Source organism: Mytilus galloprovincialis, chromosome 3 (assembly GCF_965363235.1).
Source record: "Mytilus galloprovincialis chromosome 3, xbMytGall1.hap1.1, whole genome shotgun sequence".
Classification (NCBI taxonomy): Eukaryota; Metazoa; Mollusca; class Bivalvia; order Mytilida; family Mytilidae; genus Mytilus; species Mytilus galloprovincialis.
This window is the reverse complement of record NC_134840.1, coordinates 21,122,982-21,195,070: the sequence shown is the minus strand read 5'-3', so window position 1 is coordinate 21,195,070 and position 72,089 is coordinate 21,122,982. Positions and strand designations below refer to the sequence as shown.

General features: G+C 31.9%; 3 protein-coding genes across 6 annotated transcripts; 2 read left to right on the top strand and 1 right to left on the bottom strand.

The window, feature by feature from the left end:
• Positions 1-14,122: 14,122 nt before the first annotated feature.
• LOC143067398 (sialate:O-sulfotransferase 2-like) lies at positions 14,123-31,032 on the bottom strand. Of its 3 annotated transcripts, XR_012975942.1 has the most exons (5): positions 30,850-31,032; positions 26,992-27,131; positions 22,041-22,173; positions 20,287-20,344; positions 14,123-15,125 (listed from the first exon to the last, which is right to left on the bottom strand). XR_012975942.1 is itself a non-coding variant. In XM_076240635.1 (4 exons), exons 1-4 carry the CDS (start codon positions 30,908-30,910, stop codon positions 15,122-15,124), a joined length of 342 nt encoding a protein of 113 aa, XP_076096750.1. In that variant the 5' UTR covers positions 30,911-31,032; the 3' UTR covers positions 14,123-15,121. The 3 variants fall into 3 exon arrangements, 2 of the variants coding, with proteins under 2 accessions (XP_076096750.1, XP_076096751.1); XM_076240635.1 differs by lacking the exon at positions 20,287-20,344 and having other exon boundaries at positions 22,037-22,173; XM_076240636.1 differs by lacking the exon at positions 20,287-20,344 and having other exon boundaries at positions 30,850-30,999.
• A 1,759-nt stretch (positions 31,033-32,791) lies between these two features.
• Positions 32,792-42,406, top strand: LOC143067397 (peroxynitrite isomerase THAP4-like). 2 transcript variants are annotated; one of them, XM_076240632.1, is made up of 5 exons: positions 32,792-32,912; positions 34,609-34,759; positions 35,339-35,448; positions 36,030-36,133; positions 42,170-42,406. In XM_076240632.1, exons 1-5 carry the CDS (start codon positions 32,897-32,899, stop codon positions 42,278-42,280), a joined length of 492 nt encoding a protein of 163 aa, XP_076096747.1. In that variant the 5' UTR covers positions 32,792-32,896; the 3' UTR covers positions 42,281-42,406. The 2 variants fall into 2 exon arrangements, with proteins under 2 accessions (XP_076096747.1, XP_076096748.1); XM_076240633.1 differs by having other exon boundaries at positions 32,899-33,017.
• A 4,917-nt stretch (positions 42,407-47,323) lies between these two features.
• LOC143067400 (zinc metalloproteinase nas-15-like) lies at positions 47,324-65,365 on the top strand. Its single transcript, XM_076240637.1, has 16 exons — positions 47,324-47,514; positions 52,984-53,095; positions 53,572-53,677; positions 54,521-54,603; positions 55,106-55,226; positions 55,622-55,691; positions 56,393-56,596; positions 57,149-57,293; positions 58,116-58,223; positions 59,007-59,147; positions 59,594-59,755; positions 60,741-60,992; positions 61,129-61,284; positions 61,598-61,729; positions 62,565-63,093; positions 64,885-65,365. Exons 1-15 carry the CDS (start codon positions 47,494-47,496, stop codon positions 62,681-62,683), a joined length of 1,932 nt encoding a protein of 643 aa, XP_076096752.1. The 5' UTR covers positions 47,324-47,493; the 3' UTR covers positions 62,684-63,093; positions 64,885-65,365.
• The last annotated feature ends 6,724 nt before the right edge of the window (positions 65,366-72,089 follow it).

The following is a 72,089-nucleotide window of genomic DNA, read 5'->3' as shown; positions in this document are numbered from 1 at the left end:
GTTGAGATCTCACAAAGCATGTTTAGCCCCGCCGTATTTTTGCGCCTGTCCCAAGACAGAAGACTCTGATCTTTGTTAGTTTTTTTATGTGTTTTTTTCTTTTTATCTAAGTTAAGTGTGACGTCCATTTTCACTAAAGTAGTACATATTTTTATTCAGAGACCAGCTGAAGCCCGCCTCTGGTTGCGGAATTTTCTCGTTGTGTTGAAGACTCATCGGTGGCCTTCGGCTGTGCTCTTTGGTTAGGCCGTTGTTTCTTTGACACATTTTTTATTTCCATTCTCAATTTTATTGATTGATTGATGGATTGATCATTTTAATACAAGCAAAAGTCATGATCATTTGAGAATCCTTTATTTGTAATGTAGTGTTAATTTCACCAATGAAACTCTACATTGATTTTTGTCTTAATATTAAATTTCTTTGTAAACTCTAAAATTACCGTCTGATTATAATAAAACACGCAAGAATAAAAAAAAATTTGGCCTTCAATGTCTCAACCTTTTTTAATGTGAGTAACTTCATTGTTCAGTTAGATTTCGATTTTGATATTGTTTTTGAAAGTTTCCATAATAGATTTCCGGTAATTGTTCTGCATAAAACCCTATGGTAAAGCACATTGACTTTATTTTCCAAACGTTTATTGGAACCCAATGATTTGGCAATGTGTTGCAACCTGTAATGTAAAGAAGTTACAGTCGATTGCATTGAGTGTGTAGGCAAAGGTATAATATCCTTGGTTAGCTTGCTTGTATTTTTGGTTAGGTAAACTACTCTCCTTTAAGACCAGACTAATCAATCTGTCTGTAGGACTAGGCTCCTTCTACAGGATGGTGGTATACCTTACCTAGTTACTTCGTAGTTCAGCTAACAAACAAGCGATCCAAAGATATTACCTTTGTCTACACACTCAATGTAATCGGCTGTAATTAAAATGCGGAGTTTGTGAGACCAGGCTCAAGCAGCCAGTCGGTAGCAGCCAGTTTTCAAATACATAAACACAAATATTGCATAAGACTCAAACGTATTTCAAATGTTTTTATTAATATATAACCACTATATCATCAGTTTTACATATATAATTAAGCAGTCAAAGACACTATTCAATGAATTTTTAAAATTTCATTTCTGGTTCATTTAAGAATTGAATGCTTTGTTTTGTTACCGTGGCTTCATTGAGGTGTAAGGCGTTGACCAAAATACATTTTGGCGCTTCATTCTGAAAATGTGCGCACGGTCAACGCTTTTACAACCCTATGAAGTTACAAAAAGAAGCATTCAATATTTATAATTACATTTTTTTAGCTAGGATCATGAAAACACGATTTTTATCAAATTTTTATTAAATTCACCTTTGCACTTTAGTGTTGAACCTTGTGTCATCATGAATGATGAATTTCATTGTGTAATGCAATTGCGTACGGAATAACATGAGATGTGCAGTTAGCCAATCAGAATAACGAATTATAATGAAACATACAACTTATGTAATTATTAGTTATATAAAGGCAAAATCAATCGCTTTCGATATATTACACAGCCTACTGCCCGCTTTACATTTTAAATAGTCAACACTTTGAGTGTTTATAGGTTGCATTTCTGTAAATATTGACAATGCAATTTCCCATAGGAACTCCTTTTACGGCTAAAACTGTACCACTTTTACTATGAAGTTTTGAAAAAAATCTTATCCTAGAATTGAAAGTTCATAAGCACCACATTTTTTTTCAAAGGTCAAAATATAGGGCTGTGCGGCATATTTTCAACGTTTATATGCCCTGAACTTCTCAGAGTTTAAACTTACACTAATTTTCTTAACTACCCCTACCTCGAATGAAAGGTTACCACAGATTTCAATGTAAACAATATGCACGTGTTTATTTACTGGTAACATTCCCAAGTTCTGTCTCTGCGATATGGAACACAGAGAGCATAACTGGGAACCAGTATGTAAACAAAATCAATTTTCTATGAATATTCAATTACTCCCCAAAAGAGGCGTGTTTTGAGAAACAGCTGTATTTACAAAGTGCAACCTATACAGACATTTATTCAAATAGAAAACTCTCTAAAATCAGTTTTTCTCACATTAATACTCATTTATCAGAATTAAAGTCTTAAAGAAATCACTGTGTATACTCTAAATTTTTCTTTACTATACATTTTATACCCCCTCCCCTGTTTCAATTTTTTAAAGAATTTGAAATCAATACTTTAATTATTGCCAGCTTACCCTATTTGCATATTTTCTGATAAAAAATGCCTAGAACCTGTTAAAAACTGTTTTGATAACATATTGAAAGCATATCAGAATATCATAAATGTAATGTTTAGCAGTCAATCATTACAACATTCAAGATTATATAAAGTATCCAATCCAGCCTCTGTCTCCAGTCCACATCTTACTGTATGCCTATTTGTCAATTGAAGGACACATTTTCTGCCTCAAATGGTCAATTTAGAATTCTTGTCACAACAGTATCATCTGTAACCATATATCTGACACAATTTAGCTACTATATATACTAGAAGTGTTCAAACAAAACCATATTTGCAATAGTTGTATGTATGCAGATACCAGTCTGAGATATAAATTCACTTAAAATGTTGTAGAGATGACTGCTAACATCTGATTTTTGCATAACTTCCAAGAATAGTTATTGTTTTCTATATCAAGAACTTTAAAATCATAAAATCATAGCATTTATGGGCCTCAAATTTCCTAAATCATTCTGCTGTTTCTAGCAATTTGGAATATTTAGTACATATTCAGGATAGAACACACTATTGTAAGTTTTCTTGAGATATTTTTGTTTTTCTAGCTTGTATTTATTATGCCGTGGTGACAAAAAAGCAGATTTAGGTGTTGCGGCTTACTTTTGGGTTATCGAAAGGACACAAATACCCCATAAATAATATTCAGGAAGGATCTATGAGTTTCAATGACTGCGAAGAGTAAATATAAGCACTTCTTAACAATTTAACTTACAAATATGCAAATATTATGATTTAATTTTGTATCCAGGACTTTGAGTAAACTTTGCATACTGTAAACTGTGAATTTATGCTGAGTCATTATATTTAAGGCCCAGGATTCTATCAATCTTCATTAAATATTTATAAAACTTCTTATTTGAGTTAATTTCTTTAAAATCTGTGAAATAAAGCAAATTTGGTTAAATTCTGAATGTTCCCCTTTTTCACCCTATATACAGACATTTATTCAAATAGAAAACTCTCTAAAATCAGTTTTTCTCACATTAATACTCATTTATCAGAATTAAAGTCTTAAAGAAATCACTGTGTATACTCTAAATTTTTCTTTACTATACATTTTATACCCCCTCCCCTGTTTCAATTTTTTAAAGAATTTGAAATCAATACTTTAATTATTGCCAGCTTACCCTATTTGCATATTTTCTGATAAAAAATGCCTAGAACCTGTTAAAAACTGTTTTGATAACATATTGAAAGCATATCAGAATATCATAAATGTAATGTTTAGCAGTCAATCATTACAACATTCAAGATTATATAAAGTATCCAATCCAGCCTCTGTCTCCAGTCCACATCTTACTGTATGCCTATTTGTCAATTGAAGGACACATTTTCTGCCTCAAATGGTCAATTTAGAATTCTTGTCACAACAGTATCATCTGTAACCATATATCTGACACAATTTAGCTACTATATATACTAGAAGTGTTCAAACAAAGCCATATTTGCAATAGTTGTATGTATGCAGATACCAGTCTGAGATATAAATTCACTTAAAATGTTGTAGAGATGACTGCTAACATCTGATTTTTGCATAACTTCCAAGAATAGTTATTGTTTTCTATATCAAGAACTTTAAAATCATAAAATCATAGCATTTACGGGCCTCAAATTTCCTAAATCATTCTGCTGTTTCTAGCAATTTGGAATATTTAGTACATATTCAGGATAGAACACACTATTGTAAGTTTTCCTAAGATATTTTTGTTTTTCTAGCTTGTATTTATTATGCCGTGGTGACAAAAAAGCAGATTTAGGTGTTGCGGCTTACTTTTGGGTTATCGAAAGGACACAAATACCCCATAAATAATATTCAGGAAGGATCTATGAGTTTCAATGACTGCGAAGAGTAAATATAAGCACTTCTTAACAATTTAACTTACAAATATGCAAATATTATGATTTAATTTTGTATCCAGGACTTTGAGTAAACTTTGCATACTGTAAACTGTGAATTTATGCTGAGTCATCATATTTAAGGCCCAGGATTCTATCAATCTTCATTAAATATTTATAAAACTTCTTATTTGAGTTAATTTCTTTAAAATCTTTGAAATAAAGCAAATTTGGTTAAATTCTGAATGTTCCCCTTTTTCACCCTATATAGGTTGCATTTCTGTAAATATTGACAATGCAATTTCCCATAGGAACTCCTTTTACGGCTAAAACTGTACCACTTTTACTATGAAGTTTTGAAAAAAATCTTATCCTAGAATTGAAAGTTCATATGCACCACATTTTTTTTCAAAGGTCAAAATATAGGGCTGTGCGGCATATTTTCAACGTTTATATGCCCTGAACTTCTCAGAGTTTAAACTTACACTAATTTTCTTAACTACCCCTACCTCGAATGAAAGGTTACCACAGATTTCAATGTAAACAATATGCACGTGTTTATTTACTGGTAACATTCCCAAGTTCTGTCTCTGCGATATGGAACACAGAGAGCATAACTGGGAACCAGTATGTAAACAAAATCAATTTTCTATGAATATTCAATTACTCCCCAAAAGAGGCGTGTTTTGAGAAACAGCTGTATTTACGAAGTGCAACCTATACAGACATTTATTCAAATAGAAAACTCTCTAAAATCAGTTTTTCTCACATTAATACTCATTTATCAGAATTAAAGTCTTAAAGAAATCACTGTGTATACTCTAAATTTTTCTTTACTATACATTTTATACCCCCTCCCCTGTTTCAATTTTTTGAAGAATTTGAAATCAATACTTTAATTATTGCCAGCTTACCCTATTTGCATATTTTCTGATAAAAAATGCCTAGAACCTGTTAAAAACTGTTTTGATAACATATTGAAAGCATATCAGAATATCATAAATGTAATGTTTAGCAGTCAATCATTACAACATTCAAGATTATATAAAGTATCCAATCCAGCCTCTGTCTCCAGTCCACATCTTACTGTATGCCTATTTGTCAATTGAAGGACACATTTTCTGCCTCAAATGGTCAATTTAGAATTCTTGTCACAACAGTATCATCTGTAACCATATATCTGACACAATTTAGCTACTATATATACTAGAAGTGTTCAAACAAAGCCATATTTGCAATAGTTGTATGTATGCAGATACCAGTCTGAGATATAAATTCACTTAAAATGTTGTAGAGATGACTGCTAACATCTGATTTTTGCATAACTTCCAAGAATAGTTATTGTTTTCTATATCAAGAACTTTAAAATCATAAAATCATAGCATTTATGGGCCTCAAATTTCCTAAATCATTCTGCTGTTTCTAGCAATTTGGAATATTTAGTACATATTCAGGATAGAACACACTATTGTAAGTTTTCCTAAGATATTTTTGTTTTTCTAGCTTGTATTTATTATGCCGTGGTGACAAAAAAGCAGATTTAGGTGTTGCGGCTTACTTTTGGGTTATCGAAAGGACACAAATACCCCATAAATAATATTCAGGAAGGATCTATGAGTTTCAATGACTGCGAAGAGTAAATATAAGCACTTCTTAACAATTTAACTTACAAATATGCAAATATTATGATTTAATTTTGTATCCAGGACTTTGAGTAAACTTTGCATACTGTAAACTGTGAATTTATGCTGAGTCATCATATTTAAGGCCCAGGATTCTATCAATCTTCATTAAATATTTATAAAACTTCTTATTTGAGTTAATTTCTTTAAAATCTGTGAAATAAAGCAAATTTGGTTAAATTCTGAATGTTCCCCTTTTTCACCCTATATAGGTTGCATTTCTGTAAATATTGACAATGCAATTTCCTATAGGAACTCCTCTTACGGCTAAAACTGTACCACTTTTACTATGAAGTTTTGAAAAAAATCTTATCCTAGAATTGAAAGTTCATATGCACCACATTTTTTTCAAAGGTCAAAATATAGGGCTGTGCGGCATATTTTCAACGTTTATATGCCCTGAACTTCTCAGAGTTTAAACTTACACTAATTTTCTTAACTACCCCTACCTCGAATGAAAGGTTACCACAGATTTCAATGTAAACAATATGCACGTGTTTATTTACTGGTAACATTCCCAAGTTCTGTCTCTGCGATATGGAACACAGAGAGCATAACTGGGAACCAGTATGTAAACAAAATCAATTTTCTATGAATATTCATTTACTCCCCAAAAGAGGCGTGTTTTGAGAAACAGCTGTATTTACAAAGTGCAACCTATACAGACATTTATTCAAATAGAAAACTCTCTAAAATCAGTTTTTCTCACATTAATACTCATTTATCAGAATTAAAGTCTTAAAGAAATCACTGTGTATACTCTAAATTTTTCTTTACTATACATTTTATACCCCCTCCCCTGTTTCAATTTTTTAAAGAATTTGAAATCAATACTTTAATTATTGCCAGCTTACCCTATTTGCATATTTTCTGATAAAAAAATGCCTAGAACCTGTTAAAAACTGTTTTGATAACATATTGAAAGCATATCAGAATATCATAAATGTAATGTTTAGCAGTCAATCATTACAACATTCAAGATTATATAAAGTATCCAATCCAGCCTCTGTCTCCAGTCCACATCTTACTGTATGCCTATTTGTCAATTGAAGGACACATTTTCTGCCTCAAATGGTCAATTTAGAATTCTTGTCACAACAGTATCATCTGTAACCATATATCTGACACAATATAGCTACTATATATACTAGAAGTGTTCAAACAAAGCCATATTTGCAATAGTTGTATGTATGCAGATACCAGTCTGAGATATAAATTCACTTAAAATGTTGTAGAGATGACTGCTAACATCTGATTTTTGCATAACTTCCAAGAATAGTTATTGTTTTCTATATCAAGAACTTTAAAATCATAAAATCATAGCATTTATGGGCCTCAAATTTCCTAAATCATTCTGCTGTTTCTAGCAATTTGGAATATTTAGTACATATTCAGGATAGAACACACTATTGTAAGTTTTCTTGAGATATTTTTGTTTTTCTAGCTTGTATTTATTATGCCGTGGTGACAAAAAAAGCAGATTTAGGTGTTGCGGCTTACTTTTGGGTTATCGAAAGGACACAAATACCCTATAAATAATATTCAGGAAGGATCTATGAGTTTCAATGACTGCGAAGAGTAAATATAAGCACTTCTTAACAATTTAACTTACAAATATGCAAATGTTATGATTTAATTTTGTATCCAGGACTTTGAGTAAACTTTACATACTGTAAACTGTGAATTTATGCTGAGTCATCATATTTAAGGCCCAGGATTCTATCAATCTTCATTAAATATTTATAAAACTTCTTATTTGAGTTAATTTCTTTAAAATCTTTGAAATAAAGCAAATTTGGTTAAATTCTGAATGTTCCCCTTTTTCACCCTATATAGGTTGCATTTCTGTAAATATTGACAATGCAATTTCCCATAGGAACTCCTTTTACGGCTAAAACTGTACCACTTTTACTATGAAGTTTTGAAAAAAATCTTATCCTAGAATTGAAAGTTCATATGCACCACATTTTTTTTCAAAGGTCAAAATATAGGGCTGTGCGGCATATTTTCAACGTTTATATGCCCTGAACTTCTCAGAGTTTAAACTTACACTAATTTTCTTAACTACCCCTACCTCGAATGAAAGGTTACCACAGATTTCAATGTAAACAATATGCACGTGTTTATTTACTGGTAACATTCCCAAGTTCTGTCTCTGCGATATGGAACACAGAGAGCATAACTGGGAACCAGTATGTAAACAAAATCAATTTTCTATGAATATTCAATTACTCCCCAAAAGAGGCGTGTTTTGAGAAACAGCTGTATTTACAAAGTGCAACCTATACAGACATTTATTCAAATAGAAAACTCTCTAAAATCAGTTTTTCTCACATTAATACTCATTTATCAGAATTAAAGTCTTAAAGAAATCACTGTGTATACTCTAAATTTTTCTTTACTATACATTTTATACCCCCTCCCCTGTTTCAATTTTTTGAAGAATTTGAAATCAATACTTTAATTATTGCCAGCTTACCCTATTTGCATATTTTCTGATAAAAAATGCCTAGAACCTGTTAAAAACTGTTTTGATAACATATTGAAAGCATATCAGAATATCATAAATGTAATGTTTAGCAGTCAATCATTACAACATTCAAGATTATATAAAGTATCCAATCCAGCCTCTGTCTCCAGTCCACATCTTACTGTATGCCTATTTGTCAATTGAAGGACACATTTTCTGCCTCAAATGGTCAATTTAGAATTCTTGTCACAACAGTATCATCTGTAACCATATATCTGACACAATTTAGCTACTATATATACTAGAAGTGTTCAAACAAAGCCATATTTGCAATAGTTGTATGTATGCAGATACCAGTCTGAGATATAAATTCACTTAAAATGTTGTAGAGATGACTGCTAACATCTGATTTTTGCATAACTTCCAAGAATAGTTATTGTTTTCTATATCAAGAACTTTAAAATCATAAAATCATAGCATTTATGGGCCTCAAATTTCCTAAATCATTCTGCTGTTTCTAGCAATTTGGAATATTTAGTACATATTCAGGATAGAACACACTATTGTAAGTTTTCCTAAGATATTTTTGTTTTTCTAGCTTGTATTTATTATGCCGTGGTGACAAAAAAGCAGATTTAGGTGTTGCGGCTTACTTTTGGGTTATCGAAAGGACACAAATACCCCATAAATAATATTCAGGAAGGATCTATGAGTTTCAATGACTGCGAAGAGTAAATATAAGCACTTCTTAACAATTTAACTTACAAATATGCAAATATTATGATTTAATTTTGTATCCAGGACTTTGAGTAAACTTTGCATACTGTAAACTGTGAATTTATGCTGAGTCATCATATTTAAGGCCCAGGATTCTATCAATCTTCATTAAATATTTATAAAACTTCTTATTTGAGTTAATTTCTTTAAAATCTGTGAAATAAAGCAAATTTGGTTAAATTCTGAATGTTCCCCTTTTTCACCCTATATAGGTTGCATTTCTGTAAATATTGACAATGCAATTTCCTATAGGAACTCCTCTTACGGCTAAAACTGTACCACTTTTACTATGAAGTTTTGAAAAAAATCTTATCCTAGAATTGAAAGTTCATATGCACCACATTTTTTTCAAAGGTCAAAATATAGGGCTGTGCGGCATATTTTCAACGTTTATATGCCCTGAACTTCTCAGAGTTTAAACTTACACTAATTTTCTTAACTACCCCTACCTCGAATGAAAGGTTACCACAGATTTCAATGTAAACAATATGCACGTGTTTATTTACTGGTAACATTCCCAAGTTCTGTCTCTGCGATATGGAACACAGAGAGCATAACTGGGAACCAGTATGTAAACAAAATCAATTTTCTATGAATATTCATTTACTCCCCAAAAGAGGCGTGTTTTGAGAAACAGCTGTATTTACAAAGTGCAACCTATACAGACATTTATTCAAATAGAAAACTCTCTAAAATCAGTTTTTCTCACATTAATACTCATTTATCAGAATTAAAGTCTTAAAGAAATCACTGTGTATACTCTAAATTTTTCTTTACTATACATTTTATACCCCCTCCCCTGTTTCAATTTTTTGAAGAATTTGAAATCAATACTTTAATTATTGCCAGCTTACCCTATTTGCATATTTTCTGATAAAAAATGCCTAGAACCTGTTAAAAACTGTTTTGATAACATATTGAAAGCATATCAGAATATCATAAATGTAATGTTTAGCAGTCAATCATTACAACATTCAAGATTATATAAAGTATCCAATCCAGCCTCTGTCTCCAGTCCACATCTTACTGTATGCCTATTTGTCAATTGAAGGACACATTTTCTGCCTCAAATGGTCAATTTAGAATTCTTGTCACAACAGTATCATCTGTAACCATATATCTGACACAATTTAGCTACTATATATACTAGAAGTGTTCAAACAAAGCCATATTTGCAATAGTTGTATGTATGCAGATACCAGTCTGAGATATAAATTCACTTAAAATGTTGTAGAGATGACTGCTAACATCTGATTTTTGCATAACTTCCAAGAATAGTTATTGTTTTCTATATCAAGAACTTTAAAATCATAAAATCATAGCATTTATGGGCCTCAAATTTCCTAAATCATTCTGCTGTTTCTAGCAATTTGGAATATTTAGTACATATTCAGGATAGAACACACTATTGTAAGTTTTCCTAAGATATTTTTGTTTTTCTAGCTTGTATTTATTATGCCGTGGTGACAAAAAAGCAGATTTAGGTGTTGCGGCTTACTTTTGGGTTATCGAAAGGACACAAATACCCCATAAATAATATTCAGGAAGGATCTATGAGTTTCAATGACTGCGAAGAGTAAATATAAGCACTTCTTAACAATTTAACTTACAAATATGCAAATATTATGATTTAATTTTGTATCCAGGACTTTGAGTAAACTTTGCATACTGTAAACTGTGAATTTATGCTGAGTCATCATATTTAAGGCCCAGGATTCTATCAATCTTCATTAAATATTTATAAAACTTCTTATTTGAGTTAATTTCTTTAAAATCTGTGAAATAAAGCAAATTTGGTTAAATTCTGAATGTTCCCCTTTTTCACCCTATATAGGTTGCATTTCTGTAAATATTGACAATGCAATTTCCTATAGGAACTCCTCTTACGGCTAAAACTGTACCACTTTTACTATGAAGTTTTGAAAAAAATCTTATCCTAGAATTGAAAGTTCATATGCACCACATTTTTTTCAAAGGTCAAAATATAGGGCTGTGCGGCATATTTTCAACGTTTATATGCCCTGAACTTCTCAGAGTTTAAACTTACACTAATTTTCTTAACTACCCCTACCTCGAATGAAAGGTTACCACAGATTTCAATGTAAACAATATGCACGTGTTTATTTACTGGTAACATTCCCAAGTTCTGTCTCTGCGATATGGAACACAGAGAGCATAACTGGGAACCAGTATGTAAACAAAATCAATTTTCTATGAATATTCAATTACTCCCCAAAAGAGGCGTGTTTTGAGAAACAGCTGTATTTACAAAGTGCAACCTATAGAATCGTAAATAATTATTATTTTTTTTTAATGATGGCAAAATTGCACTATTGGGTGAAATAGCTTTCCTTATTATCGGCATCCTGTCAAATAGTTCATGAAAAGTAATAATAATTCTGCATTAAAAGAAAAGAAAGTTGCACTCGTGCTTTAACTTTTTTTTGCCACACAAAACTGTTTTTACAAAACATTCTACATCTGAACTAGTGGATTTCGCTTAAATATGACTGGACAAAAGGTTTATTTTTTGTATTCAAAGTATGGTGGGCAAGTAAATTATTTATTAGCTTAAAAAAGATTGATCCGTGCTATAAATTAACTTGTAATTTTGATCAAGTAGGCCCTAGATCTCTAGCTTACGTTCTCACCTAGTGCAGATAAAAGTATTGCCGCAGAATTTTTTTATTAACTGTCCGGTAAGGGTTGGGTAGGGTATACGACCTCAACTTTAGACCTACTTTAGAAAAAAAACTAAGCAGAACAACACCCTGGATTTTTCTACTGTAGACCCCAGCTACCCAGCTTCCCTTTGCACCTAGTGTGAACAATTTTTATTACATTTTCGGTAAGGGTGGGGTTGGGTGTTCGACCACAACTGTGGACCTATCTTTGAAAAAAAATAAGCTAAACAGCAATCTTGATTTTTTTTCTCCAGCAGACATCAGCTACCCAGCTCCCCTTTACACATTGTGCGGACAGAAGTATTTCCGTAGACATTTGTTTATTAACTTTTATGTAATGATGGGGAAGGGTGGGTAACTGAGGTCCACTTGAAAAAAAATTACAGGGACTCCAATGTGGTGTGGTCTATGCAGAACAATTACCGGAAATCTATGGTAGTTTGCAAAATGATAGTCTTTTTTTATAATGAGATATGTAAAATGTTGGCAAATAATGAAAGCACGCTTCTTAATTAATAGACATAGAAATAAAGAGAAACCGTATGATAACCAATAACAATCTCCCAGAAACAAACTAATGTTCATTAAGGCAACTAGTATGATGGTCTGGATTCGGGGTTCTTAATTTCTGTATTCTTTGATATTTTAGGCCATATTTCTCCATTCTTTATACTTTTTGACAATTATTCACTTATCATTACATTTTAACACCATTATTCTAGCTATTTTATTTATTTCTTGGTCCATTGTCTCTATTATTTATATTTTCTGTCCACTATTCTCAATTCCATAATCCCCCATCAACGGCCTCTAGTTAATGTCACCTTATGGTCTCCACATATAAGCAACATTAAAACCTTATAGGCTCCTAATGGCAAACCAATTGAAGGCTTTTATATCCCAGTTTGAATTGTGAAATTGCGGAAATTTTAAAAATTTGATCAAGCAAAATACATTATCGTCCTCGTAGTTCGTAAAATACTGGCAGATGGACCTTGGTCATCAATTCTAATAATCTTGGATCGACCTTTCTAAACTTAAAAGTAATAAAGATCACACACCCATATTGTTCCGATTGCTAAAGACTTTTGCATCCGTCGACATTATCTTCGATTAAAGTAGTATTGATCTGACAACCGCTGTGCATGTATACTTTAACGACCTTTAAATGAATGACAAATGACAACATTGTCATTTTTTGAATGACAATTAAACAGTGTTGGAAAGATAAATTGAATACACTTTCGTTTTTCGTTTTTTGTTTTTGTGAAATGAAAAATGAAAATACTTTTGTTTTTCGTTTTTTGTTTTGTGAAATCAAAAATGAAAAATGAAAATACTTTTGTTTTTCGTTTTTTTTTTTTTTTTTGTGAAATCAAAAATAAAAAACGAAAACACTTTTGTTTTTCATTTTGGTTTTTAAGAAATCAAAGACGAAAAATGAAAACACTTTCGTTTTTTGTTTTTTGTTTATGATATTTCAAAACGAAAAACGAATGGACGCAGATATACACGGACCGAGAATCTCGTAAAAATCCATTATATTGACAACAATGTGTGCAGAAAAACAAACAGACATGATAGATAAACATGTCAAATATATGAGTTCAGCTGTCAATATTGTGTTATAATCTTACTCGCTATAAAACAAACAAATACGCCAACAAAGAAAAACAAGGCATATAGACAAAGCAAATTGGCTAAAACAAAAGACAGGAATATAAATGATTACCATAGCACAATAACAGAATGACGGGATGTAAAAATACCGAGCCTAGTAAAATGAATATTACCTAAAATAGACTAAACAGTTCAAGTAAACTTTTATAAAGACAAATAAAAAGAACATTATAACACGTAATTAAGATGATAAACAACGTCAGTACCTAGAATTAATACTGCAAGACCATCGTGTATTATTTGTGATGTTGATACGGAATATTTATGTCATAAGAACAAGTGAATCTCAAAACGAGTTTTTTATGTTTATATTATCAGAACACCGTTTCTAGAAATCATAGTTAGTGAGGTTATAATGACCCTCCAAATAGTAAACTACCTGTAAAAAGCAAAGTAGCAAAAATACCGAACTCCACGGAAAATTCAAAATGGAAAGCCGTTTATCAAATGGAAAAATCATAAACAAAACCAAATGATTTATAAGCAGCATAAGCAAATGGGAAAGGAAAAGTTTGAATTTTAATCTGATCTGTAATGATGATAATGCATAATGTATGTAACAGTTTTGTATGAAAGTGTTGGGGTTTGTTTTTAACTCGGGGCTTTTTTTTTTTTGTGAAAGAGAGATAACTGTTTTTGAACTTTGTGCAATCGCCTTTTCAAATGCATTACACGTTAAGTATATAAAAAAGACAGAAGAAATAAGTAACCAAATGTATGCAATAGTAGTTTATTGATTTCCAGATGCCATAAGTCGATTAGGAAGATATCAAGTTTACAAACAAAACATGCGAGAACCGCATCAAACCTCATTGGAAACGAAACCACGCGGGTTTGACTAGGTAAAAAGTAATCGCTCGATATGCGAACCCTAACTCAGCCAAATGTCAATCGGAAAAAGATATTATATCGATAAAATTAAATATCAGACGACCATTCTGGTATCTAACGTTCAAAACCGCAAACGGCATGTCGTTTGTAAGTTGAGGAATGACATAACTTTTACTTCCGTTGTCCAAAAAGCAAGAACGCATCCATACGTCCGGAATAAAACTAATTCAATGTCTGACAAGTAAAAAGAAATCTCACATAACAATAAGAGAAGATATAACTTCATAATTTTGTTTCGTCTATATATCTATACAATTGTAACTTTATTTTAACTTACTAGGAGACTTATTTCATTTAGTAAGGTTGTTATGATCGAATAGTTTTTATATTGTACAAAACCTAATATGACCACTTGTTTTGTGTAAAGGAAACAGTCTTTTGTTTTATACAAGTACAAGTACAAGTATGTTGTGTGTCGATGGAACAGTTCACGTTATCAACCCAAGGGTCCGGTCTTAGTACTGATGCTGTGATAAACATGAATTATATCAGACGAAATAATCAGTACAATTGGAATGCAAATAATGAATCCACCAGCAAGACCCATCAACATAGATGATGTGCGACGATCCGAAGCAGACTTTTTTGTATTTTTATAGGCAGAAGTAACTTTAACATCCACAGTTAAGTTTTGTTGAAGTTCATCAACTTCTGATTTTAAGATTTCAATAAGTTGGTCTTTAGTCATGTTGATTTCTTTCAAAAATTCCCATTTACTGGTCGTAAAACTACACGGGCACGTACAATCAAGATTTTCTGCCTGTTTTGATGATGTTGGTATAGTTACAGTTCCTTTTTGAGATATAATTATTGGTATTGATTCGTCAGCTGTAACGATAAAATAATATCTTAAATAAAGAATTGTTCTTATACAGTACTGTGTAGAAAAGTTGTATGTTAGAACTATCCCGGTATACTAACTGAGGCCCGGTCAGGGAGAATGTATTAGAGAGTCGTTCATATTTCTCGTATAGTTATACCTTTCTCTTAATAGAATTTATCAAATATGAAAACTAATCTCAAATGTTCCGCGTGTAGTAACTAGTACATTTTGATGCTGTTTTCCGTATAGTTGACAGTCCTTACTATATTCTTTTCTTCAAGTACGAGGTACTAGGTAATATTGTTTGTCTGGGCTTCGCATGTGTTTATTTCGGGTTATTTTAATTTAGTTTCACATTGCTATCAAAAGGAGAGGTGCATGTGCAGGTAAACGGGTTAAATCCTTACATGTTTTTCAAAGTAAAGCTATCTGGACATGCTACATGTTGTATAACGTCAGGCTATCTGGACATTGTATTTCTACATGTTGTATAACGTCAGGCTATCTGGACATTGTATTGCTACATGTTGTATAACGTCAGGCTATCTGGACATTGTATTGCTACTTGTTGTATAACGTCAGGCTATCTGGACATTGTATTGCTACATGTTGTACAAAGTAAAGCTATCTGGACATTGTATTGCTACATGTTGTATAACGTCAGGCTATCTAGACATTGTATTGCTACATGTTGTATAACGTCAGGCTATCTGAACATTGTATTGCTATATAGCAACTTGTTGTATAACGTCAGGCTATCTGGACATTGTATTGCTACATGTTGTACAAAGTAAAGCTATCTGAACATTGTATTGCTATATGTTGTACAAAGTAAAGCTATATGAACATTGTATTGCTATATGTTGTACAAAGTCAGGCTTTCTGTACATTGTATTGCTACATGTTGTACAAAGTAAAGCTATCTGGACATTGTATTGCTACATGTTGTATAACGTCAGGCTATCTGAACATTGTATTGCTACATGTTGTATAACGTCAGGCTATCTGGACATTGTATTTCTACATGTCGTATAACGTCAGGCTATATGGACTTTGTATTGCTACTTGTTGTACTAAGTCAGGCTATCTGAACATTGTATTGCTATATGTTGTACAAAGTCATGCTTTCTGGACATTGTATTGCTACATGTTGTTCAAAGTAAAGCTATCTGGACATTGTATTGCTACATGTTGTACAAAGTAAAGCTATCTGGACATTGTATTGCTACATGTTGTATAACTTCAGGCTATCTGGACATTGTATTGCTACATGTTGTACAATGTCAGGCTATCTAGACATTGTATTGCTACTTGTTGTACTAACTCAGGCTATCAATACATTGTATTGCTACATGTTGTACAAAGTCAGGCTATCTGGACATTGTTTTACTACATGTTGTACTAAGTCAGGCTGTCTTGACATTGTATTGCTACATGTTGTACAAAGTCAGGCCATATGGACATTGTATTGCTCCATGTCGTACTAAGTCAGGCTATCTTGACATTATATTGCTACATGTTGTACAAAGTAAAGCTATCTGGACATTGTATTGCTACATGTTGTACTAAGTCAGGCTATCCTGACATTATATTGCTACATGTTGTACAAAGTAAAGCTATCTGGACATTGTATTGCTACATGTTGTACTAAGTCAGGCTATCTTGACATTATATTGCTACATGTTGTACAAAGTAAAGCTATCTGAACATTGTTTTGCTACATGTTGTACAAAGTCAGGCTATCTGGACATTGTATTTCTACATGTTGTATAACGTCAGGCTATTTGGAAATTGTATTGCTACATGTTGTACAAAGTAAAGCTATCTGAACATTGTATTGCTACATGTTGTACAAAGTCAGGCTATCTGGACATTGTATTGCTACATGTTGTATAACGTCAGGCTATCTGGAAATTGTATTGATACATGTTGTATAACGTCAGGCTTTCTGGACATTGTATTGCTACATGTTGTATAACGTCAGGCTATCTGGAAATTGTATTGATACATGTTGTATAACGTCAGGCTATCTGGAGATTGTATTGATACATGTTGTATAACGTCAGGCTATCTGGAAATTGTATTGCTACATGCTGTATGACGTCAGGCTATCTGGAAATTGTATTGCTACATGTTGTATAACGTCAGGCTTTCTGGACATTATATTGCTACATGTTGTATAACGTCAGGCTTTCTGGACATTGTATTGCTACATGTTGTATAACGTCAGGCTATCTGGAAATTGTATTGATACATGTTGTATAACGTCAGGCTATCTGGAGATTGTATTGATGCATGTTGTATAACGTCAGGCTATCTGGAGATTGTATTGCTACATGCTGTATAACGTCAGGCTATCTGACAGTGTATTGCTATATGTTGTATAACAGCAGGCTATCTGAACATTGTATAGTACGTAATTGTTTTTATACGTTCATTTGTAATGTTTTCAATTCGTTCGTTTGATGGATTTTTTACGAAATATTTTACTTTTTATAATAAAAATAGCTAGTATGTCTTCTTTTATTTAAGGAAGTGTTTGTATGTTAACGAGTTTTTACTGAAGCTTAATACAATTATCCAACAGAAAGACAGATAACAGAATAGAAAAATTAAAGTATCAGTGACGTTGTGATCCAGTCATATTCATAGCTAGTTTGATATTTTTTCTGACCATGCTATTTCCAATAATCTTTTTCTCTTTTCATTTCCAATCTCACTGTAAAATGTCTATGCTATTGTCCAAAGGTAGGGAATTTCGCAATATTGATGCAAATATTTATATATATGTTGATATTTTAATTTGAGACACTATCAGATTTTAATAAATATTTGCAATTTAATGGTATTGACAAGAAAAGAAACAAGTAATATATTTTTATATGCCATTGATAATGATTTAATTTCCAGAAAGAGGCCTTGGAAATGCACTTCCTCAACAAAAACTAGAGGCTCTAAAGAGCCTGTGTCGCTCACCTTGGTCTATGTGAATATTAAACAAAAGAAGCAGATGGATTCATGACAAAATTGTGTTTTGGTGATGGTGATGTGTTTGTACATCTTACTTTACTAAACAGTCTTGCTGCTTACAATTATCTCTATCTATAATGAACTTGGCCCAGTAGTTTCAGTGGAAAATTTTAATAAAAATTTACAAATTTTATGAAAATTGTTAAAAATTGACTATAAAGGACAATAACTTCTTAGGGGTCAATTGACCATTTCGGTCATGTTGACTTGTTTGTAAATCTTACTTTGCTGAACATTATTGCTGCTTACAATTTATCTCTATCTATAATAATATTCCAGATAATAACCAAAAACAGCAAAATTTCCTTAAAATTACCTATTCAGGGGCAGCAACCCAACAACGGGTTGTCCGATTCATCTGAAAATTTAAGAGCAGATAGATTTTGACCTGATAAACAATTTTACGCCTCGTCAGATTTGCTCTAAATGCTTTGGTTTTTGAGTTATAAGCAAAAAACTGCATTTTACCCCTATGTTTTATTTTTAGTCGTGGCAGCCATCTTGATTTGATGGTCGGGTCACCGGACACATTTTTAAAACTAGATACCCCAAAGATGATTGTGGCAAAGTTTGGATTAATTTGGCCCAGTAGTTTCAGAGGAGATGATTTTTGTAAAAGATAACTAAGATTTACGAAAAATGGTTAAAAATTGACTATAAAGGGCAATAACTCCTAAAGGGGTCACTTGACCATTTCGGTCACGTTGACTTATTTGTAAATCTTACTTGATGAACATTATTGCTGTTTACAGTTTATCTCTATCTATAATAATATTCAAGATAATAACCAAAAACAGCAAAATTTCCTTAAAATTACCAATTCAGGGGCAGCGACCCAACAACGGGTTGTCCGATTCATCTGAAAATTTCAGGGCAGATAGATCTTGACCTGATAAACAATTTTTGCTCTAAATGCTTTGGTTTTTGAGTTATAAGCCAAAAACTGCATTTTACCCCCTATGTTCTATTTTTAGCCATGGCGGCCATCTTGGTTGGTTGGCCGGGTCACCGGACACACTTTTTAAACTAGATATCTCAATGATGATTTTGGCCAAGTTTGGTTGAATTTGGCCCAGTAGTTTCAGATGAGAAGATTTTTGTAAAAGTTAACGACGACGGACGACGGACGCAAAGTGATGGGAAAAGCTCACTTGGCCCTTCGGGCCAGGTGAGCTAAAAAAATAATAACAATACAATGTTTTAATCTAAATTGGTGTTCATCTTCATTATAAAAAAATGCATTTCCTGTATTCAAATTTAAATGTATAAATACCTAATGCTGAGATATTTCCAATTACAGTTGAATAGCAATATAACGGGATATAAATGGACAACAAACAAAGACATTTTAATGCAGAAAATGCTCAGGTAAGAGTTATGCAATTTTGTTTTTTGTTTCAACCAAATGTCTGTTAATTGTACTTTATCAATTAAAATTTGATTATTGATTTTATGTCAGATGATAATGACACCAATTTACAAGAGAACTAAAATTTGCTTGCATTTTTTATGTACATCTCTTTCAGTTTTAAACTTTTTTTTGGAAAGTAACACATCTGATTCAGAATTCAGCTAGCTAGCAAAATTTACAGAATATGTTAATGTAGTGTAAATCATAACATGGAAGTATTATATTGACATTTCATTTTACCTCCAAGGTTAGATATAAGGACACTGATTTTATAATACAAGTGAAATAAAATTTACTTGCACTTTTTGTACATATTTTTTTTTATTTTTTTTTTTATTTTCTTTGAAACAAAAAACCACATCTGATAAATTATCAGCTAAGTAGAAAAATTAACAGAATATTTTAATGAAGGGTAGATCAAAATAAATTCTACCTCCATGATCATAATAAATAATACATTTGTAGGTTTACTATTGAGGTTTGTGCTTCTATTGTGTCGTAGTTCTCCTCTTGTATTTAATGTGTTTCCTTCAGTTTTAGTTTGTAACCCGGATTTGTTTTTTTCTCAATCGATTTATGAATTTCGAACAGCAGTATACTACTTTTGCCTTTAATTCTGTATTCAGTTAGGCGTTTAACAACTTGTGTCTATTTAATTATGTAACAGGTCATGAGATATAACCAATGGTGAAATAAGACTGGGGTTGTATCCAATCAATACTTACATCTTTGAGTGTAATTATTTGAAAATGATGAAAGTTGATAATTCCGACTCTTACTTGCCTATGGAAAGAATTGGAGTAATAACAGTTCAAAAAAGTGTGGGAGAACTAAGATATATTTATACACATGTTGATCCAAATGTCATTGAACAATACTTTACACAAGCACAAGATACTAATCAAATACTTCCAAAATTCTTATCAGCTGGTTGATGAACAAATACTTTTTCAAATAAATTCATAAATAGTAAATCATTATATTTCTTTTTTAATAAAGGAACTATATTAACGTGTATATCTAAAATAAAAGGGTTGATCAACCAATCTTTTCTTAATTTAAGAGCAAATAACATGTCAAAGGTTGGCAGTTGAAGATTAATATGGTGTATAAAGTTTTAAAAACACATAATTAGTTCCATGATATGTCTCCAACTTAGAATTCAACACCATCTTCAAAACCTGAGTCATTGCATAGATCCAGTATGGCAAAATCAAAAACTATAAACAAAATTCATCCCAAAGACAAAATGAGAATATAAAAAGGCAGCTGCGAAAGCATATACAAATTCGTATTATCATGCCTACCATGTGCTCATTGCTTTTTAGCCTTTTCCAATATCCTCATTTTGTATTTGTATAGATTTTTTTCCTTATAAGTTTGTTGCTCTTCGTAACTATTGAGTAACCATCAATAAGGATATTTGATATTAGTGCCAATGAAAAAACTATCGATAAAGAGCAAAACCAAAGCTGTGAACAGGTTACCATTCTGGATTCTTTAAGTATATTATCACTATACTGACTGTTTTTGTTTTAAAGTTTACTATGTCTGAATGATCGTATGCGTTATTTTTACGGAGATGGTGTTAACCGTTCCAGGAAATTTAGATACGATCAGGTTAAACTTTTGAACCCTTTAAATAAACTTATTCTAAAAGGTTACCAATTCAACACTGTATTTAGATCTTCCAAAATTGCTTTTATTGGTATCATGGCTCTTCTTCCTGTCAATACCCGTTTCTTGGCATTGCACAAGGTAATGTTTTTCTGTGACGTCTTTACACTCAATCTATGAGTACTCTCATGCAGATCTGTACTTAAGTTTTTGTTGTGGGTATGTACAAATACCTTGTCCCGTTCAGTCTGTGTTTCTGTTAGATGTTTTTCTGTTTTGTATCGATCTAATGAGTTAAGCCTTTTTCACCTGATTTTTATAGTGTGTTCTTTTGTTGCAATGTTACACTACTGTCACATGTGAGGGGAGGGTTTAGTACAAACAAATTAATTTAACCCCTCTACTTTCTGTAGGTGTCTGTTCCGAGTCAGTACCTGTAATTCAGTGGTTGTCGTTTGTTGTTTTATATCAGTTTTGTTTTTCGTTCATTATTTTGAACATACATCAAGTCGTTAGTCTTCTCGTTTGAATTGTTTCATAACTATGCGGTATGGGTTTTTGTCATTGTTGAAGGTCGTATAGTTACCTATAGCTGTTTACTGCTATTTCATTTATGTAAGATTTGTCGCATTAGCAATTATACCATATCTTCTTATATATTTAATATCAGGTAAATTTTCGGTAGTAAACTAAGCGTAAAAATTGAAAAGGACATTATTCAGTTCCAATGCAAAGATTTATCAGTTTCATTGCAGTGCCAATTGGTATATATATATATATATATATATATATATATATATATATATATATATATATATATATATATATATATATATATATATTCAAATCTGTCAATACCTACTAATATTATAGACAGCCAATCTAAAGTGACCTCCACAAATGTCACCTGACATTGTAGGACAAGGCACGTTACAATCAATTGGTTGGACTTCTTGATTAAAAATGCTTTTCCCACAGACACATGCAAGTGGGTCCTGCAAATATATAAGAAAAGGTAAACGGAAAGTAAAATATAAGTGCACACTAATCTTACATTTTTTATAAGAAAAATGCATCGGAAGTAATCAATGAAAAATACTATAAATAAAAACAGAAACAACTTGTTAATTGACAGGAATTACTAATATATTATTATGGACTGGAAAAGTAATATATCGTCGGCTTCTAAAATGTCGTATATGACATTTTTGACTAAAAAAAACTTTTTGACACCAATGGTCTGGGCGGGAGGAAATCTTTGGTATTACAAAATAGCATACAGTTAGACCAATCAAAATGTGTGAAATAAGACATATTACAAAATTGCCAATGTCAGTTGTTTGTAAAGTTTGCTTCCAAAATGTTGTATGAAAACTTGAAAATCGTTGTAGAATGACTTTGGAGAAAAAATAATTGTACATTTCTTAATTTCTGTGAAATAGTTTAAGTTCTTGGATAATCCAGAAATGTCAAAGTTTTTATTTCACTGCTATTTACAAAAATGTTAAAGTTCACATACGACATTTTGGAAGCATGCATTTTGCCAAAATTTTCAAAGCCTTTTTGTGAGATATTTATTGAAAAATTTGTAATTTACTACATCTTAGAAGCCCATCGACGATATACGTCTCGTCAGATAAGTTACAAAAAGTGGTCATCCCATAAGTTAATGCATGGTGCCGGTTTTTTGTAGGAGTTTTATTTTTACATATTGTCTGGATTACCACAGGGGTTGGGGAGGAGTGTGTATATAAAACTTGTTTAACCTCCTTATATTTTGTACCTATAAAACTTGTTTAACCTCACTATATGTTGTACCTATAAAACTTGTTTTATTCATTATATTTTGTACCTATACTATTTGGACTTTGTTGGGGGTTTTTTTTAAGGGGGAAGGCGTTTTGGCAGGAGTCTCGTGTTGATGGTTGATGTTGTTTGTTGTAGCGTGAAGTATTTTCAGCGATTTCTGTATTGTACATTGACTGATAAACATGTCTAAAATCTGATCGATATAGAGTGTAGGCAGCATTCAAGCCAGGGGACATCACCCGGTAGTCTAGTATTATGCATAGATTGATAAAGTAAAAATCTGATCGATATAGCGCGTAGGTATCATTCAAGCCAGGGGACAGCACTGGTCAGTCTAGCGTTATTCATAGACTCATTAATATACAAATGTATCTCAAATCTAATCGATATCAATATAAATCTGATCGAAAAAAAGTAAAATCACAAAAATACTGAACTCCGAGGAAAATTCAATCCTTAAGTCCCTAATCAAATGGCAATAAATGGTGGACTATACCTGGTTTTATAGCTAGCTTATGCCTCTCACTTGTATGACAGTCGCATCAAATGCCATTTATATTTACAACGATGTGCGAACAAAACAAACCGATTTAATAGGTATATATGTCAAAAATAGGGGCACAGCAGTCAACATTGTGACATAACAAAATATATTATGTTGTCCGATTATTTTGGAATTCGGTTGATTAAAGACTAAAATATAAACACTAAGCAATGAACATAATGATTTTTTAGAGATAATCAACAAACACGACAAATATGTTTGTTCAATAACTGTATGAGAAACGAGTTTTTGTCTCTCCCAGCTTCGAGATGTTTACATTTTATTTTAAATTAATGGCAGGCCTTGGATCGTAAAACAACGAGTTTGTTCTGTTGGAAGTGTTTGTTTTGAACAGTTTGATGATTTGTCGGAACTTTCCGTTTTGAATTTTCCTGAAAGTTAGGTTTTTGTTATACCTCTGCATATATTAAAAAATCTGTAAAACAATTCAAAACTGAAAAAAACACAATGGCCTAAAATGGCGATAGTTGTTTACTGATGGTCTAATCTCAGTAATCAATCTGAAGTTAACAAAAAAACTAAGGGGAAAATAGACCGGATGAGTCTTCACGGTAAGTCTGCTGATATGTTTTTATCACCCACCGGAAATAACACTAAGAAAAGATGAAAAAAAGATAAAACTACCGATCAGACGATTATACTGGTACCTATCATCTTGTCCCTATAAATGACAAAAATTAAACGATAAACCATGAATAAAACAGAGAACAAAAAAAATACAACCACTAAATTACAGGCTTTGGATCAGATTCAAAACATGCTGAAATAGATGTCTCCGTTCTGATTGGGTTCTTCGTGGACCCGCATTTGTTTTTAAATAAAAGCAACAAAAAAATCTATGGTGGATTGAACCTGGTTTTATAGCGCTAACCCTCTCACTGATATGACATTCGCATCAAATTCCGTTATATTTACAACGATGCGTGAACAAAACAGATATAATAAATAAAAGTCAAAATATGGGTACAGCAGTCATCGCTGTGTTACAATCTCAAAACAAACAATAATTTACAAAAAAAACACAAAAGCATCTATCAAATTAAAAAAACACATTTATTGCTTCGTGTGTCTGACGTCAAAAAAATTAAACGTCACATAGGAAGAACTTTTGTCGTTCACTGTTTATTCAAAATAATTTAATTTCACATTGGGAAAAAATAAAAAATAAAAAGTTATGTTAGAATTCATTTCAGAATTAGACCAGGATTTAAAATTATCCAGAAGTTCATTAGAACTTTTAAAAATCAAAATATGGTTAATACCATTACGCGCGTAAAACAATTTTGTCGTTTGTCTTTCAAAGTATTTTCAAATGTATAATAGAACAATAGCATGACATATAATAGAACAATATCATAATGACGGAATCGTTTAATGTACAGAGTCACGTTATAAGAACCAAAGAAACACAAAAAGTCGCATATACAAAACACAACATCAAAAATGAACACATCGACTGGATGTATAAGTACCTAGCCACGTGAAATGGATATCACAGAAAACAAACCAAACAGTAAAAGTAATATTAATAATAGAACAAAGACAAATAAAAGAACAATTTAACACGTTGTTAAGATAATAAACAACGTTAGTACGCAGAATCTGTACTTGAAGACCATCATGTATTATTTGTGAAGCTGATACGGAATATTTATAAACAAGGTCTTGGTACCTTCCGATGAACTTTTTTAGAAAAAGAACGAGACGTTCTTTGACATACCCCTGGTTCATCAACTTTTTGATCAGACACTGGTGACGTTTTACAAAGTCTGAGTAGGAGCTGCAAGCTCTTGAATATCAAATAAGTTGGGAAATGTATATCCCATATGCAGGATAAGTTGGTATATTGCAACTAAGGTGGGGGGATTTATAATTTCAAAATTAAAACCGTCTCGTTTGTCATAGATTCTGTTCCTGAGATGACTGTGTATGTCAAATTCGAGATATAAGTCTAAAAATGAGGCGGAGGAAGCCGTGTCTGTTGTTTCTTTAATTTCTAGTTCTGGGGGATACATTAATAGAACCCCATCAGAAAAGAACGGATTGTTAATGGAAAGAACATCATCAATATATCAGAATGTGAAATTAAATAATCTGGCTTCTTTGATCTTCTTGTTTTTGGCAAGTATCTGAAGGAACTCCGATTCATATGAAAAAAGAAGAAGAGGTCGACAAGGAGACGTGCACAGTTCGTTTCCATAGGAATGCCGACGATTTGTTGAAAAAGTCTACCTTCAAATTCAACAAATATGTTGTCGATAAGAAACTCCAGCATATAGAGTGCAAGTATCATTCAAGCCAAATCACTCGGTAGTCTAGTAGTGTACCTAGACTGATTAATGTGTCTCAAATCTGATCGTTATAGAGCGAAGGTAGCATTCAAGCCAGGAGACATCACTCGGTAGTCTAGTATTAAACATAAACTGATAAATATGTCTCAAATCTGATCGTTATAGAGTGAGGGTAGCATTCAAGCCAGGGGACATCACTCGGTAGTCTAGTAATATACTTAGACTGATAAATGTGTCTCAAATCTGATCGTTATAGAGCGAAGGTAGCATTCAAGCCAGGAGACATCACTCGGTAGTCTAGTATTAAACATAGACTGATAAATACGTCTCAAATCTGATCGTTATAGAGCGAAGGTAGCGTTCAAGCCGGGGGAAATCACTCGGTAGTCTAATTATATACATAGACTGATAAATATATCTCAAATCTGATCGTTATATAGCGAAGGTAGCATTCAAGCCAGGGGACATCACTCGGTAGTCTAGTAATATACATAGACTGATAAATATGTCTCAAATCTGATCGATATATAGCGAAGGTAGCATTCAAGCCAGGGTAATTCACTCGGTAGTCTAGTAATATACATAGACCGATAAATACGTCTCAAATCTGATCGTTATAGAGCGAAGGTAGCATTCAAGCCAGGGGTCATCACCCGGTAGTCTAGTAATATACATAGACTGATAAATATGTATCAAATCTGATCGATATATAGCGTAGGTAGCATTCAAGCCAGGGGACATCACTCGGTAGTCTAGTAATATACATAGACTGATAAATATGTCTCAAATCTGATCGATATATAGCGTAGGTAGCATTCAAGCCAGGGGACATCACTCGGTAGTCTAGTAATATACATAGACTCATAAATACGTCTCAAATCTGATCGTTATAAAGCGAAGGTAGCGTTCAAGCCAGGGGAAATCACTCGGTAGTCTAGTATTAAACATAAACTGATAAATACGTCTCAAATCTGATCGATATATAGCGTAGGTAGCATTCAAGCCAGGGGACATCACTCGGTAGTCTAATAATATACATAGACTCATAAATACGTCTCAAATCTAATCGTTATAGAGCGATGGTAGCATTCAAACCAGGGGACTTCACTCGGAAGTCTTGTGATATACATAGGTTTGTATCATCTTACCATCTGTGTACCAGCATATGTGTATCCTTTATTAGCACTGATGCATGTTAGGAAGCACTGTATTGTTGTTGGAGCAGGTGGATAATGATCACTTAGTGTGTTATTCTCGTCATTCCAATAGCAACCAATAAAATTAAAACCTGAAATTAAAATATTTTGAAATATAAAACCGATAATTTTTCTATGCCATATTTACTATTGACTTATTACATTTTCCGCAAATTAGCAAATTCATAAAACGTCGAATTATTCAAAACAGTAAGATTTTTGTATCCTTCCGAGACTCCATCAACTACACCAGGCATAAATTGCCAGAGCCGGATTTGGAAAACTTTTTCGGGGTTTTCAATGCTTTTATAGAAATGGCATAGGTTCTTTTCTTAATTGAAAAATTTAAAGTCTTTTTCATCCTTTTCAAATTTCATTTGATTGCAAATACTATAAGTTTCATTAGTTTAATTACCATCAATTTTTTTTCTAAATCAACATTATCATTGGGGTCATTTTATTTATCGCCAGCAAAAACAACACCAGTTCAACTGGTTGTTGCTATGTTGTCATAGAGAGTGCATTATAATTGTAACAGCTATATGCTATGTTTTTCTTTCACAAACAGATTACAGTGAGTGGTAAAGGTATCGTTCTCGGAAGTGGCAACTCTAGCATTAATATTAAACTTCAAATAATTTAATAAATAGCTTCCGTCGAAATCTAAACAAGGCGCATTCTGTTTAGCAAAATATTCATTTCCTCAAAGGACTACAAAAATGCAATGGAATCTAGAATATAAATTGTATCGACATGTTATGAAAACTGCATTGCGATGACTCCATATTAACGAGCAATGGACCAACTTGAAGGCTTGTAAAAACTACTAGAAATATAAATTGTATCGACATGTTATGAAAACTGCATTGCATTGACTCCATATTAATGAGCAATGGACCAACTTGAAGGCTTGTAATCACCCAATAGGCATTGATTTCAATTATTTTATTGATCGCAATAGGATATTATGTTTAATGTCAAACATTACGGAGAAGTGATTTATCATGGTTATGAATTATTTATATACTGAATATATACTGTATAACACGTGTTCTAACTTTAATCGGGTCGAACTTTTAAGTATTTTGCTTATCCATTATATTTTTTAACTTTATTGTATAAAAAAGAAAACAAATTTTAAAAAGTTTCACTTGAACATTTACGTATTGAAAGCTTAATTTACTAGGAGGAAATTTTTCTTTACATCGACGACCGGAAAATGTCAAAGACAATAAAAATAATGAGTTTACGAAAAACAGAAAACAGGTATGATATAGGTAAAAAATATTAACAGGTAAATGTGGCGCAATTTCATCTCATTTATTGGCGCAATTAATACCATCAAAATAAAAGAGACTGGCGCAATTAATACCTTTTCAAAACTGCAATTGGCTCAAATTGATTCTGCCCGAAACACTTCACAGTGAATTGAAGATTTCAAATCACGATCCAAACTAAAACCACGGTAAACTCAGGAAATGTACTTTCGGTTTGTGATTATCTAGTACCACCTCATGCTCAACTTGATCGCTGGTTTCAACCCGAGGGTATATCAGATCTTTTATCAGGGTTGTGTAAATGTGTTGCTGATGTTCAGTTGTATTTCTTATTTTTTTGCAACTCAATGTTCTCAGTCTTTAGATTACTGATTGTTCGTCTTTTTTTTTTTTTTTTTTTTTTTTGTCATGCTGTCGTTTGTCTTATTATTTTTATTGCCTATTTGATTCCGTATTAATTTTTCGAAAATTAAAACCATAGTTACAGTCTGTGTGGTTTAAACAGACTAACGAATGGTTGGTGCTGCTTTTCAACCGATCAGTGCTCACCAATTAGAATTCAGAATGATTGCAGACTGTAACCGTGTGAGTATATACGTTAAACATCTACCTCAATAAGAAGTGCACACACCCCCCCCCCCCCCCCCCCGACATTCTGTACGCGTCTGTCCCAAGTCAGGAGCCTCTAGTTAAGTGGTTGTGGTTGGTTCATGTAAGGTATGTCTGTTTTAATTGGCAAATAATCGTCAATTGTTTGTTATAATTAGGCCGTACGGTGACATTTAGTTGTTTCCATCGGTTTCTTTTGTTTCTGGTGAATAGTTGTCTCATTGGCACTCATACCACAACTCTATAATTTTATGTCACTAGGGATCTAACATGCAAGGACACTTATATGTTTTCCTTATATTTCAGTTTAAATTAGTTTGCCAGTATATTAAATACCATCATGATTAAAACAGCCATCGTAAGTGCTTATCAAATATTTGATGGATTTCTATCTTCGAAATTGATTTTCAAACACGTCTGTAATTTCTGAAACTGGGTAGATGCGAAAGAGACAACGCATGGTTATTAAGGAAAGGCCAACCGGGAATAATTTGGTTTTTCGAAGTATTTAACATCTCAGTCAAAAAAAATAACCGTTAGGGATGATAACAAACAACAGCGTGCATACTTCCTTTAGGATATGGATGTACATTAATTGATTCTAGCTGGAAAACTCAGAACAAATTATAAAAGGTCTATTCATTTGGTCGTATAGAATAGCCAGCACAGTCTTATGTAAACTTTTTCTCCGGGAGTTGCAATCTAATTAAATGTATTGTACAATTACATTAATTGAATGGAAAGGTCTCAAAAATTGTATCACGCAATATTGCCAGTATCAAAGCCGTTTGCTACACTTGGACAACTATAAGAATAAGAAAATTGGTACTCTTGGACAACTATAAAAATAAGAAGATGTGGTATTGATAGCAAATGATACAACTCCCCAGAAGAGACCAAATCACAGAAATTAACAGCTATAGGTCACCGTACGGCCTATAATAATGAGTAAAACCCATACCATATAGTCAACCATAAAAGCCCCTAAATGACAAATGTCACAATTCAAACGAGAAAACAAACGGTCTGATTTATGTACAAAATAATGAAAGAAAAATAATTATGATATCCAGCAAAAAACGACAAACCTGCATTTCAGCCTCCTGATTTGGGACAAACACATACAGAATGTGCATGGCGGAGTTCAATTAGTTTGAAGGCGACAACCCTCCCTAGACCCGAACAATGGTGTAATAGTACAACATTAAATCAAACTATAAAGATCTGTTGAAAAAAACTTAACTCATACAAAGCAGAAATACATCTAAAAATAAAGAGTGGAACAAGACGTGACATGGTACTTATATTTCCCAACAACAAAGTTCAAAGTCAATAACAATTAATAAAATCATGCATTTAAGACTAAAATATCAATCAGTATTATTCCCGTAAAATGTATTTGGGAAATGAGTAACTGCGTTTCTGGGATAAACGAATGAATTAGGAAAACCAAAATTAAATGACACCCACAGTTTACTAGATAACTTAACATCGAGGCAAAGAATAATGAAAAAAACAAATTAAATGATGCACACAGTTTACATCTATAATTTGAAATGATTTAAAATTTGATAAATATTTTTTAAGTTTCATTGAGTATTGATGTTTTTACTTTTTTAACTAGAAGATATTTGTTTTCGACTCGCCGGTTAACTCATAGAATAGAAGTGCAAACTCAAATGTTCACCGCAATGATATTTCTAAGATCTTATGTAGGGATTCAACATTTGTGTTAATTAATGTAATTGTTTAAGTTTTAACATTGTTTGAAACTATAAGGACAAGTCAACCAAAAGTTTACACGAACATGTATTTAGTTGTTTATTATTTTTAATTTTTTATATATATTTTTTTAATTTTTTTTTGCCGAAAGATATTTCCTACCCCTTTCAAACCGTGAATTTGCTTAAAACAAGTTACTTACCATTTACAGATAGAGGCAATCCTAATATTGATAACACAAATATACATTTGGACCTCGTCATTCCAACGGCTTTGTTCTCTGTGCATGTACACGGTTTCAAATTCCATGTATAAATGCACAAATAGATTTTTAAAGAATGAGTAAGCTTATGTTTCAAGTAGAACAATATAAAACAGAAGCTATCGATATTCTTTTATATTATACTGTTCATAAATCACAATTGCTGTTGACAGAGCAACCTGGTAATTTTAGAAATATGCTTCCAGCGATAGATCTTTTACGTGATCAGATTGCGCAAATTGTTTTAGAGTGCATTATTATATGCTTTGTTATCAATCATGTACAGTGATGATTTTAATGCAGCGTAATTTAAACTTCTAAAAGAGAAATGATATTCATAAAATAAGTTGTGGAATAATTGCAAACAAATTTCCGTAGATATGTGAATATTAAACTCTTTGGTTGGTAGTTCCCTAGAAATGTCAATTTTCATAAATAAAATCCGAATAAAAAGTTAAAATACATCAAATATTAAAAATGAGATCCTCAAGTACAGTCAACAGACATTTTAAACGACATATTTTCAAAATGTGTGTTTTGTAGCGTAACTCTGTTATTTACCAAACGTTCATCTAATTTCCTTCACAATTCTTATTGCATGTGTCAAATTACCGATAGGGGAACATGAAACATGCAATATTTTTCAATAGTAATCCTCAAGAAAGGAATGACTTAACCAATTAAGTTATAACCGACACAAAAAAAACGACAACAAAGTATTAGCCACCAGTCAAAAGAAATATTATATATACAGTAAAGTGTGTGTTCAAAGTAGAGTGGCTATTACAAAAAACACAATTATAACCAGCATTGTATAAGTTTTATAAAATTTGGTAGAGGCAAGCAAAAGTTAGAGGACGGAAACAGATAGTTCAGCAATATGTTTATTAGTTTTAGAACATTTGGTTGAGTCAAACTGAAGTAAGACAAAAACGAAAACGAAAATTCAGTAATTGTCTTTTTTATAAAAAAAAAGCATAACTTATGAACGGTAAAAAGGACGCCACACAATATCGACAGACGGGGCGGACAGACGGGACGGACGGACGGGACGGACGGACGGGACGGACGGACGGGGCGGCGGACAGACGGGACTAGCAAGGTTAACACTCAATGCCACACTCATTTACTGCGGAGGCATTATAATACATATAACGCTCAGATATATACAAACTAATCTATCCAAGCCACTGCCATCTTGTCATCGGAAACGGCCAACGAGGAAAGGCACCTCTCACTACCGAAATCATGTCATCAGAAACGCTAAACGAGAAAAGGCACACCAACTACCGAATGACTTCACAAAAATGTCTTCGGAAATGCTTTTAAACGAGAAATACCGAAATTTGGTAGAAAATTTAATACTCAAAAAATGCCGTTACTATTGAATGGATTTGTTTAATTCAAAATAATTCAAAAAAAGATTCCGCTACTTTACATAGGACAACTAATACTGAATCAATGTAATAAATTTGATAATTGTTATTCGAGAATAAAAATGTTGTGTATTTATTATCACAAAGAATTCATATATGTAGATAAAGAATCTGGATTAATAAAGTATTCTTATTCTTATTCTTCTATTCTTATAATATTTTTTAAATATCTATTTGCATTTTAATGCAAGTGTGGTTGATATAGATAACCATGTATGTGTAGTTCATGATGTTCAAACTGCTTTTTTCTTTTCTTTGTGTATATATACATACTAGAGATCACTAGACTTTTGTTGTTTCTTTTTATTATTGTCTTATCATTGTCTTAAATTGTACTTTGTTCCTTGTGAGACCATTTAATCGAAATAAAACAACTTCTTTATATCAATTTTCTTGTCGATCTAACGTATTTTGAATAGTGAGTAGAATAAAAGAGGTATTGTCGATGAAGATGGTCACGCATAATTTATGTATATATATACATGTAACAGTCCCTCAACACCATTGTCAATTCAATCCGGATAGTTTTCGTATCTTTTCCTGAGTGAGTGATGTCTCAACTGGGAAGTAAGTTTTTTCCATCACCTATTTTTTTGTCCTTCGCATTTTGTTTATTCTTTTTGTAACTTTATGAAAGTTGATGTCTTAATGTTGTGACAATTTTATAGCATGGTATATATCCATTTTTAATATGTTTTTGCATATCATTATTGCTACATTTTTAATACGTAAGGCGTAGTTGCTAATTTAAAAACAAATGTTTGTTTACGTTGTGATTCCTTAAATAAATTTAAGGAAATCGAGTTAACTCCCTTGTAACATGGAAAAACAATGTACGTTATTTTTTAGCTCACCTGGCCCGAAGGGCCAAGTTAGCTTTTCTCATCACTTGGCGTCCGTCGTCTGTCATCCGTCGTCTGTCGTCCGTCGTCCGGCTTCGTCTGTCAACTTTTACAAAAATCTGCTCCTCTGAAACTACTAAGCCAAATTTAACCAAACTTTGCCGAAATCATCATTAGGCTATCTAGTTCAAAAATGTTTCCGGTGAACCTGCCTGCCAACCAAGATGGCCGCCATGGCTAAAAATAGAACAATGGGGTAAAATGTAGATTTTGGCTTATAACTCTGAAACAAAAGCATTTAGAGCATATCTGACATTGGTTATAATTGTTTATCAAGTCAAGATCTAATTAACTGCCCTGAAATTTTTAGATGATTCGAACAACAGGTTGTTGGATTGCTGCCCCAGAATATGCAATTTTAAGGAAATGTTGGTGCTTTTGGTTATTATCTCCAATATTATTATAGAACTGTAAACAGCAATTAAGTACAGCAAAGTAAGACCAACAAATAAGTCATGATGAGCAATATGGTCAATTGACCCCTTAAGGAGTTATTGCCCTTTATAATAGTCAATTTTACCATTTTTCTTAAATTTTTGTAATCTTTTACAAAAATCTTCTCCTCTCAAACTACTGGGTCAAATTTAACCAAACTTTGCCAAAATCATCATTGGGGTATCTTGTTTTAAAAATGTGTCCGGTGACCCGGCTTGACAACCAAGATGGCTGCCATGACTAAAAGTAGAACATAGGGGTAAACTGTAACAATTTTCATAAATTTTGGTAAATTTTTACAAAATGTTTTTCTCTGTAACTACTGGGCAAAGTGCATTATAGATACATTTAGATAGATATATTGTTAACAGCAAGAGTGTTCAGTAAAGTAATATGGCGTCACAGGGGTGGACCAATATCTACAAACACATCACCATCACCAAAACACAATTTTGTCATGAATCCATCTGTGTCCTTTGTTTAATATGCACATAGACCAAGGTGAGCGACACAGGCTCTTAAGAGCCTCTTGTTTATACCACATTAAAGTTTTGTTTTTTTTAAAGTCCTTCAAATGTGTTCAAAATTTGCTGTTCATGTATGACTATTTGAATTTTCCATCATTAAAAAATCATCTGCCCCATGGATATGATAAATGCTCCAATAAATTGTTAATCTATTATAAGATCGGCTTAAAATGTTCAGTAATTCTCTTGATTTGATCATATAAAATGTTCCTGTTTTGCAATTCAAAACAATATTTGCCGATTTGAGGAAGATGATGCACCATAATCCATTTCATGTTCAAAACATTCCCAGAATAATGTTATTTGCGAGTGTTTGGGCAATATAACGTTAGCTGTCAGCCGACTGGGCTATTTCAAAATGTGTTTTAATGAAATCCGATTGTTAATTTTCTATTTAAGAAAGGATGCACGAACTTATAAAGCCTTTATCGTGGTTGTTAGGGAAATGGCGAGGTGAAGTTGGTAAAGGCAAATACCCAACTATTACAGACTTTAACTATGTAGAAGAATTGGAATTTATACATGTTGGGCAGCCTAATATACAGTTTTCGTAAGTATTCTGAATAAATCCCGTTTGTAGGATAACATCTATTTAAAGGGAGTTTAGTGACGTACAAATTACGACTAATAGTCATTCACAAGTAAAAAAAAAATCCAAAAACAAAAACGCTTACTTATCATAGAAAGATTGTAGTAACTCGTGATAACGAATTGTTGAAAATCATTTGCCAGTGACTAGTATACAACGACTTTATATGCTCACTTTTCTGGACTCATAACAGCTGTGACACAAAACGAGTACACTAGAATATTCGAACGCAAACTTAAATTTATTTAAAAAAAACAGGAGATTCTAAAAAAAAAAACCTTTAATCGGACGGTTACCTGTTTATTGTGTTACATGCACTAGTATGTGTTCAAAGGTCCACCCTACTTTTCAAGTAAGTACTTAGCATCTTCACTTCATTATTAACAACATAGAAATGGTGTTTTTGTTTTTGTAAACAACTGTAGAACAAAATATTATACCAAAATTCACAAGACGGATCTATTTGTTTATAATAAAACGCAACATTTGTATTTCATTGTAGCTAGATACGTTACTGTCCGAGATTATTTCTCTTTTAAGGGCATATTCTTGGCATCCAGAGACAAACAAACCAATGCACAGGGAGGTTGGTTTTATCCGTCGCAAACCAGACTGTGATCAAATAGCCTTCATCATAGCGCAGAATCTTGGTAAGTCTTAACAATATCAGTCTGTGTTTAACCGATTGTATCTGTATAACCTACTAGAAAGTATTTCAATTATAAAAGTCATTTAAATGCTCATTGAGTTATTTTGCACAATGCGTGGTATGTGTATGAAGTGCTGAACTTGCTTATTATACACATAAAACACGTAAAAAGATGTATGCAAAAAAAAGTTTAAAAACACACACTCAGCAAACCATATTTTGCACTATAAAAGTCATTTAAATGCTCATTGAGTTATTTTGCACAATGCGTGGTATGTGTATGAAGTGCTGAACTTGCTTTTTTTACACATAAATCACGCAAAAAGATGCATTTATGCAAAAATAATTGGTCATCTACAACGATGTAAAATCATGTACATTAACCTTGGGACTTAGCATCGCATGTAGTTCGTACTGTATAAATGCACATCAGAATTAATGGGAAGTTCTTATATAGTGACAACAGATGGTGGGGGGATGCCATCCATGTTATTTTATTGCACAGTTTTTACAATATGGATCAAATCGTCAAGCAATTGTTGACCTCTCAAATCTAAACATAGATATCCCTTTTTGTTCTAGGTATATGTGAAATAGAAGAAGGGACATTCACAGAGTCTGAAATAAAAGTTGAATCTCGGAGTCTCGGCCGATTAACCTTTGGTTCTGACCCTGCAACAAAAAAGGTATGAAATGAATTGTCTATGCATCACATTGGAGTATTATCTAGAGCAATCAGAGTAGATTCATAACAGAAGACAAAGTTTAACAGTGTCTGCGCGTACCCGCATGCTGGTACGAATAGTCAAATATTTATATGTACCTAACGTCGTGCTCTTTCGTGACATTATAATGAATGATATCGAGTCCTGGTCGTTGATTTGCAACATATGTAAAATTATATATTGGGGTTGTTTTTCATAAAAATAGAGGGATTTAGTAGGAATGCCAGTGAGACAGCTATCCACCAAAGTTCAAATGATGTGGATGTAACGCCACAAGGACTCGGTCAGCTAATTAAAATTTTGTTTATCAATGTTTTTCAAACCTCTTTTTCGTATTTCCTGTCTATTTGTATTACATTATAAACGTTTTTAAAGTTGGCATAATTATTTCCTTGTTTTTCTAGCAATGTGCAGTTTACTATCCGTATCTGTATTCTGAAAAAACCTCTACCCAATGAAGAAGCAAATTTATTAATTATAAATATTGCAATTACGATTTACTTTTCTATATAAATCAAATGAAATCAAATATATTGTATTGTCAATTAAAGACATTACAGGCAGAATAATCACAGGTTAAATTTGGTACAAATGATTACTAAACGATTACAATTATTTGAATACAATTAAATCAATGATTACAATGAAGAGAAAAGTATATTTATAAAACAATGTATCATGTTTCAACTTTGACAAAACAGTGACCCTAAAACATATGGGAATCTGAATTTAAATATTCTGGTTTTTCCCCTGGTGCTCTTATGATTTATCATTATACAATAAGAAGCAAAAATTAAGAATATCTAAATATGCCTCTGTATTTTTGACAGTAAAATATATAAATTTACTTACTTTCTAACAGTGTTTTTTTTTAGCAATATTTAAATTATAAAATAAATTGCTCACTTGATTAAAAATGTGACTATCTTCATTGGACATTAGCCAAATAAATTGATTTTATAATAGACTGATGATCTAAATTGTGAAAGTTTTTGTAACTTTTGACAATGTCGAAAATAATGGAAACTCTCTCACTTTCCAAAGATGAACATTTTTAAAGTATAAAGTAAAAATGGAGTTCATATTCCACTTCTTTTTTACAAAGATTACAAATTCTATCCATTGCCTGAAGTCCCCTGTATCTACCTCTCTCTATTTCTAGATCATAGTTACTAATTCTAAATTTTGTCATCTGAATTCTCAGATTCCTTTTACCTACATGTATAGCCAAATAAGGTTCAAAATATATATTTCTCTTAAAAAGCCTGTAAGTTCTAAGTTTATTTCCAAATGACATATTTTTTCTGTCATCGTTTAAAGATGAATACCACAACTTATTATACTTTAATTTTAGTTTGTTTAAAATAAATCTTTTCAAGTTTGATTTCATATTAAAAACTTGCAATAAATCTATGTCTAAATATTTTACTAATAAACTCATAGAATTAAACCAACTTTTCTTACTATGGTTTGATAAGGATTTTGATACAAGGAGAGCTTCAGACAATAATTTGTCCTCTGTACTTGTTAAACGTGATAAGTATGAAAACATATTAACTATAACTTCAATAAATAACCTATCACTGCCATATTTGTGCTTCTCTTTCCTACTCCCAGTGAAAATTTACTGATTTTTGAATGAACTGATTCTGTTTGCAGTTCTTTACATAATTTTTCAAAATAACTATCTCCTTTTTCAGTTAACTTTTTTGAATCTAAAGTCCCCCAAATTTCACTCCCATAAGTTAAAATTGGTTTTACTGTGTGGTGAAACATATGAAGTAAAGTTTTAATTTTGGGTTTATGACCTTCAAATATTTTATAAATTTTAAAAAGAGCTTTTATCCCTCTTTTATATAGATCATGTTTTGCCTCTGTAAAGCTTCCAGAGATACTGAAGTTTATCCCTAAGTATGTACTGTCTAGCTTTGTCAATAGGACAATTATCTAATTTAAAAGATTCATTATTTTTTTTTCTGTACAATTGAAAACCAAGCTTTTTGTTTTCTTAAAGTTAATTTCTAATTCCCATTTATTACTACAGTACAGGCTTAACTTATCTAAACTATTTTGTAAGCCTTCTGCAGTTTCAGACAGCAAAACTACGTCATCAGCATATAATAAGCAGTTCAACTTAATTAAGTCAAGTTGAACTGGGTCACAAGTTTTATCAAATATTTCAGGGAGGTCATTAATGAATAATTTGAAAAGGTTAAGGCTGAGATTATCCCCTTGGCGAACCCCTATTTTAGATGAGAAGGAGTCTGTCATGTGAGATTTGCTAATTCTCACATTCAACTCAGTCTTTTTATACATGCTTTTAATAACATTATAATATAAATCACTGATGCCATATTGTCTTAGTTTATAGAAGAGACCCATATGCCAAACTGTATCAAATGCCTTTTTGAAATCGACAAAACAAGAAAAGAGAAGCTTAGGACCCATTTGAGTATATTTTTCTATTAATGTTGAGAACAAACATATGGTCACTTGTTCTTTTTTTCTTGCAAAAACCAATCTGTTCTTTACATATTATATTTCTCTTTGATAAAAAATTCTCTAGCCTTATGTTTAATATTTGCCAATAGTTTTCCTAGTGCACTTCCAATGGTTATACTCCTGTAATTTGAGGGGTCATCAGTAGAACCACTTTTGAATATTGGCACTATAAATCCTTTTGCTCACATAGCCAGTTAAAAGAATATGATTAAATATTTTTAAGCCACTTGACTCCTTATTTTTTAATGTGTATATAGCTGTAATTACTTCTTTATCATTAATTTGGAAGTCAAGTTCTGAGAATATTTTTTCCTTTTCTAATTGCTTAAATCTATTAATAAAATTGTTATCGGTTGTATTAATTTTACTTTTATTTAGCTCTTTAGAATAATCAAACCATGAATTACATGGAATGTCTTGAGATGCAGATGTGTTTGTATCTTTAGATAAATCCTTTAGTAAATTCCAGTATTTATTAGGATTATTTTCATGTGGGTTGTCAAGCTCATCCATTACACTTCGTCTAAATTCCGTTAATTTATGACTTCTAGTTTTTCTGTGCAATTTTAATAGTGGAAAATAAGATGTCCTAACAATTGGATCTTTACTAAATTTTTTAAGGATTTTTTCCTTACTATCGTAATTGTCGTCTTAAGCCTTTAAGTGAAATATCAAACCATTTAGGTTGTCTTGTATTATTTAAATGTTTTGGGTTTTTCTTTTTTGGGCGTTTTAAGGGAGATGTCAGCTGCTTCTGTTATGATGGAATTTAAATCAGAAACAAAATTATCAAAATTATCATAAACATTATCATTAACTTCTTTTATTTTATTTTGTATTTTATTTGATGATAAGGCAGTTTGAAATTCTTGAGGTGAAGTTTCATCCCATATATAAGTTGATGGAGGGATTTGTGTCTTATCATCAACATTATTCTTAATTTTACATTCTATTTTTAGCATTACTGAAATTTGGCAGTGATCTTTAAGCTCGCCCAAAAATTTGTGCACTTTAAAGAATAAGATACTTTCCATTAGGTTCTCAGAGGCTATAAAATAGTCAACAACACTGCTACCATTAGGTTCTCAGAGGCTATAAAATAGTCAACAACACTGCTACCATTAGGTTCTCAGAGGCTATAAAATAGTCAACAACACTGCTACCATTTGGTTCTCAGAGGCTATAAAATAGTCAACAACACTGCTACCATTTGGTTCTCAGAGGCTATAAAATAGTCAACAACACTGCTACCATTAGGTTCTCAGAGACTGCTACCATTTGGTTCTCAGAGGCTATAAAATAGTCAACAACACGGCTACCATTAGGTTCTCAGAGGCTATAAAATAGTCAACAACACGGCTACCATTTGGTTCTCAGAGGCTATAAAATAGTCAACAACACGGCTACCATTAGGTTCTCAGAGGCTATAAAATAGTCAACAACACGGCTACCATTTGGTTCTCAGAGGCTATAAAATAGTCAACAACACTGCTACCATTTGGTTCTCAGAGGCTATAAAATAGTCAACAACACTGCTACCATTTGGTTCTCAGAGGCTATAAAATAGTCAACAACACTGCTACCATTTGGTTCTCAGAGGCTATAAAATAGTCAACAACACTGCTACCATTTGGTTCTCAGAGGCTATAAAATAGTCAACAACACTGCTACCATTTGGTGTACAACAAGTGAGTTGCCAGTAAAGTCACCAGGGGTACGACCATTTAATATTCTCAATCCAGATTGAATACAAATCTCATTTTAACTTTTACCACGTGTGGACAATACCTCATCCATACTGTAACGTACAGGAAGGTTAAGATCTGGAGAAATTTTATCAAAAACTAGTATATTATCAAGTGTTTCATCATTATTTTTAAAGTCTAAGACCTGGGTACCAGTTCTAGTATTTAGATCCCCTGCTAATAGAATTTTTCCAGTATCAGAGTATTCGAAAATGCCTTTCTCAATAAGGTAAACAATATCTTCTTGTAGAGATTTTGTATATGAAGAATTTTCTGGAGGATTATAGAAATAACAAATAAAGATATCATCTTTCAATCCCAAAACGTTACTGCACAGTTGCAGCCATATGTAATCGTTATTTACATGTTCCAAAAATTTTACACCTGGTCGTAACTCTGATTCAACAAATATTAAGATTCCTCCTGAACGTTTATAAGTGCCTTTAGATTTAGGTCTAGTAAGATGAACTGGTGTAAAACCATCGAGTGAAAGGGATTCTTCTAGAGAACAATGAGTTTCAATTAAACAAATAATATCTTTATGACATATTTCATTTTTCTTTTTATCTTTATTCATTTACAAATCTTGGGTCACTGTATTTGTCAAAGCCTTGTTTTTATGACCATTTATATTCCAACAACCAATGTGTAATTGTGATTTTTTTTTTTTTTTTTTGCTATTTTTACACATTTGAGTCAATATGAATAACCAACAAAACAAAATGGAACAGAACCTGTGACATGTAAACTATTTGTTTTATATATACTTGCATTATAATTGAATGATGAAAAAATAAGACTACACACCAATCCCTGGTATACATGGTATAAGGAAGATAATCTAAATTTAGAAACTATAGCTTATCATGTTTCTATATAATTTTTTTTTAATAATAATAACAATGAAAATAAACAGGGGGTGGTCTTGTAGTTATATTACTCCCTACCATCACTTGGTTCTTATTTTCATGGATAATAATATCAATGTTTCTGATAAAAATATAGTAGAAACAGTTTTCACTAACTTTCTAAACTAATTTTAAATATATTGTTGAAATAAATTGTCATGACAATAAAGTTTTCAAATTTTCATAACAATACAATACATGTACAAAAGTGCAATTTAAATGTAAATATATGTACATTGTATATAATCAATATAGACGTTATTTTTCTAATAAAATCATACATTTTTTTTTTTCTTTTGGCAACACTGTAAAAGTTTTTTCGGGACATTTTGGGATGTTTATATTGTATTATATTACTGATTTATGACAGGATTCTGTTCATTTAGTCCGTTTATTTTTGGAGCTGAAAAAAATGCTGCCGGAAGCGGAAGTACATGTATTATGTCTTTTTGGTATTTATATTAGCCTTACTTGTCTTTAAAAGTGATACCCCTTTTCACCCTTATGTTATTATTAAGAATTAGATGCCTAAAAGTAGTTCATGAGAAAATCTTCACAAACATATGTATGTCATTTGAAATTATCAATTTTATAAACGGAAATCGAATGTTAGTAATATTCTTTCCTTATTTAGGCATACTTATGTGTCTTTACATTGTTCTGTGTTATATTTGAAAGTTACTTGCAGGAAACGCATGGCATATGCATCTCACAATCAAAATTATTTCTAGTACCAATCTGTTTCAAGAAAAGACTATTTTTCATTCATAAATTTTGTTTAAATATGGCATGTTTTATGGTAATTTTTAATTTAATTATTTATTTTACATTATCATTGCCAGGTGACCAGACACTTCAAAAGAGATGGTGATACTTTAGAACAAATACTTTATATGGAAACAGTAAACACGCCTATGACAGAACATTTAAGAATAACATACAAAAAGGTTTAACTCGATTGATATTTACCTCCAACCAAGATGTTATGTTGTCGATTCCATTGCATTTAATTTGTGTATATAGTTTTTTTTTTATTTGTTTAGTTGATTATTTAATAAAAAAGAAAAAGGAAAATCTTATTGTAGCTTTGTAGTATGTACCAAATTGATAATAATTATCATGGGTATTAGTAAAAACAAAACCTATAATGAATATACGTTAAATAACATCAACATTTTAACTACTGGATTCGAATACAACAAACCACAACAAATTACTTACAGGCTCCGGACTACGTAAGGCTATAACGGATGGCGGCGGTATTAAACCTGTTTTCAGGTGCCAAACCCTTCGACGTAACCGTGGACAGAGGAGTAATAGGACAACATACGAACATTTATAACACATGACAGCTATGTTTCAATTAAGATTACACTAGTATCTGTGACTCTTGGTTTAATCTGTTTATTACAGACTACTGGAGGAAAAAACTTACTCGTCTATGCCCGAATCAGACATCTTGTAATGAGATCTTCAAAAAATAAGTTATGCATAGCCGCTTTTCACCGGTGAAAATCCGTTTTATTCATTTATTATGTTTTGAATTACAATTTATAACACCATCCTTATCATACATTCATTTTGTTAAAGCATGCATTAATTCGGTTAGCTACATTTTCAAATCGAACTTAATACAGGAATGGTCGTGTGTAAGAACACGATAAAACACTTGTGAATGTTCCGGTTGATTAGGAAACACTTGAACCAAATGACTGATACATTAAGATGAACAGTGCGTTGTATTTTTATTCAATCGTTTGTTATATGTGATAGGGAAGATCTTGTTTCTATCCTGTTTAGCGGTTTTCTATTATGTCAGAACGAGCACAATATTGTTTTGAATTATAAAATAATAATGAATCATACAGTGGCGGATCCAGAAATTTTCATAAGTGGGGGCCCAAAGGCTGCCTATGAGGGGGCCCTATTTCATCACGCTTCAGTGATTCCCTATATAAGCAACCAACAAATGGAAGTTTTTAACGACCTTGACTGGCTATACAGCATAAGCTATAAGCAACCAAATTTTTTTTTCTCAAAAAGGGGGGGGGCTGAATCCGCCTCTATAATTATTAATAGTAATTGACGTCCATTATCCGTATTGACTTCTAATAGTAAAAATAACAACTATTCAGCTCATCTTGGCGATCTTGCAGAATTTTAAAACAGAAATAGCTTCGAAAGAAACCTTTATGCTTAAAACTCAAAGTTATACAACTGTGTTGTAAAATCTAGGACACCAGTAATGAAATAACATTGGACGGACAAAATATCTGCAGCATGTTCCACATTTCCTGTAAACAGTGAAATATATTTTGATAAATATGTTCAACAAGCATCTGGTACTGATGATTAACCTAGTTTTAGAACTATGGACACATGGACTATTTTTCTCGCAGTTAGATTCATGTTGTTTGGCTTTCTGTGATATATGGATACGCAATCATTTCCAATTGGCATAAATGGCATAAATTGCATGACATCGATCCCTAGTTTGTGAATCATGTTATGTCCTCTGCATGGTTTTTTTTTTTTTTTTGTGTAAAATAAATCCTAAAGGACATTAATTGCATACCCGCACTTTGCATATCCTATTTTTTTATGGCGTTTCTGACACAAATTTACTTTCGCACTTTTATTGCACATTCACCCACGGGTATCAACCAAACAAATAACCCATTATATCCCAGTATAATCATAATAAACAGTTTCCTCATTGAAAAGTAAAAATTACTTTTAAAAAAACTGCAATATTTACAGAGATGTGTGATACTTGGCACAACACGTTTGGTTTCCATTAAGGTTGTAGCGATCACATATTCACCAGTCAGACTGTTACTTTTAGCCAAAAAATTGACCTGTAACAGTAATTGAATTTAAATGTATTTGAAACTTTTTCCTCTTGGTTAATGCTGTAATGTAAATAAGGTACATTACGATGCAATATAAGTTCATTGTCATTTTGTTTAGCTTTTTCTCTGACCTATTATGATATCGGACTCGGATTTCTTTCAAACAAAGTTTTACTGCGTATTGCTTTGATTTTTTTCAGTCCACATTAGCGAGAGATACGGTGGAGGTTTGAGATGTCACAAAATATTCTTGCACCTGTCCGGAATTTAGCCTTTGATAGTCTTGTGTACTGTTCATTTTAATAGTGGTTCATTTTTTTCTAAGTTTAGTGTGGCTTCCATTTCGCTAGACTCGTATTCATTATAAAGGACCAGCTAAAGCCCGCCTTCGGGTATGGGAATTTTAATTAAAATTGCTGCGTTGACGACCACTGTTGGCCTTTGGCTGCTTTCTACTACTGATCGGGCTGTTGACACTTTGACACATTCCCCGTTTCTGTTCTCTATTATAACATGTAAAGTATAATATAACAAAGTAATGCAATGAACATTATAGTCATTTATTAACTTACAAACATGTACAAGAAATAATAGATTTTAAGGGAGACAGTCAAATTGAAATAGATATAGTGTGCTATTTACAACAGATTAGTACAACTTTACAAAACATGGCAATTTTGAAAATAACATTTAAAAAATATTACTTTAACAAACTGAAGTGTTATAGTTGGTATTGAGATTACAAATTAGAAATGATTTTCTCTCCTGATTGAACTGAAAAAAAAATCTACGTACAGGAAAATGTGATGTATAAAACAAAACTTTATAAAAATAGGATTTACATGCTTGAGATTTTAGAAAACAAAGAACAATGGTTTTCGTACCGGATATATTTGAAAACGCCCGTTAAGGAAATTGCGATGTATGTTTCAAATAAGTTAATAAAAAAATAGGTTAAATTTGCTGGAGATCCTATATTTCAAATAAGTCCGCATTTAGTAATTAAATGACGGAAGAAAACTATAATGAACATTAATTTTGCGAGTATTAAGTCAGTTTGATTTTCTTTTAAAGAATACAATAAACATTCATAGACCACCAAAGATCAATTGTTCTTGCATAAGGTGTCAAATGTGTTTAATACATTCATTCGAGGCAATGACAGCAAATCACATTAAAACCAATCCAGGGTTTATGATAAGGTCTTAAATGGTAGCAAGTAGTTTAAAATGTATGTCCAGATTCATCTGGAATCCAGAAAAGTCGTCACATAAATGAACGCTGTCTGATCACTTTCAAACTGCCGAAGATCTAAAAGTGACATAGTATGCCTTAATGGTCAACAATTAACATCGACGACGCCTTTGTTGTATCAGTAGCTGCGTATATTCAGTGTTGTAAAACTATATTGTAATGCTTTACCTGGTGTTGGTAGTGCGTTTCTGTCATCTGCAATACTAGTATAAGCAAACCGATATCAGTTGCATAAAAAAAAAAAAAAAAAATGATTCGGCAAACCGAGCATCATAGTCGTGGTTCATTTTCAAATTACGCATTGTGAAGAAATTAAGTGCATTTGTTAAACACAAGCCTATAGGATATACCATTTGACAGCTTATTAAACGTTCTTTTTGCCTTCCCCGGTCGGCAAAATAGTAAAATTTCTTTAATCAAAGGACAAGGACAATGAGGAACAATCCTTAACTTTTCAAGATTAAACAAAATGACAGTGGTCTTGCTCTTATATATTGTAAAATAAGTCAATGATAATAATCTGTCATTATTAATTTATTGGTACATGCACGAATGTAATTTTGGTTAGATGATTGTAACTGTATTGTACGAGTTTAATATACAAAAGAGCTAATATACAACAGTTATCTTTAGTATAATAACTGAAAACTAGAAAGAAATACGTTCTTTTTAAACTCTTGTTTTGAAAATTAAAGAAAAGTTATAGGGCAGAGATTAACAATCGCTTTTCAAACGTTGCCCAATTTATTTGAACATTTTTTGTGAATTTTTATTAATATAAGAAATTATAAAAAAAGGACAACGCTCTCGATGACTTTTCAGACTGAATTTGTTAAGGTAGATGAATGTAAAAATATTGATAAATGCATGATTTTTATACACATATATCTATTGTTTGGTGTTTTAAGTTATTGTAACTGAACGAAAATATGATAGAAGCTCGTATCCCTGCAAACAAAGACGGAGACCAAAGAGCTTATCCACAAAGAGACATGGTTTATTTTAAGAAAAAGGTTTAAAAAAAACCCGACTCTGAATGGTTTGTATTTGTTCTGGTTAGTTTTGAGTTTTACTTTTGGCAGGGTGGTGTGTTGTAAAATCAAGACAGACGCCAAGTGTTGACCATTATCCACACTAATAAGATCTCATACAAGATTTTATTTCAATTTGTTTGATTCATTAAATATACCTTGATGGATTAATCAAACAGCTATACCTTTGAAATAAGAAGCGAAATATTTACTGTCACAATTCCAAAATTTTCTAGGGTTTGGAAATGTACATGGACGATGGCTTACTAATTTTATGAAATCAGGATGATATAAGAATCAATTAACGTCTTATTTCTGGATGTTACTTTTCAACATATAGTTCATAGGAGTGCACGACGGTTTTCACAGGGTGTAGAACAAAATTGTTAACCCTCCCGGAATACCTGAGAACAACCCCATGCAGTTTTTTGTTGGGTTTCGTGTTGCTCGTCTGCGGGTTTCTATGTTGTGCTGGTGTAGACTGTTGTTAGTCTTTTGTTCATCGCTTTTCTTGCTGGTATTTTTTGTTTGTCTTCGGTTTGTGAATTTGAATCTTCTGTCTCTCTTCATTCTTCATACAGCAATTATTCATAAAAATAAAAAAAAATGCAGCAACATTTCAGGGTTTTTTTCACAAGTGGATCACACATGAGTACCAAGTGTCGTTGTCTTTTAAGAATTATCAATGATAGGTTTAAACTTCTTTACTAAGAAATTGGCCATAAATAAAATATATATTACAACAAACGTACACTTATAAGGGAATATACATTGACTAAAGGTCCTGACAAAAAGGAAGATGTGTATCCGGAGATAAAAGATACAGATGTGGTATATAGTGATTACCTCATTCTAAACCACATGCCATTAGTAATAGATAATAAACAATTAGCCGCTACTCCTTCGCAATGAATGTTTTCAGCCAGGATAAAGAACTTAAATGAACTTGAAATATTTTAGGAAGCAACATATATAAAACCAAATAAAAGTAAATATTTTCATATTGGATTTTACACTTGGATAATAAAGATGTGGATTAAAAAACTGACGGTAAGTCACAGGAATTAAAATACACTTTATTTTATTCCTTCTTTTGTATTAACAATAAAACTTTATTAACTGTTACCTTTTTTTAAATTAATAAAATTCCTTGCTTTAAAGACGAGGAGTTGTGTTTACAAATCTCTTGACTACTTCACGTCCCTTTCAAATTGCAATAACCTCTAAAATATCCATGATATATTTGCCACTGGACTTGAAGCAGTTGACCAATTATACCTTATTCAGAATCATTAATAGTTTCTGTTGCATTTTAAAAGAGTTGAAATGTCAAATATTGAACTGAAATTGTAATCAAAATCAATAATCAGCATCAAAATTAAAAGCCACCTATAATAAACAAAATGTTGGATTCAACGTATTTCCAACTTTTAGAATACAAGTGACCATACTATAGTGCTTATAACAAAAAGTTACAAGAAAAGAACGTGAATTAGAACATGAGGTAATTTTTGAAGCATAATTGTGTTTGGCCAACAAAAAATAACGAACTAAAATTAAAAGGTATATTGTATTGCATTGCCAAATTAAAATAAAGAATTAATTTAGGTAATAATTCTTATTTTTATACATTTTTTTTTTTTTACTAATTTTTATCAATTTTACGAATTTTTATCTTTATACATCCCCCCCCCCTTTCTCATTTGTCAATTTTATGAACTACTGTATATATATCAACTTTTTCAAAAGATAAGGTCATAAAATTTCGGAAAGACAACTTAATAGAGGTGCTTGAAATGAATTAGTTTTTAATTAGACCTATTGAACTTCAGAACTAAGATCTAATACAGCCCACTCAACTGTAATAGTCAAGTGGGGTCATTTTTAGTGTAATGATATGTAATTGTTTTAAACCATGGTCTGACGTGCTTTCAAACGATGTTTGATTTGTTTGCCCTTGTACTGTAAAATTCTTTTTAACCAGTTGTCTCTTGAATTGACTCTTAAAACTTTAAAGAATACCATTACTTTAAGGCAACTTCTTCCATTTCACGTTATTTCACGTTTTTTTTTTTTGCAATTATAATTGTTTTTTAAATATCACAGAACTTGTAAACAAACTCCAGTACAAAACTTGGTATAAATATGAGAAGATGTGGTATGATTGACAACGAGATAACTATCGTACTAAATGAATTGAATCAAAATAATTATAAGCAGCCATATGGCCTTCGACAATGAGTAAATCCCCATACCGTATAATCTGCTGTAAAAGGCCCAACATTGAAAAATATGAAAAATTCAACTGAGAAAATTAACGGCCTAATTTATAACAAAACAATTTACGAAAAACATGAAACAACAACCACTGAACTACAGGCTTCTGACTCGGGATAGGAACATAATAAAAATAGAGTTAAACATGTTTGAAGGTGCCAATTCTCTACTATACTAACTGGGATAATGGTGGAATTGAACAACATAAGAAAAAACTGTAGAAATTTATAAAAAGGTTTTTTTTGTCTCTTGTGAAGAGTTGTCACATTGGCAATCATACCACATCTTCTTTTTTATATTAACTCACCAGATCGAAACAACGCAGAAAATGACATCTAACAAAACACAGACAGGATTTGGTAGTCATTTTAACTTCTTGTTTGTACCAGTATAGTGATTAATTTGAAGTGGAGTAGTCTTATTATAGTGTTTATTTAAGATCGATATAAGGATTCAGAAAATTTCTCATACAAAATAAATATAAAGCGTGTAAAATACTTGTTTTCTCGTGTTCTGTTTTCTTGTTATTTAATCCCTACGTGTACCTTTTATCGACTTCATCTGTATTTAAGGTTTTTTTGTATCTTGTTTTGAAGTTAAAAGATATAAAAAGTAAAATGAACATTTAAGTGAAAGATTATTTAACGAAAAAAAACTCAAGTATTGGTATCTTTTAACTAGATATTTGATCACACTCTTTTCTTGTCCATTGTTACAAAATGTAGAGTGACTCATTCAGTATGTGTCAGTATTAACATTACATGTATTGACAAGTCTTGATCAATGTAAGTGGTAGCACTCACCAGATACCGTTTGCTGTCGGTAATCAAATATTTCTACAAAAAACATTAATGGCAGATGGTCGCCCTGCGTTTGAATGAATCACTGCAATGCTTTATTAAGGCTATCTTAATCTTTTTATATTCATGACCAGACATCGGAATTACTTTATATTTTTTGCATTACATAAAGATATAGAACATTTAAAAAATGCTGACTTAATAGAATATTTTTTTTCGGGAACTGCACTCAAAGATGTCAGCTGTGACCATTATTTGCTAACATCCGCTTTATTTCATTCTTGTGAATAGTTCTCTCATTGGTAATCATACCACATTTCCGAATGTTCATATACATATTTTAACTACCAATTTAAATCACAAGATTTTACAGTTTATGTCTGTATATCACAAGCATATCACAGGGCAGCCTTAGCTACCGTTCATTGATCATAACGTTTATTTATAAGTAATAATGTTTAACTATCTGTTATAGAATTAAATTGAGTGTCGACATTCCATTGCGTTTAATCGGTATTTATATGAGAATCTGTATGTAAAAAGAAAAGTTTCTTACGTTTTATTTGGACGTACGCATTTGATGATATATAAGGTTGTCGTGTGTTGGGAAAGTGTAACCTAATATATACATTATGTGCACTGCTTCGGTTAGTGAATATATCAGTCATTAGTGTATGTCAACACCTATGCATCAATTATGGTCGCCGTGCATAGAAGGATATGTTGGGTATACCTCAAAGGACAGTTACCCATCGACATAAAGAACATACATTTATAAGTAAAATAGACAACTGTCTATAATATGGCCAACATGCAAATCTACGGTTTTTAAAATAGAAAAATAACTCGTTCTAGCTCTTGCTTCCTGTTATTGTTACCAAGCCTTCCTGTTATTGTTTCCAAGCCTTCCTGTTATTGTTTCCAAGCCTTCCTGTAATTGTTTCCAAGTCAGCTTAATTTAGCTTTTATTTCTTGGAAAGTGACACCAAAAAGCACACCGGACGCAACCAATTTGTAAATCGTTAAATAAACTAAGTTTAAAATGACCAAAAGACCGTGCTTATGCATTTGTCACCTACCATGATCGCTAGTTATTCAAACGATTGTTTAACAAATGCATGTTGAAATACACAATCATTATACATGTTATAGAAATGAAACTTTCACTACATTCCAGATTATACAGTCTAAATTCATGTAAATGGTATATGCCTTACTTTAAAGTTGTTCTGATCAAAGATTTCTTAGTATTGACAGCTTTACTTTCATCAAAACTAGAAGGTTGCTTTGTTATTAAAGCCGTTACCATTTCTCTAATATCGAATAGTTAAGCTCATCTGAGGATCATCACTGTGACGAAGGAAATAATTTTAGATAAAGGTTCTCTATAATTTACCCAAATCTTTCGGACGATAGAAAACAGATTTATTAAATCTAAATATAGACGTATTCAATAAAAGTCTTTTTAGACCCCCCTTCTCTTTATACTGCAGAAACTACCCATGCTAACATTGTTTCTCTTACCAAAAGCTGTAATAATTATTCAATCTTTCACCTTGTCAGTTTGATTACCATGTCTTATATTTTCATTCAAGCAGACTTGTATGCTCTTTATTCACAAACTCTAACTAAAGGGATTCCCCATTTTCAATGGTTATATTAAATAGAGAGAAGTTCTGTATTTTGAGGAATCAGGAAAATAATAAGTTATGTTAATGATTCATGTATACTGCTGTAAAGACATTAAGTGTTCAAGAAATTCCTTAAAGATTTTTCACGAAGAAGTCCATTTTATATCTTATGTTTTCGTGTCTTTGCCTGTAATATTTAATTTGTATATTTATATTTTTTCGATTCGTATGTCATAAAAAAAGAAAAAAAAACATATTAATCCCGTGTTGAAAAATATATTACATCCGATAATACGTTCAGTAAACTATGCAATTAACTAAATCATTTGTTTAAAAAATATGTCAGAAATATGTAAGTCTAAGAGTTGAAAAATGGGCGGAAATATTGTCTGCATTACGGATATTGTATTTCTCAAGGATCCGCAGGAAGGTATAGTTATGGTAATTGATCAAACTGCCAGATAGTTTTACATAAAATTAAGTCAGTCAAAATTAACTTTGTTGTTGGCACCAAACACTTTTATAATATGACAGTGATATAAATCGGATAAAGAATCTAGGAATGTTTAAAATCAATTAATAATAACAATGCTTTTATAGATAAATATCGAAGCAATATCTGTGAACCCATTTGCAGGTACAATAACCATCAGTATTCGTCACTTGAGATTTTTCGCTATATATTGTATATAAAACTACATTTTTCAAAAAAATATTTTTGGGTCATTTTTGGTTTGATTTTAAGAAACTTGGTAACTAACTATAAAAGCAGAATTGTCACAGGTTTATTTGTTTATTTGATTTGATTTTTTTTTTTGTGGATCATTTTCTTTTTTTCACAAGATAAACACAAATATTATTTTCTGTTCAGAAATTCGCTATATACTAAACCAAATTAAATTATAAAAATTTATTGTATGTGTTCACATCAAGAGAAAACAAAAACACCTGAAGACAAAACTATCACCAAAGAAACAAACATATTTTAGACAATTCTACGTCGCTGCCTTTATGATAAAAATCCAACCATAAAAGCCCTCAAAATATTTTTTTGAAAATATGTGTTATTATATAAAATGTATAGCGAAAAAATGCAGGTGAGGAATCCTTTTGACCAGGTACTGTACATAAATTATTTATTAAAGTTAAGAAAACCAACAAACAAATTTGGTTTATGTTTGGCACTGACTATACTGCACAATAGGGAAAATTGCAAAAGTGTTATAGTTGATGTGTTTCCCTCGGATTTGTTTTCTCTCAATCGATTTATGACTTTGGAACAGCGGTATACTACTGTTGCCTTTATTAATTCATAACAAATAGTTTTGCACAATATATGACTAACGTTAGTAATTTCTTGTTAAAAATGCAATCTTCTTGTTCGTATACATATATGACAGAAATACTGAGGTGAACAAAAACAAATGACAATGCAAAAAAACACAGAAACTGAACACATGAAATGTTCGAATGAATGCTCACATCATTTTAGTTTCACAAGTTTTCAAAACTATATATGATTATAAGTTATCAGTGATTCCTTGTCGGTTCTCTACTTTTACTAAATAATTGGAATATCAAAATCTTCGATATATTGCAATCTGTATATTAAACATTATCAATCTCTATGCCTTATCCCGAGAACACGTCTGTGTACTAGTAGTCTTGGCATAAGGCAAACGGGATACAAAATGAAATAAAACATTTCAAAAAGTCACCATTATATGAAATCAGAACAATTTAAGATCGACATAGCAGTTTCCACGGTTGCTACAGATGGATTTGACAGTCCTGTTTTATTCTGTTTACAGGTAGTCGTTATTTGCCTTGGCTGTTGTATACATGGACAGCGAGATCGAGTAGATGTTAAAAATGATCTGACAATTGACCAGGTTATACTTGGAGCAATGGGCGGTACAAACAGTAAGTGGACTCATTAAACAAAGTTTGGTAAAAAAATATCTTGGAAGTTTGTTTTAAATGCTAACTATAGGAGAATATCAGAAAGTGTTTAAAACGGAAAAAAGTATTTAAAGGATGAAAAACCTATTACTATAAATCTTATACTTGTCATATAATGTGTTACTTTATTTAAGTTTTAAATGTTTTCATTGACATTTTACTATTTATGGATTTTGTCAGCGGTAGAAGATAACATTCTAAACATAAACAGAAAGAATCCTAAAAGAAATCGGCTGTCTTAATAAATTTGGATATCAATATATTTGCATTACATAATGAAGAGTATGTTTAACGGAGTAAATTAATTTTGTATCAGATATATATATTTAAATATATGTAAGCATAACATTGTGTTTCCATCTTGACTCAAATCTAACCAATTGTCCTGATTTATCTTAAACTAATACAATGTATTGAAATGTTAAAAACTTTTTAAGGAGTTGCAGCTAGCTTGACTTTACCAGACCCAAACCGGACACTCGCTGAATTGGATATGGTTTTAACAAAGAAACAGTATGATTCAATGTATGGTAACTCTACCAGGTAAGGTATTCCCTTATTAAGAATGTTGATGTAAAAACTTTGAATAGAAGAATATATTAAGCTTGGATATCTAGAGAAGTGTTTGAAGGTTAAAGCGGTGCAATGAATACCAAAACCAGTACATGACAAAACTAATGACCAATATGTTCTTTTAAAAATACGCACACAATCAGTACATGACAAAACCAACGCACACTATGTTCTTCTAAAAATACACACACACTATCAGTAATGACAAAACCAATGTCCAATATGTCCTTTTAAAAATACACACACAATCAGTACATGACAAAACCAACGCACAATATGTTCTTTTAAAAAAATACACAAACAATCAGTACATCACAAAGCCAATGTCCAATATGTTCTTTTAAAAATACACACACAATCAACACATGACAAAACAAATGTCCAATATGTTCTTTTAAAAATACACACACAATCAGCACATGACAAAACCAGTGTTCAATATGGTTTTTTTTTTAAACACACATGAAATCAGTACATGACAATAAAATGCACAATATCTACTTGAATGCACAAAAATCATTAGATGATATAGCAGAAGACAACCTTTTTGTAAAAATCCCTGTTAGTGCAGTGATTCCAGTGTAACAAAATAGTAGATTTAAAATTTTACTCTAAAAGGTTTAGGTGTCTACAAAGAAAGAACAAGTTAACTGTTATTATAACTCCATTTTGTTTGGGAGTACACTGGTTATTATTTTTAAAATGTACAAGTTTATATTGTTGCTTCAAATTCTTTCACCAAATGTTTCTGTCTTTGTTATTGTATACACTTTCGTTATTGAATCTAGATAAATAAAATTTTCTTACTTATAGAACAAAAAGAAAAGCTGTAAGCGATGAGACTGTTTACTGGACAGGTGGCAAGGTTCCATACAAGTTTGCACCTAATCATTTCAGTAAGTAAATAATGTTGATGGTATATTGATAAATATTGAATTGGACTATTCGTACCATTTAACGGCACACAGTTGCCACCTAAAGCTTTAGTTACACAAAAGAGTAATTTTACAGTACCACAGCATTTGGCTTTTCCGTGAACTATACGTTCACAAACAATTATAACAATCATTATAAGTGATGAAAACCTTGTTTAGGACAATCAACAGTGATTTTCCTACTAAATCGGTATATTGGTATATATATATATATATTTCACTTTATTAGAGAAAATATGTTGTTTGCATTTTATTCATTCATATCTTTAAACATGAAACGATTCCAGAAAATAAATTTCTAGACTGCGAACATAAATGAGTACCTATAAGGAATGATAAAAATCCCGAAAACTGGAAAACATTGATATTTTTGTTACAGTCTTTATATTTTTCTTAACTTGATTGATATATTTTGCCAAAGTAAACATTTCAATGTATATGTTTAATATTTATATAATTAAAGGTGGATATGAACAATGGATGATAAAAGTAGCTATGAGAGAATGGGAGAAGTTTACATGTGTTCGATTCCACGAAGCTCGACCATCTGATTCAAACTATGTATACTTTCAAGATGGATTAGGGTAAGAAGTAACTGTGAAATGTTCGCTTTAAATAGTGTCTTGATGTCATTTCTTAGAAGTTAACACACACCGCCTAAGTATCGAAGGTTTCAGGTAGAGTAATTTACGGACTAAGAAATCTGGCAAAATCGTCAATATTTAGCATGACACTGTCGATGCTTGATACAAAAACAACACATGATGTCCTTGACGTACATTAAAATTTTTTTTTCTCTATACCTTTAAATGTTATGTTATAATATCTGAATAAGACAGGTAAATTATTTGAACTGAACACTTATTCCAATTTTAATGAAATAACCAAAAGAGAAAATGTGTAAACGTATATACATTATAGAAGTGAGTCAAGAATAATTATCTATTAACTATTAACCGACATACTTTTTATTTTTAAGATGCAATTCTCAACTTGGTATGGTTGGAGGCATGCAAATTCTTAACCTAGACAAAGGCGGTTGTAGATTTGTAAGTATTTTAAACTCATTATCTCCATATGCAGTATTTTTTTTTATTCTAAATTAAATTATGTTTTTGCCATTTATCAAGTTCCTGCACTTTGTTTTTTTCGATTATACACACTAATAGTGTTCTTGCATTTTTCACAGCTTCCAGAATTTTCAAATTGCTGTGTAATATTTTGTTTTCACGCCATGAATTGTTTTGAACGCATGAGTGTGACAAAATTCCTAATTCAAATGCCAAGAATAACATTAAAATTTTATGAATTGCAGTTCAAAGTTTAAATGTTTACATGTAAGATCATATAAGATGTTGCAATAACTGATTTTAAAACATGATACCAGTACATGATTGTATTGTAACCGTTAGAAACGGTTAATGTTTGACTGACTGGAGAAAAGCCATCTGAATGAATAACTTAATTTACCACCGTTAATGAATAAAACGAAAAGTTCGATGAAATGGTCATTGTGCCGCATGTGAGGCAGGATCTGCTTACCCTTCTGGAGCGCCTGTTTTTTTGGTGGTGTTCGTATTGCTCAGTTTTTGGTTTGTTTTACCTTGTTTAGCCATGGCGTTCTCAGTTTATTGTCGACTAATGAATTTGAATGTCCCTTTGGTATCTTTCGTCTCTCTTTTTCAACACTATAATTATGATATATATTGGAACATTGCATGAACTATTTAAATTTTATTTTATTTTACAGAAAGGCTTGTATCTACACGAAATTGCACATGCTCTTGGAGTAGTTCATGAGCATCAACGTCCTATACGTGATAACTACATTACTATCCTCTATCAAAACGTAGAACCAAGCATGAAAATATGGTTCCAGAAGTACAATCCAGCTGCTATAAAAAGTCATAATGTAGATTATGAATTATCTTCTGTTATGCATTATGGAGTTAAGGTAAGTTAGAACTTTTCTTACGGTGATAATTATATGATAATTCCAAATATAACATGAATATATTTCTGCTTCAAACACATTTTTTGCAAAAGTATACATACATGATCATGCATTTATGTGTATCTATTTCAATATACAGTATTAAGCTTCTCTTAATTTGATTATTATTATGCAATTGGACTCATAACCCAGTCTGGTTTTTTTTTTCTTCTGTATACTTTTTCACTTTTAATCATAATAGGTGCACTTTTATATATTTGCTGAACTCATAATTATTTTTTATGGTGGATACAAATGATACCTTTACGGTGTAAAAGCGAACACATGGTTTATCTGGAATTGAATGATTTTTTTGTTTTTTTTTTAAATCAGACTATTCATAACTAATATGATATTCAAATCAGACTATTTATTAATGATAATCATATGATATTCAAATCAGATTTCACAACTGCTTTAAAAGTACATTTAATTCTACCATGACAAATTAGTCTCAAATTTAAAGTTTGCTCAATGTACTTTATTTCAGATTTCTGTTGTGTTTTTTTTCAGGCTTTTTCTGGGAATCAACAACAAACAATCCGTGCCAAGGATCAAAGTAGAGAAAGTGAAATTGGCCGTGTGTATGCCAAAGAATTGTCCTTTACTGACGTAGAAATAGTCAACAGAATGTATAATTGTGTTAAAGAAACTTCAGGTATAGTAAACATAATGTATAATTGTGTGTTAATAAACATTAGGTAATTGTAAACCGAATGTATAATTGTGTTAAAGAAACTTCAGGTAATAGTAAACATAATGTATAATTGTGTTAAAGAAACGTCAGGTCAACAGAATGTATAAATAAAGGCAACAGTTGTATAACGCTGTTCGAAATTCATAAATGGATTGAAAAAAAAAAATCCGGGTTACAAACTAAAACTGAGGGAAACGCATTAAATATAAGAGAACTACAACACAACAGAAACACAAACAGTAAATTTTTATAAAATGACTATATAAATTGTAATAGATATACATGATAAAACCGACGGGGTGACTAACTACAGAATAAACACGGATACATACAACAACCTAAACCAGCACATAAAATTCACAGCTGAGTTAGCCAAAGCGATAAACGCACAAAGTGGCGTCACATTTGAATTTCTAAGATTTCCCCAAAATAGGATAGATTTAGGATAGAATTCAAGATTAGGTTTTTAATACTAATATAACATTTATTAATAACAATGAAAATTACAATACTAATTAATTTCAAATTGTGGTAAAGAAACTTCAGGTAATAGCAAATAGAATGTATAATTGTGTTAAAGAGACTTCAGGTAATAGTAAACATAATGTACACATTTGTATAGGAAAATTCAGTTATAGCAAATAAAATATATCAATGAGTAAATTTGCCAATAGAATGCATCGATAAGTTCAATGACATAAGGTAACGACGAAAAAATACATGAAATCAAAACATTTTGAGATAAAGTCATATAAAACGATAGTTGTGTGGTTTTATTTTCAGAGTGTGGTGGCGTGACATGCGCAGGGAAGGGTTATCTTGATCAGAATTGTCAATGCATCTGCCCTGATGGGTCAGAAGAATGTACTAGTGGAGCAACACGAGATACATGTAGGTACCAATTCTACGTTAGCGAAAGATTAATCAATAAAAGTAGAAATATGGACAGTACATGTCCTATTAAATGAGCTCAGCAGTTCTGGAAAATTTTAAAGCACAGTCCTTTAGGGAAGCACCTCATTAATAATTGTCAATCGCGTGACTTATAGAAAAATTTTTAAAAATCAATTATATAAGGCAGTAAATAGGTTAAAAGATCAGGATTATAATTTAATACGACAGACGCGTGTTTCGTCTACATATAAGACTCATCAGTGACGCTCAGATCAAAATAGGTATAAAGCCAAACAAGTACAAAGTTTAAGAGCATTGAGGACTCGAAATTCCAAAACGTTGTGCCAAATACGGCTACGGTAATCTATTCCTGGGACAGGAAAATCCTTAGTTTTTTGAAAAATCAAAAGTTTTGCAAGGTAAACAGGAAATTTATCAAAATGACCATATAATTGATATTCATGTCAACACCGAAGTGCTGACTACTGAGCTGGTGATACCATCGGAAACGACACGTCCACCAGCAGTGGCACCGACCAATGCATATGTTGCGGGGCTTTACTATTTAAAAAAAATCTAAATCCTCCCCTTTTAACCTTAATCATTACACTGAAAAGAGGAACACAAATGAAATGTAAAGCAATAGAAAAAAGTATCTGGTAGTGCGTTATACATATGATTTAAACAAAAAATAAGTATAACCCACTTCAATTGAAAAGTCTGAACTTTTAGAAGTTGTCCTCGAACTTATATCTCAGACCTGTGTTTGTCACTTTTCAGCTGTAAGCAATAATGCGAGGACTGATAGAGAAAACTGGCTGTGTTACATATGGTCACGACAAGGTGAATGTCAAAGGAATCCAGGTTATATGAAATCCAACTGTGAAAAAGCTTGTGCTCAAGAAAAGAAAAACACACAAGGTAATTATTAATATGCATCGATAAGGTTGGTACATTAGTGGTGAAGGGTTGGCCTACTCTTCCGGAAAAGCTGTGATCAAACCTGTTATTTGGTGGGATTCATGTTTCTATGTATTGTTACAAATATATGATAGCAATTGTTACGGAAGCTAAATGCATAAAAATTAGACAGCATCAAACTTAAAAAGAACCCTATTCAGCTATGGTTGACAGAGATGCAACCCAAGATAGAGTTAACTTAAATTATTCATATGTTGAACGTTTACGATCATCAAAGTTGCTTCCCACATATGTCTGCTCTTTATCGAACAAAAATTGAAAGTTGCATGACCTTTTACTAGATTTTTTTCTTCATTTGATTTCCCTCCTGAAGACGAGGATGTGAATCAATATAATCCTAATCTAATTATTTTAAGTACAATAAGGCTTAATCTTAACTATTTCAGGACAACATATTTTGTGTGAAAACACATACGATGATGCCACTTGTGACAAATGGAAGAACGAAGTCGGAGATTGTAGAGTTGCTGAACATTTCATGAAAAAGAACTGTAGAAAATCGTGTGGTTATTGCAATGATTTCACCATTAACCGTACACCTCCACAGAGTAAGTATAGTGTCTATATAATTCTAGACTCTAATTAGAGGTATGAGTGCCAATGAGAAAACTCTCTATTCAAGTCACAATTTGTAAACATGTTATTAAAATGACATCACACGTTAAAGATTTCTGCAGTTACAAGTTTAGAACTCAAAACCCAATTCATCCTTTTCATGATTTTGTAAGACCTTTTTATCAGTGAATAATTTCAGAATAACAATAATGTCATGGTTTATGAAATGTAAAAGTCATTTACACATACTTTTCTAGTAAAACACGAAAACTAGTAAAGTTTTAAAAGCAGTTTTCCGAAACGAGTTCGATATAAGTTTTTTTCAAAAACTCTGATCGATTTGAGCTTGGTCTGAAAATTTCTGAATGTTTTCTATTCTAGATTACAACAATTTTCATTAGATTTTATTTACATGGCTATCAAGTCAATATATATGATCTCGCTGTGTTAGGAGATAATAAGTTGTCAGTAGATTGTTTTTCTCGTGGTTTGTATCTTCAATATATTTTTATCCTAAATGGAAAGTCAGTTCCTAAACGTTAAGCATGTAAAACTAGAAATACAGGGAAAATTATCTAGCTCAGCGTCAAAATCATATGTCCCAATTAGGAACATGTCTCGTGTGAACTCTTTAATTCGAAATTGGAAAAAAAGTCAAATCTGCGTATACTTACTTAAAATCTTTCTTTGTTAGCACTTCCACTTGACGCCACTAAAACTCGATGTATACGTCTCTTATTTCTTTTTATAGAAATCTAAGTGTTTACCAAATGTTTAAACCATTTTCTCATTGGACTTATTTTACAATGATTTAAACCCTTTCAAGATGTTTTGCAAAAACCGAAAGTGGCACGTGGCTTTTCAATATCCTTTTTAAACATTAAAATGATATCATGTGCAATGCAGTTTATTTCTATTTAGACAGAAGGGAGCTGTTTAATTGTAAAAAGTTGATGATACATTCATTTTTGATTTTAGCCCAGTGTATGAATGCTCATAATAATGACACAGCTTGTGAAGTATGGGGCAGGAAAGGGGAATGTATCATAAATGACAGGTGGATGCCACTGAACTGTAGAAAGGCGTGCTTTACATGTCCATTCGATGAACAAACTGTAAATACAGTAAAACCATCTGGGTCAACCACTCCTACACGAAGACCAATGACAACACGGCGACCAACTAGACCTCCTGTGATCACTACACAACCCACAACTAGGAAACCAGTCGGTAAGATACCATTTTTTTAATTCTCAAAACGTGTTTTTCTGTCACAAATATGTTTTTTGTTGCTCTTATTTTAGACACATTGAACTATTAATAAATAATCTACAAATGACAATTTTTATTTTTTTGTGTTTTTTAGCGGATTGTGTCAACCGTTATCCAAATAAAGATTGTGATGTTTGGGCGCGGTACAAACATTGCACAATAAATCCAACTTTTATGGAAGCTAATTGTATGCTTTCCTGTAAGGTCTGCCAGGACAATGATGGTGGAGTTGGTGTGACAGAAAAAACAGGTATGTCCATATAAAACATTTATTAGCATTTTGGTAGTCTTTTGAGGATCAACATCATTGACAAATTGCAATTATCTTTTGGGGTTTAGATCGAGGTTCTTGATAAATATTAATCCAGAGAACGCTGTAAGTTTGGAGGGTTTGGTTGTTCTTTAAGAAAAATAAATATAAATGTTTATGTCTGGTCCTTTCAGCAAAAAGTTTATCTTATTACAAAACAAGTTTTATGTAATGTTAATTCAATAATTTCACTTGATTATATTTTAATACAGTAAAACAATCAAACGTTTAATGATTTGATTTATACTTTTAGTCATGAATAATTGTAAAGACACATGGACAAGTCCCGAAATGTGTCCAATCTGGGCAGAACATCAACATTGTGTCATAAATCCAGGGTTCATGTTGAAACGATGTGCAAAGTCTTGTAGAAGATGTACAACAGGTAAATACATATTTGAGATAAATAAAAATAACCCTTTAAAACTATAAGGTTGACCTAAAAAATATTTTTTTCTTTTTTTCATATGTACAAGTTCAAGAGTAGATAATACGAAAGCATTTTCAAATACGTGTCTGAATTACTCTACAGCAATGAATGCCTTCTTGGAAAATGTATCTCAAATGTGATTTTATGTCACATGTATGACATAGTTAACAATAACTTTTCATTTATATTTTCGGCATGGTGCTCCGATGGTTATAAAAGCACAATTTACTATTTGAATGAGCAAAAAAAAAAAGTGATGTAACAAACATACCGAACTCCGAGGAAAATTATAAACGGAGTCCCTAAGCAAATGACAAAATCAAAAGCCATATCGCATCAAACGAATGGATAACAACTGTCATATTCCTATATAACTTGTTTTAGGCATTGTCTTATGTAGAAAAGGATGGATTAAACCTTTTTTTATAGCTAGCTAAACTTCTCAATTGTATCACAGTCGCATATAATTCCATCTTTGTTTTACTTGTTGATTGATTTTGTAAATATTTTTCACTGTGTTTTGAGGTTAAATTGACATGCAGCTTTATGAGACTTGATTTCAATGCAAGGCATCTCAGTATGCCGGAAAGGTGTAATTTTCTTCCATTATTGAAAATATATTCATGTGGAAACCCAAATTGTTTTTTGGATCCAGACGAGACAAGTCATCTATGTTTAGTTCATTACAACAAATACAGAATAAATAACCGACTTTGTTTGGTATGAGTATTCTTGTCACATTGATAATTTTAACACAGCTAAGGCAATTTCTGAAATTTTTATTTTTCAGGTTTAAGACAAGCCGCAGAACAAGTCGTTCAAGCAAGCACAGAGAACAATGCAAACACACTCATAGGAACTCTATCTAGTTTATCGTTGATGCTGGTTTTGTTATTGATTATTGTTTAATAAAATTGTTTATAATATACTGCTAGTATTTTATCCTGTAATTATCCCTCTATTGTACAAATAATAGGCACACATAAATCTTATCTTTACGTCTTGTGCAATTAAAGTTGCCTGTTGTTGAACAAATGGTAATGTGAATATTTATTTTTATGTAGCCGTTCATTTTGGGATCCTTTTCGCAGTTCACGCTCACACAATGTCAATTTCTTTGAAAAATCAGAGGCAACTTTTCGGATATAAACAAATGTCCCTACATTTAACCTTTTATTCCCACTAGGCAATGTAACCAGATATTAGCAATCCACACTCAGTTAGGCCAATGTACAAACAGCTAAAGACAATTGCAAAATATTCATTTTATCCACGTTCAGTTCATATACATTGAAAACCGTTCCCATAGCAAATACACTGTGCTTAAACGGCTGTGGGTAACTTAAGTTACCCACAGCCCAAGATGGCGGACTCTAAACTCGTTGATATTTAATTCATACAAAATGTACCTTTTGCGACGTTTTTCATGCAGAATGTAAATATTTATAGGATTATTGAATAAAGAAATGACTAACAATTACCATAAATTTGTTAATATAGAGTTCACTAAAGCGCAAGGTCAACTTTAAAAAATGCATAAGATGTCCGTAACTTTTTTATCGAAACTAAGCAGACTGTCCGTAACTTTATTTTTAGATGTGGGTAACTTTTGATTTAAAATTTTAAGAATTATAATTTCAACAATTAGAAGACAATTAACATCATATTTGTAACCTTCGCGGCCGTTTATACTACTCATTCACCACCAAATGTGATTTTATTAACGCATCATACTTGCACCACAGAAGTTTTATGTGGGGTTTGTGGTACTCCATCCTGGTTATGGTTTGAACTTTTGTTTTGAGTTTAATTATATGTTTGCGGTTTACCTTCACCTCTGTTTCTTTCTATGTGTATTTTGATGAATACTCTTTGACGCGGCTCGGTATTTATACATCCCACCAGTTAGTTATGGTGTTATGATTTTTTTAATATGTTTCCTAGTATGTTTTTTTTTTCTCTCTTTGTATGTTATCAGGGGTTGTTAGACTATTAAATTACCCTGTTGTCCTACGTAGTTATTTATATTTTTATATACTATGTCGAATTGTTACACTATGTTGACTGCTCTTTTCCTTTTATTGTCACTGACTTTTACCTATTGTGTCTTTTAGTTTTATTCAGTTTAATGAGATTTAATGCAACTTGCATACAAATGAAATATGCAGCTAGCTGTAAAACTAGGTTTATTCATTTATACAAAATGTCCTCTTTTTTTTTAAAGTTTTCCCATTTACTGTAAATCTTGGCCAGGGTGCCGCAATATCACCGTGCGCAACGTCCCAGTGTGTCCAGATTGACACCCCTTTTATTTTACTGTCAATGCTGATGGGATTTGTTTTTGTGGGGATGAGAGAAAAGTGTTTTTGGCTTTTTTGTGCACTTAAGTCTCGTATAGTCTATCCACTGCATGCCTGGGCAATTTGGGTTCCCCTCCAAAATCCCGGATTCACGCTACCCTTGTCGTTGCTGGCAGAAAATCAGTAAGTGTATACATGCTACATGTATGTGTAAAAAATACCTGTATAGTCTACTTGTTCAAAAATAAAAACGAACAATGATGTTTCAACAGTTTATCTGCTATGATCGGAAACAACCCTCCGAACTAGGCGATTCGGGTACCCCGACGTTATACAAAACCCGAGTTTTGCGGATTTATCGTGATTTTTTTCATATTTTCCCAATTTTGTCTTCCATCGATACAATGAATTATATCATACTAGACATCTACTTCGTTTTGTGAATATGTATTCGATGCAATCTCTATCATCAGTTTAAACATTACATCCGCGTATGTCGATTCTTTGAAAGTTACGGACATCTCTATTGGTATGATGAAAAAAGTTACGGACAAGTTATTTTGAAGTTACGGACAGCCTAAGTGTTTTTTTAAATCGTGCTGTGATCGTTTATTTTGTAGAATTTAATCACCTTTCCAGTTTAGTGGTTTCCCTAAACGATTAATACAACTTTTAAATTCAGTTGTTTAATTGATGCATTCGTGGTATTGTTATTCTATAGAAGAAAAGTATCTAACCGACGCAAGGCGGCTCCATCTTGGGCTGTGGGTAACTTAAGTTACCCACAGCCGTTTAAGCACAGTGAAATAGTTGCAATTTAGGTTTTTTTGCTCGTGACCATATTTTCTACCATTATCTATTATTGATATCAAATGTATATAGTTTTATCTAAAGGCTATTTTTCAAATGTACATAATATACTATTTGGATTTTTAATTTGTTTGATTTTTTCTGGTTACCTTGTAAATTATAAATCAAATTTTTAAGTCGACGCCCGGCAAATAATCTTCAATAAATAAAGGGTCACTAGAAACTTAAGAAAAAGCACTAAACCTTTAAGTGTCGCATGTAAATTACAGGATAAAAAAATACCAAATAGATGTATATTGTCGGATATATATTTATATGCAATCTCTATAGGAAACAGGAGAAAAGGTCGACGAGTTATGAAAAACAATTATTTATATTTTACGACCATGTACATATATAATATACATTTCAATCATTGACTAATTTATCTTTGGTGCTGTTATTGTTATTGATTATTGTTTAATAAAAATATGTAAATGTATGTCTTTATATATCTTAAATATCATATTACTATCATTGAGCAATAAGATCAGTGTCATATTTGGGGCAAGATAATAACGATAGATCTTTTAAAGCACAGTTATCAAATAGTAAAATTACAAAAATACTGAACTCCGAAAAAAAATTTAAGATGGAAAGTCCCATAAAAATGACAAAACCAAAAGCTCAAACACATCAAACGAATGGATAACAACTGTCATATTCCTGACTTTGTACAGGCATTTACTTATGTAGAAAATAGCTAGTTAAACCTCTCACTTGTATGACAGTCGCATCAAATTCCATTATAATGACAACGATGCGTGAACAAAACAAACATATATAGTAGGTACTTTTCTACATTGACAAGAGGTATAGTGGGAGGGTTGAGATCTCATAAACATGTTTAACCCCGCCGCAATTTTGCGCCTGTCCTAAGTCAGGAGCCTCTGGTCTTTGTTAGTCTTGTATTATTTTTAATTTTAGTTTCTTGTGTATATTTGGAGTTTAGTATGGCGTTCATTATCACTGAACTAGTATATATATGTGTTTAAGGGTCAGTTGAAGGACGCCTCCGAGTGCGGGAATTTCTCGCTGCATTGAAGACCTATTTGTGACCTTCTGCTGTTGTCTGTTCTATGGTCGGGTTGTTGTCTCTTTGACACATTCCCCATTTCCATTCTCAATTTTATAATAGGTACAAATGTAAAAATAGGGTTACAGTAGTCAATATTGTGTTTAAATCTTGATCACTATAAAAATAAACAAATATGTAACAAGGAAACATAAAAAGGCATATATAGAATTTAACAACCTTATGTATTGCTTTTTTATTATACGATTTTAAGTACTAGGACCGATTCCTTATCATGACAGGCACATACATGGTTAGGTTAACAATAGCTATGACCTAGATCGCGCGTTCGACGTACATCAGTCGTTCAGCATGTAAAAAATGGGCGTAAGATACAAGAGGGACAGTCCAACTCATGAATCGAAAATAAACTGACAACGCCATGGCTAAAAATGAAAAAGACAAACAGAAAACAATAGTACACATGACACAACATAGAAAACTAAAATAAGCAACACGAACCCCATCAAAAACTAGGGGTGATCTCATGTGCTCCGAAAAGGTAAGCAAATCCTGCTCCACATGTGGCACCCGTCGTGTTGCTTATGTAATAACAAATCCGTTAAAGAGTCTAATTCGGTAGGTCACATTCATGAAAGGGAAGGGGATTGTAGTTACGACGTAAGGAACATACACAGGCAAATTTCACTCACATCAATTTCACGTGAAATTTAATTCATGTGAATCTCACGTGAAATTCACATGAATTTCACCTCAAACGAGCTTATACGTGAAACTCACGTGAAATCAGTTTTGTGAGTTTCATGTGAATCTCATGTGAAACTCATGTGAATTTCACATGAAAATCACGTATATTTTTTCATGTGAAATTCACATGAATTTTTAAAATAGAGTATTTCAAATAACATCTAAATTTTTAAATTTAATCAAAATCATGAAAAATATTAAAAAATTTTGTTGTAAATTTCACGTGAAATTCATGTGAAAAATTTCACATCAGATTCATGTGAATCTCAATTCACGTGAAATTCACATGAACATTTTCACGTGAGTTTCATGTATAAGCTCGATTGAGGTGAATCTCACGTGAAATTTTTCATGTGAATTTCATGTGAGATTCATGTGAAATTCATGTGAGTAAATTTTGCCTGTGTATCCGATATCATTTTGAAACCGTTTAACGGTCAACCAACTCGTTATGAAGGAATTTACGAAGGAATGATTTCAACATCACCATTTGGAACTCTTGGTTTAATGGCTTCCTTGTGCGCAGCAACCATCTATCAAGAAAATCATGATAGGAAATGCAACACGAGAATATCGTATCAATTGGGAGATATATACCCCGTATGCAGGTGCTGCTGGAATGTTGCTACTTAGAAATGGAAAGTTCACAATTGGAAAGCTGAAATCATCACTTTTGTCGTAAAGTTTTGTTTTCAACCGACCCTCATGGTCAATTTCTAGGTGTAAGTCAAGATATGAGGCCGACTTAACTGTATCTGTAGTATCCTTTATCTCTAGTTCGATGGGATAGATGCGTTCCATATAGTCACCAAATTTTGAATTATTTTGTGAAAGAACATCATCTATATAGCGGAAAGTAGAGTTAAAGGATATGGCTAACTTTTAATCTTTCTTCCTAAGAAGTTCCTGTATGAAGTCAATCTCATAACAATAAAGAAACAAGTCGGCTGGAAGAGAGCACAATTTGTTCCCATTGGAATGCCGACAGTCTTTTGAAAAACACGTCCTCCGAACGTAACAAATACGTTGTCAATCAAGAAATCAAGCATCTTGATAATGCCATATGTAGATATAAAATAATTTTGACGTTCAAAGTATAAACAGAATATAGTATATAGTTCTTTTAGGCATATACTCTACATAATCTAAATTAAAAGTTTCCCTTGTCCTTTTTGCCGCTTGTCTATTTGCTCATTGTGAATTTCTTCTTAAAAACAAAAGGCAAAGAAACACCAAAGGGGCATATAGACAAAGTACATCAGCAAAAATGAAAGACAAGAATACAAACATTATGATAGAACAATAATAATTCATTCATTATTAAAATTTTGAGTGAGTTACGTAGACTTTTCATTTTGTTTGTTTTTTGACAATTAATCATGTGATCATCTCTAACACTCGTTTCTCAGAAACAATCAACCTTTCTTAAGCATCTAAGTAAATCCACGATTTTTGGTTAGTTCAGGTGTATTAATCATTAGTTTTAATATGCTGTGTATTGTGCCAGTTGTTTTTCTGTTGTGTTTTTTTTTTCATAGGCCATGGTTTTGTGATTCTTTAGAGATTCTGATCATTTTATGGTGTCTGGCTTCCATCTTTGTATCTTCCTTCTTATTTCAATTTTTTAGTCAAAAGTATCGGCGAAATTTGATATGAAATGTAACTCACGTGTGAATAATACAAACATGTAAAATAGCAGAGACATTTGTATTATATGTCTATGACAATACTTCCATTATTAATGGTATCATGATTGAAAAATTGTTATTATAAAATATCGTCCTCATAGTTTATTTAAATCAGTGTATTTATTGTTAATATAAAATTAAGAAGAGGTGGTACGATTGCCAATAAGAACAAATATCCACAACAGACAAAATGACACAGAAATTAACATCTATAGATCACTGTACGACATTCAACAATGTGGAAAACTCATTCCACATATTCACCTTTAAAAGGGTCCTGAAATGAAAAATGTAAAAAATCAAACGACAAAACTAACCGCTTAATTCATGTACGAAAAAAACATATATGATACACAGCAACAAACAACAACTGAGTTACCGGCTCTTGACTTCGGACAGGCACACACATTATGTTGCGGGGGTTATACTAGTAAGATATGGCACCAACCATTCCGATTGTTTGTTTATTTTACAACAAACAACAAGCTTTTGAGTATTAGTATATTATGTCAGAATATATTTGACTGCTCTGCCAGTTATTGTCTGAAATTAGTGTTTCGTGCCTTCGTCTGTATAAAATACGAAGATATGATGTGATTGCCAAAAAGACAAAAATATTCACCTACATGCAACAAGGGTATTTTAGATGTGATTTTGGAAAATAAAAATATGAGCCACAGCAACTCACACAAAAAATATATGTTAATCACATCCTTGTATGAAATATTATGTAACAATACTTATTTTATGGTAACATTGATGTTTATATTTAAAGTTTTAAATTTTAAACATTCATAATTAGATCTAGAAATGATGCTCTCTTTGGCGATTGCCCTTAAGACTGCAAGTTTGTCTACAACATTCATGAAAAGTAAATTTGACAAATTCGATTTTTAAGAGAAAGATAGAAGCAATGTCACATAATTTTTTGTTAAAATATGGTACCTGTAAATATGTGCCTAAACCATTATCATTATTTTTAGGTCTGAAAATGGTCCTATATGTCCCCTGTCCTTATAAACATGCAGACCAATTAAAGCCTTTTGACCATCTGGAGGGTGCAATTTGGGAAACCTAGAACAGCCACATTCACCCTGTCCCCAAATTGCAAAGATTGTAAACTTTTTAGTAAAGTTACTATTGCCTGACCGAGTAAGGATGTCCTACCGCAAAGAATGTAACCTGTCAAAGAATTGTATCTAGGTTCGGATCACCAGTTAGCCAACTTTTGGACTGATGCTTGTTAAAAGTATATACATTTGTGCCACTGCTGGTGGAGTTTTAATACCCCGCGCGTATCACCAGCCCAGTAGTCAGCACTTGTCAGTGTTGACTTGAGTTATCATTGATATGTTCATAATTATAAATCATCTGTTAACAAAACTTTGAATTTTTGAAATACTAAGGCTTTTCTACCTCAGGAATGGATTACCTTAGCTGTATTTGGCAAAACATTTCGGAATTTTTGGTCCTCAATACTCTTCAACTTCGTACTTTATTTATTTATTTATTTTTTTTAATATTCGAGCGTCACTGATGAGTCTTTTGTAGAAGATACACGCGTCTGGCGTAAATTTAAAAAAAATGTCATTCCTGGTATCTATGATGGGTTTATTTACAACCACGGGGTCAATGCCATCACTGGTGGAGTTTTAATTCCCCGAGGGTATCACCAGCGCAGTAGTCAGCACTTCTGTGTTATCATTGATATGTTCATAATTATAAATCATCTGTTAGCAGGAATAGATTTGAAAATGTACCTGCATGGTAAAAAGTGAACAGATCCTTTTTAATTTTAGGTCATATGTCTAGGTAATAGCAGCAATGTATAGACTTTTGGCAATTTTTATCATTTGGCTTTGAATTTAAATATTCGGATTCAAACAATTATTGATTGTCCTCAAGCAACTCTTAAATCATTTGAGATAGGATCAACAAAATTGATGTGTATTTCATATTTGAAATTTCAGATTTTCTTGATTTTTTTTTTGCAGCCAGGCCAGATTATGAGCCAAAATGTACTTCAGGTTATGGATGTAATAAAAAGTGAAATCTTTCAAAATACCAAACTCTAAAAGTTAAACCTTGAATAACATTTCACATGATTAATAACAGCTCACTGAAGGACTTTTGTTGGGATCAACATAGGGGGTCTAAAAAATAAAAAAAAAGTCCCCAAACTTCACATCACATGATCAGATCATCCCAATTACTATTCATATTCATGAACATATTGAGATCTATCTGTGTTAAAGGTTACACATTTTTATGTTGAGCAAGGTGCAGATTTCTGTGTGTGTGTTTTTTTTTTTTTTTTATTTAGTGAAATATTTGGTGAATAAAGTCAAATCATAGTTTACAGTATATACAAAATATTTAACTGGTAGTGTTAGAATTTTTATATGTACTCTGTTGGCATGGTCTTTTACAATTATTACCATTTTATCTAAAATGCAGATAACAGGACTGGTGTTCCTTTGAAAGAATGACATTAAGCATCATAATGATATGGAATATCTTTTATACTGTATGAGGTATACATTTAGAGTTCAAAGCTTTTGGGACAAATTACTGACATCAAGCGACCAATATTTACGAAGTTCTTTCATTGTTCTCTATAAAATATAGAGATGGAAATAGTATTTGTCTGGTGGCATAATTTTCTCAAGAACAATAAACTAAAAGCTCTGAAGATCCAGTGTCGCTCACCTTGGTTTATGTGCATATTAAACAAAGGACACAGATGGATTCATGACAAAATTGTGTTTTGGTGATGATGTGTTCGTAGATCTTACTTTACTAAATATTCTTGATGCTTACAATTATCTCTATCTGTAATGAACTTGGCCCAGTAGTTTCAGTGGAAAATATTTTGTAAAAATTTACAAAAGTTATGAATATTGTTAAAAATTGACTATAAAGGGCAATAACTCCTTAAGGGGTCAATTGACTATTTTGGTCATGTTGACTTATTTGTAGGTCTTACTTTCCTGCTTACAGTTTATCTCTATCTATAATAATATTCAAGATATTAACCAAAAGCTACAAAATTTTCTTAAAATTACCAATTCAGGGGCAGCAACCCAACAACGGATTGCCTAAATGGTCTGAAAATTTTCAGGGCAGATAGATCTTGACCTCATGAACTATTCAATCCCTGGCAGATTTGCTCGAAATACTTTGGTTTCAGAGATATGAGCCAAAAACTGCATTTTACCCTATAAACTATTTTTAGCCATGTTGGCCATCTTGGTTTGCAGGCGGGGTCATCTGACAAAATTTTTTTACTAGATATCCTAATGACGATTGTGTAAAACTTTGCTAAATTCATCTTAGTAGTTTATAGAGCAGATTTAGGTAAAAGCTTACAAAAATTTACGAAAAAATGTTAAAAATTGACTATAAAGGGCAATAACTCCTTCAGGTGTCAACTAACCATTTTGGTCACGTTGACTTTTTTGTAGATCTTACTTTGCTGAACATTATTGCTGTTTACAGTTTATCTCTATAGATCGATAATAATATTCAAGCTAATAACCAAAAACGGCAAAATTGTCTTGAAATTACATATTCAGGGGCAGCAACCTAACAACTGGTTGTCCGATTCATCTGAAAATTTCAGTCCAGATACATAATGACCTAATGAACAATTTTACCCCTGACATATTTGCTCTAATTGCTTTGGTTTCACCCAT

Excerpts from the sequence above, each read along its gene's own strand:
- LOC143067397 (XM_076240632.1), top strand. Across the intron at positions 35,449-36,029 it reads CATCATAGCGCAGAATCTTG|GTATATGTGAAATAGAAGAA; the intron begins GTAAGTCTTAAC and ends TTTTTGTTCTAG. Across the intron at positions 36,134-42,169 it reads CTGACCCTGCAACAAAAAAG|GTGACCAGACACTTCAAAAG; the intron begins GTATGAAATGAA and ends TATCATTGCCAG.
- LOC143067398 (XM_076240636.1), bottom strand. The coding sequence starts at position 30,910 with ATGACGAGGTCCAAATGTATATTTGTGTTATCAATATTAGGATTGCCT. Across the intron at positions 22,174-26,991 it reads CATATGCTGGTACACAGATG|GACCCACTTGCATGTGTCTG; the intron begins GTAAGATGATAC and ends ATATATTTGCAG. Across the intron at positions 15,126-22,040 it reads ATTGGCTGTCTATAATATTA|CTGACGAATCAATACCAATA; the intron begins GTAGGTATTGAC and ends TTATCGTTACAG.
- LOC143067400 (XM_076240637.1), top strand. The coding sequence starts at position 47,494 with ATGTGGATTAAAAAACTGACG. Across the intron at positions 47,515-52,983 it reads TGTGGATTAAAAAACTGACG|GTAGTCGTTATTTGCCTTGG; the intron begins GTAAGTCACAGG and ends TTCTGTTTACAG. Across the intron at positions 61,285-61,597 it reads TGGTGTGACAGAAAAAACAG|TCATGAATAATTGTAAAGAC; the intron begins GTATGTCCATAT and ends TTATACTTTTAG.